Raw genomic sequence first — 72,089 nt, forward strand, 5'->3', positions numbered from 1 at the left:
ACCCTGCATGGTGATGCAAATAAAAAGGACTAAATATCCCATGTATTTCATTTCTAGATAGTTCTTTAGAGGTCCAGCTAAGGTGGCCAAGAGTCAAAGATTGTGGAAACTGTCATTCTGGAGGGTAACAGGTTCCCTATTCCTGGTCTAGCCAGTATAGTGTGGAAGAGTCTAATGTTCTGTTTATACTCATGTATTATATATATCTAATCTATATCTAAAATTCTGAAATAAAGGAATGGAAGAATGGAACAACCCAAATTTAATAGAGGCAATGTTCAATTTTTATTTTTTGTAATTTTAACTCCCATGAATGTCTACTAGCATTGGCAAAAAATATAGGATTTGTACTATAAAACATCTGAAATGGATCAATTTGCACCCCTGCCATAAACAATTTGGGGGGAAATGCATGTGAGTTTAATTTGAAAACAGAGCTCTCTGATATGTCACTAAAACAGCTTCTACCTCTTCTCCCTTTTCTTCAAGATTTATTTTTCTTTTCCATATATTTGTCATTCCATGCTTTATAGCCTCCTTCCAACACATTGCCTGCTGTCACCAACTCTTACAGAACTTGGTCTGTTCCCATTGGATACTTTTATTGACTTTTGCTCTCTGATCTTTTGTTGTGGTTTGCTCTGTCTCTCACTAACCCTTCCCTGTGAGTCTTGCTATCCTTTTACCACCCAATACCCATGCTTTTATTCTCTCTTCTCTAACCCCCCCCCCAGCTTCTCACTAATCTATGTTTCTCCCATTTCTTTTTAGCTATCCTATTGTTATGAATATTAATGACCTCCTGTAAGGGCTATTATTTATGGCAGAAAAGGCTGTCCTTTGATCTGTGCCTTTTTCTCCAGTAGGTTAGTATGTCTGCAACTACAGCTGGAGTTCCTTTTATCTTTGTGTAAGTCTCCTTCTCTTCTCTCATTTCCATCTTTTCTTTTTATGCTGTAGGTTTCATACACACACACACACACACAGAGGAGAGAGAGAGAGAGAGAGAGAGATTCTTTATCAGACAATCTTCCTAAGCATGACACACATATGGTGATTTCTATCCTTCAGACTGTTTCTGTAGAATCCCTAAAGGCACAAAACTATTCAGGTAGTGATGGTGGTGTGTAATTTGTTTTGTACTCAAGAATTCCTGCCATGCCTATATGTATTTAGACCACAGGCAAACCAAGTTGTCATAGAAACAAAGCATTTCATGAATAAATCAATCCATAACAAACTTGTAAACTTGAGAGGGACCAGTGCATTTTAGCACAGTATCTCTTACATACACAAACTAATAATATTTTATAGTGGTATTACACTCCTGTTTTTATTTTGTCTCATTCTTTACTATTCTTTGGCCCTGTTCTAACTTTTTTTTTTTTTGGTAGGCAGGAGATGAATGTGTCAAGTGAAAGAATAAAATCAAAACTGTTCTAATCATGCAGGGCAAGATTTTCCCCACCTTTCTTTCTTTGTGACATTTTCTGGGAAGGGTGACTTGATCTGATGTTGAAATGAGGAAAAAAAATTGAGCAGGATGGCTTTATTTTATTGTGTTGAACTTGGTCAAGTGTCTGGAAAATTTGTAAAGATGACAGAAACCAGATAGGAGCACTGGCATATTTATCAAACAAACAAATATGGAAAGTTTACAAAAAAGATTTCATTACTGGACAGAATTTAGGGGCAGGTAAATTAATTGCTCAAATTCTACTTTTCCTCCTTTCTTTATTTTTGTAAATGGCCAAAGAACCATAGGTTTTCCTCCTTTTACTTGTTTCTCTTGAGGTGCAGCCATCTGAAGTACAGGCAGTCCTCGAGTTACATCCTTCGTTCAGCAACCATTCAGTTACAAAAAAGTCCACTGAAAAAACTGACTTACGACTGGTCCTTGAAGTTCCAGCCATTGCAGTACCCACACAGTCCCAGCCATTGCAGTACCCACACAGTCCCGTGATAAAAATTTCCCCCCCGTGCATTTACAACCACACCCCGCTGCTGCCCCCCCACTGCCCCCCAGCTGACTTCATCATCTTCTTCACCTGGGAAGAAGTGGGAGTCCCAGGCAAGCAGGCTGGTGGGTAAGAGCTACAGATGGGGAGGCGGGTGCTGCGGGTGGGCACTAAGGAGCATGGGGCTTGAGGCAACGTGGGGCTTGGTGTGGCATGGGGCTTACTGCAGCACTGGGGCTTGCAGCTGGCCAGTGCTACTGAGGCTTGAGGCTGGCGCTGGGGCTTGAGGCCAGCCTGTGTGGGGCTTGCCATGGGGTGGTGCTTGAGGCAGCACTTCAGCTGGCACTGGGCCTGAGGTAGAGACTCAGGGGTAGCGGCGGTGGGCTGAGATTGCTGAAGGCCATCACTGCTGAGGAATGCTGCCTCAAGCCCCATGTTTCAGCAAGTCCCCTGCTCCATAGCACCCACCCACAGCACCCACCCCCTGGCCCATAGCTCTTACCCGCTGGCTTCCTTGCCTGGGACTCCTTCCTCTTCCAATGTTGTGGTCACATGAGGCCCTCACTTAATGACCCGCGTGGTCCTGGGGTTACGATGGCAACTGGGACTGCTGGGATTTCAGTCGTTAAGCGATGTGGTCACATGATGTCATGCTTTATGATTGCATCACTTAGAGACAGAAATCCTGGTCCCAATTGCCATCCTAACTTGAGGTATACCTGAATAAGGAATGCCATTTTAAGGGGTAAAACATGAATAGAAAGCAAATTTCAGAGGACATTTGGCTCTTCCCTGATCATAAATGCTACTACATAGTGGTAGATGCTACTAAGTAAAATTTCCAACTTGTTGGTAACTGTGGTACATAGCTGAACATGTTTCTTTTTTCTTTTAAGGCAGGGGTCTCCAAACTCTTCAGCTCATCAATGTTGTCATGAACTTTCAGATTATTCATCGACCCCCAAACATTTATTATGTGAAAATAATTTAATAACTACCATTTTAATTAATAGTACTATGAACAATAACAATAATAATAGACCCCTTGGATAGTCCCATCAACTCTTGGGGTGAATATTGACCACGCTGAGGAACCTTGTTTTAAGGGAACACAGTTGCAAACTGTGAACAAGTAAATGCTTTAGAACTGTAGTGAAATTCTCATGGGGAGCATGTGGTTCTTATCTCAGTTACAAGTCGGCTAAGGGGCCTATGGGGGTAACTTCCCTTTTATTATACAATCATCTGCCCAGTAGTCCCTATCCTCTTGGCTTCCCATACGTCAATTAAATTCCAAGGGAAAACATATGAAGGAACTTCCTCCATGAAGATTTTTCATGTAGGAAGCATGGTCAGCCAGGAGAAAAGTGAAATCATTTTGTCCCCCCTCCTCCCCAAGGAAGAAATGGAAATTAGTCATGACTGATCACAGCTACATTTCAGTTGATTTTCCAAAAAAGCTTGGGGTAGCATACTTGGAAGTTAACCCCATGTTGACTGGCCAGTGGTTGGCTTGGTGTTTGTCCCAAGCCTTGTTGCTGGAGTATAAAAATTGCAAATTCCAGGAGACTTCATTGACTGCATCTCAGTGCTTGGTACTTGCTTGCAAGCTAGAGCTCCATACTTTGTCTGCATAGGTAGATGTGATGGGTAAATTAGTACTTTTTAAGAAACAGAAGCCCCTACCAAAGATATCTCAAATACCATATAATTAGACAAGGGGTGGAGAAGCTCTTGTATTTGCTTTCACAAATGCAGGAACATTATTTTTAAAATAGCAGTCAAGGAATTTTTTTCTCTGTCTTTCAGAATAAATCAATTTTAGTGATTGGAAAATAAATTAAATAAAATATCTTTCATCAACTAATATTCCATGCTAAATATTATTCATTTTTCTAAACAGCCTTCCCTAAATGGTAATGTGTTGGGAGTGCACTCCCAGAATGGATAGGCACCATGCTGGCTGGGGAGTTGTAGGAGTTGCTGTCTCAAGTGACCTGGAAAACACTAGGATCTGGAAGGCTGAACTAAAGCTATTCTAAGAAACAAAGAACTAAATTTAGGTAAGACTATATCTCTGTCTCATCCAAACTTTTTTTCTGCCTTTCCAGTCTCATGGCTTCCTCCCCCTTTAAGAATGTGCTTTCCAAACTAGCACAGGATTGCCCATCCATTTCCTGAAATCCCCCAGTTAGCATTGCTGAATAAAGTCAATGAGGATCTGGAGTGCTGTATCTTTTAAAAAAAAATCCCCTACAAAGTCACCATTCTGAAATCATGTTCATCCCTGCCTGCCATCAGACTGATCTTTAGATCTAGGACATAAATTATATGAGTTGCAAGGAAGGCTGAGGATGGGCTAGAATGCAATAATTGATGCCACTAGGCTCTTGCCTATGTCAAGCCTTAAGTCCAAGGAATGACTTAATTAGTTTCACTTGTGGCAAAAACCAAAATCATCTTCCACATGCGCTGGTTAAGGTTGTTCTGAAACAATTCCTTCTTTTGGCTTCTTCCTTTTTTTCCCTATGCTGCTTGTCAGATTACATTAAAACCAACATGTGTTCCTGGGAACATACATATTTTCCACTAGTAGCATTTTGTTCTCCTGCATAATTAACAGTGGCTGCTGACTAACCTCCCCACAGCAAAATGTGCACCTCATCCAAGAGGGAGAACATTCCCCTTGGGAACGCCAAATGCAAAGTGTAACAGAAGCATTAATGATTTACACACAGCATTTCTTCTATATGCCATGATTTGGTGAATGTTTCCTTCCCCTGCCCCTTTATTTATTTTTTTTTTCACAAAGCACCTTCAGGAGGTGTAGTCTTGAATGGAGGTTTGTTGGGAAGGAGAAGAATGCCCTTTCTTTCTAGCCTAGGAGGTGCATAATCTACAGCTTCAGAAAAGCATGGGGTCTTCCATGGTTTTTTTGTTTCACCACCTGAAGAACTCCTGTTTTTCAGTAAATAACTGAAAAAACAAATTTATTAAATAAAGTGAGCAGGGACAGTTGGTGACAATCAGCTCTTGAATAAAAATGTATGGTATTTTTTAAAAAAATGTTTGTGTGTGTGTTTGGCTCTGGAGAAACCCAGTACCTGCTTTTTTTATTATGCCAAATCACTTTTCCCTTGCACCCCTCTGATACATCTCACTGTGATTATAGCATTAGCTGTAAATATTATGTGTGTGTACACACACACATACCTACATTCCCTCTACCTACCTTGTGCCATATATCTGTGTAGGGCTGGACATGTGTGAAGGATATCCATACAAAGTAGGTTTTAAGGCAGAAGTATGTTCTGGAAGATTTCAGCTTATACAGCCATGTGGGAAACCATCAGAATGAAGCTTTCTAAGGGGCATAACAAAAGGTGGTTCTCAGAGCAAGAGATGGTCCCCATGTGAACTTAATGAGATGGCAGCACCCAAGTAGAAAAATAGCAGGAGGCATGAGAAGAGGATCTTACCAAAAAATGCTGATGTACCCATGCAACAGCCATCTTTCTGCTCATAATCACACCCACACTCACCTACTGGGGAAAAAAAAGAATATCAAACTCTCACTGCATGGGGGGGTGGGGAAGGAGCAGCTTGAGGGGAAAAAAGGAATACTGGGGGGGGGGAAGGCAAAAAACAAAAAAAATGAGCAAGTCTTCTCCCCTTTTAGATTTTAGCTCAGGGTTTCAGCTTCCCAATGATGGTTTTTTTTAAAGAAAAAGTCAGGAAAAAGATACAGTACATGGAAGCGTATTGTGTTTGCATTCAAGTCTGACATTAAGGGATGAAAGGTGGAATTACAGTAAATACAAAAATGTTCAAACTTTAAATGGAATAGGCCAGACTCGAAGCAGCTGCTCAAAGTGCTAACATTTTTTGGCCATTAATTATTAACAGGAGCTAGCAGCTCATTTTAAAGTTTTCCTCTAATGACAAGAGTCCTTACAAGATAAATATCATCCTTGGGCTGGTGCCTCAGAAAGGCACCCTCTGTATTTTCTAAGGCCCAAATGGCAAACTCCTAAAATAAAACAAACTTGAAGGGAACTGAGTACAATTAAAGTTATTTACAAAAATCCAGCCGAATGATCACTTGCAAGCAACCTGACAACAAGCATGAGAAACCTTTAAGGATGATGATCACCATCCATACATATCATAATTTTCCTGTTGTTACAAAAATGTTGGGCCCTGTTTCCTTTGGTTTGTTGTGTTTTATCCTACCAAGCAGATTCAGTTCTGGGAGTTGATCCTGGAAATAAAACCTTGTTGAAATCTGTGCAGCATTGGCTCAATCAAACCATATGCCTATTATTTGGACAGGAGCATATATGGAAACTCCCTGGTTCTTTGCTTCTGTTTTGTTTTGTTTTGTTATGCCCTGAAGAGCTGGGGGAAAAAAAACATAGGAGTGATCAAGCATTTGGCAGATCTCAGACAAGGCAATGTTCAGCTTTGTGGGTCACTAGATGGCCATCTAATGCAGCACTTCCACCTTCTTCAACTTTGTGTCCTCCAGATGTGTTCAGACAGTAACTCCCCAGACACAATATATCTGGACAGCACCAGACTTGGGAAGAATATCCTTGCAATATGCTGAGAACCTTGCATGTGCTGAGTTGGATCACTGCAAAGGAAGACATACTCTTTCAAGGATCCATATATATTGTGCTCAAATGATTTCACTAGGCCACACTAAAGTCAACTATAAAACTGAATATCCCACTCTAGCTTAGTCAAAATCTAGGCTTACTAATCTTTTAGTGGAGCAGTGGGATAGAATCCATTGACACCCTCCTCCTCCCACCTTCATGTACTCAACTAGAAGAATGCACTACTATCTCCACATTAATTTTGTTAAATTGCTCAAAAATTGTCTTTGTGGCAAACTTCCAGGGTCACAGGAGCACAATTGTGCATGCGTAGACTATTCAGCCTTCCCAAACATATGCTCTTCTATATGATTTTTTTTAGCTGAGAAGGACAAGGCAATAGCAGCCTCCATAATGTGGAGCATCCATACTGTGACAGCATCTGTGGTAGATCACACCTTTTTGTTCTAAAATATATCTTTGGAATTCCTGTTCTCCCTCTGTTCATCCAATACTTGAAGTGTAGAAGGTTTCAGATTCATTCCATTAAATTATGGCCAGACTTATCTCAGTGATTTTTTCCTCAAATCAAAGTCCTCCAGACAGTGAATCTTGTTTCTCAACTGTCTATGTTTAAGCCTGAGATCTCTAAGGAAGTCTGAACTGTGGAGTTGTTGGTGCTCTCTGAGCTTGGTTGTTTGCGTGCAGACAATTCATTACTCAACAAGGTAAAATCATGATGATGTTACCTAGTTGGGTAATGAATTGTCTGCAAGCAAACAACCAAGCTCAGAGAGCACCAACAACTCCACAGTTCAACCCTGAGCTACAGATATTCTCTTCTACAGGAAGACTGAAATATTTCCACACTGCTCAAAAGCATTGTCCTTTCCAGGCCTGAAACGTTAAGCAGATATGTTCTTTCATATCTATTTTGTACATTATACTTATCCACAAGTTCAAGAAGTCATAGAAGCTTAACTCTACAGACAAGGCACATCCTTCTCTCTCTCTCTTCATTGTTCTAGCTGTGTGGCTGGCTTCTTGTACCAAAGAGAGACAATTTGTATGCAGAAGAGCTTCTTTCCTCAGCAGGGAGGTTCCTTCTCTCACGAGAGCTCATAACTAGAATGCATCTGGATTCATTAGCCTTGTATAGTAAGGGGCAAGATATTTTTGTTCCATACTTAAAATTAGAGAAGGCTGAGATGTTTTCTTGGGGAACTGTTTCCAAGGGATTGCCATCAGGATAGGAAGCTCAATAAAGTGTCAAGTCCACTGCTGTGACTGAGCAGTTTTTTAAGTGAAATGCTACCCCTCAGTGTTTCTGCTTTCAGGGAATATATAGACAACATACTAATGCAAATATTATATTAAAACAGTAAGAAACAGCAGTTTTAGGCACACACACACACATTTCAAGTGGTACCTTAAAAGCCTAGACAAAAATATGTGGCATAGTGGCTAGAGGGATCAACCCAAGTCTGGAATCACATCTAATGAGTCATGAAGCTCATTAGATAATCTTAAGAGAATCTCCCTCTTTAAAGCTAAACTACTTAATGTTGGTTAGCTTTAGTATTCTGTGTGTATGTGCGAGCATTCCTGCAAGTGGGACATGAGCAATGATTAGTGAAGCAGGTTTTGTAACGGTAAGAGAAAAGAGATGTATTTACAGGAAATACATTACAGAGATTGGCAAAGCCTAGGACTTAGTTAACTGCTTCCTAGCAGGAGAAAAGTGCTCCATGCGTGTTGCTGGAGAAGAAGGGCAGAAGAAGCGACCTTGGATTAGCTATCTCCTAGAGAAGGACAGAGCGATTGAGAAAAGAGGGGACACAGAGTGAATCCTTAACTATACCGTTTTACTTCCCCTTGTGATAAGTAGGTCATGAGGTGCTGAAGAGGGACTGCCATTAGATTTGGAATTCTGATACTTAAAAGAATTGGTAAGAAAATGCAAGTAGAGGAGAGATGGGGTCATTATCTTGAAGTATTTGGAGGAAAGTCTCAGTATGAATTAAATAATTAAAGTCCTTGCTGCTATTGCTACTGCTGCTGCAGGGCTATTTGAAAAAAAACACACACACCTGGAAAACCTCCTTGGAAAGAGCATTTCAGAATCAGGATGCTGTAGGAAGGATCGAGACAAACTGGAATAGGTTCAGAGAAGAGCAGTGATTATGATCAGAGACAGGAAACAAAGTCCTGTGGAGAGTTATTGAGGGAACTGGGTATCTCCAGCTTTCAGAACAGAAAAATGAGAGAGCATATGACAGCATTCTTCAAACCCAGGACCTATTCTATATTATCCTAGAAGTAAGAAATGGATAATGGATTTAAGTTACAGGAAGGCAGATTTCAATGAGGGATCTCCATGGGGAAGGGGATGTCAAAAAGTCAAGATGGTGGTACTGTTCAACTGTGGAATCAATTACCCAGAGAGAGTGAGCTTCCCTTCCTTGGATGTGTATAATTCTAACAGAGAAGGCCTTTAACTGGTTTTGACCCCAGAACACAGATGGGTGTTGGGTGGGAATTATCATTTTGAACACTGTGGGAAAAGCAGGCTAAAAATATCATGTAATAATAAAAGCAGCAGCATTATTATCATCTCCATTATTATCTTAGATTAATATTTTTATTATTCTTAAGGAATGCAATTTGTTTAATTTTATGGCTGGGACAACCAATTGTCCCCAACAAAGGGAGTAGATAAGGATGCTAGTAGCATTTTGTATTCACATGATGCTTTGAAGAGTTACTCCAAGTTCAGCCCGGAATTCATTTATATCTTATTCTGGGGCTTATGCCACAATTTCTACGAGCTCCTTGCTTCAAAATAATGGGAAACTCAGCTGCCAGTTTTCAGTAGTAATGAACAGAATCTCAAAAATCACAGGAAAAAAAATGTGGTTTGGGGACTGCATGCCATTCCTACATACTGTATGGCCAATAAGAAAAGTATCTGGAGACTCAGCCAATTGTGGAGGCATCTTATCAGCTTTCTCCAACCTCCTAGCCTATGGATATGTTGGATTATAGCTCCCAGAATTCTAGTCAATTCTGCCAATCAATAATTAACCAGTTTCATTTTTTTAGTTGGACACATTCTGACTTTCCTATATTACTACTGATAATTGGCCCCAGGATGAAGGAGAGAATATATTGATAAAATACATGGTGATTCGCACTTGGAGATCCTCAATTGCTTCTAGGGGTGGCTGTTGCCATTCTTAGGGATGGCTTCTTAATTTAAAATAAATCCTCTATTTTTTTTTATCACTACTTGAAATTTACATATTCCCTATCAGCAAACATGGAGACATCCATTAGACAGGAAGCCTCAGCCAATCATGGTTGAATGCCAAGAAGACTTCCATGATTTAAATCTTTATGTGACATTCATATGTTACATTTTGAGGAATGCTCTTAAAACCTCTTAGGTATTTAGCTTTAAAAATATAATGTGTGAAGCTGTTTTTGACTGAATTTGAAAGGGAAACACACCCCATAGTGTTTCCTTGTAGTTTAAGAACCAGAGGGGATGGTTTTCTGGTTTGTAGTTAACTTATTTTCAATAGTGAAAGTATTCCTTACAATACATCAGTATTTAAGTGGATGCTTTTATTCAACATTGTTTACTAAAAAAAGGAAGAGTGATTTGTCAAAGTAAGAATGACAGAATATTTGGTTTGCTACCTAAATGGTTGTTTTAGAGGTGCTAGTTATGTATTTTAGACAGACGAAAGATATTTACTGACCTTCAGGTCTGAATTTTGTCCTCGGCATCTTCAGAGTCATTTCAGATAATGGAATCACTTCAGTGTATTTACTGTGGCAGCCTATTCTATTGGAAGTGAAAGACCCCAAGTACAAAGTTTCACTTGCTGGCTTGCCTGACTAGCTGCCTGGAATACAGGCAAGATTTTGGGCAAATATACAGAACTGTCTACTAACTGGTAATTTACAGTGGTGACCTAAAAAAAAAATCACTTAATGGTAAGCCTATCATGTATATTTGCTCTGAAAAATGGCAAGCAATATCTTATCTCAGTGGCAGATTATCCAAAATCCAGAGTTATATTAAGAATGTTATATTAAGAAACTAGATTTCATCCAAAAAACACACATGATGGGCATTTTGAGTGTGTGCCCTCCCCTGCTTTTTGCCTTGGACTGACCCTGGGTAAAAGGTTTGGCTAAGAGCAATAGCCAGGGACAGACAGACAAATGTGAAGATAATTTCAAAAGATTTACATCATCATCCAGAAATCTTCTGAATTGATGTTTGTCCATAAAAGCAATTTTATCCAGATTCGATAATTCAAGTTATAAAGAAGGGGTTATATCCTAATTAAGGTTCATATTATTTATACATACATACATACATACGCATATATATGTGTGTGTGTGTGTGTGTATGAGTGTGTATGTATGTGTGTGTGTGTGTGTGTGTGTGTGTGTGTATGTATGTATATATATATATATATATATATATATATATATATATATATATTTTACAGGGTAGGAATAAAATTAGATGACTGTCTTATCATTGACTTACTATTTAATACTGGATTCTAAATCCTTCCTGATTCTGAGGACCTGCTTCTTCTCTTCATTGTGCCCCCATCCCATACTTTGGTACCATTGTTGTAGGGGCTATTTGTTTGGAGACAGCCTGAACAGTGCCGCTGCGTTAAAAGAAAGAAGAACAGATTGCCATCACAGAACCAAAGGAGAAGCAGAAAACAACTTTAACAAGATTAACATGGGCTTGTGCCCTAAACTGACCATTCTGAAGCTTCATGCAGTCATAGCCACTCTTTTACTGTGCTGCATAAGATGTGACAAATGGATTAGAAAGTATATCTGCACATAATAAAGACCATTTGAAAAAGCCAGCTCCCTTATCTCTCTGGCTGTACTGTGGTACGTCTGGATAAAAATTTAATAATCCAGAGGAGGCAAAGTAGTTCTGTAGATTAAGACAGCATAAATACCTGTAAAAATTTGACAAGCATTATATCTCAAAGCCTATTGGAACAGATGTCTGCAAAAGCTCAGAGTCAAAGAAGACATTCATAGCCTTATAAGCAAAAGGAGGCAAAGGGAGATTTAATGAGACTACTAGTGATCTGCCTAAATGAGATCCCAACCAGATCCCTTGATCATATGGCATTAAGGATGTTTGAGTTAAAGACAAAGTTCTGTTTTCCCTTGAGCTGGTAAAAATATTCTTCTCAACAGTAATGCAATACAGGAATTGTCTTATTGTTGTTATTGTGAATTTAATGTATTAAATATGTTTAGGGATGGCATCAAAGGTTAGTGTTACCACACTGGCCATTTGAACCTTCCTCATTCTAAAATTTGAGAAGTAGTATTTCTTCACTACCATCTCCTGCTTTCTTCACTACCATCTCTCCTGCTTATGTCTTTTGTAAACTGATGATTTGTTAATCATTTCTTGTAAGCACAAACTCTTATCAGATAGATTCTTACAATAGCTGATTTGTTTTTCTGATATGATAACAATCAGCCTGTTCAAGATACTCTCCTATATGTGAAGATAATATTCCAGTTTCTTCACTAAATGGCACTCAAATTAATTACATGTGAGCAGACTCAAAGGTTTTCTGTAAGCAATAGCTTTCTTTTTTACTTTTCTGATTGGTATGTAATCTAAATTTTCATGACACTGCATGTTACATTTGGAGCCTGGCCTACTACCTCAAAGAAATTTAGGGTTGTCTCATTTCATACTCAAAATACTGTTGTTTGATGGGTTAGACAAATCAATAAAAATGAGGACTGGATAATTCCATGATCATCATGACCTAGTAATATGTTCTATTCAGGAAACTCTCAGTCTCAGGACAATCCTAAAATTTCCTTACTCCTAGCTGGGCAAACTTAGAATCCTGAATACAATTTCATCAATATTATACCATCATCACCATCATCATCATCATCATCATCATCTTTATATCTATATCAATATGAACAGGTAATTGACTCAGTGGGACTACTGACTTGCTCTTTCCATTCAGTAAACAACAGCATGGTTTTTGCCACTATCCTACATTTTTACCCTGATGCAATAATCGTACCTACAGTATTACATGTGAGAAAGTTCTTCAGTAACTTCCATATGATTGGTGCACTTCGGTTTCATTTGTCCTTCAGGAGTTAAAGGAGGTTTAACAGTTGGAGGGAGAGCTGGCTTCAGATTTCGGAGAGGCCTTGGGTCCCCATTGGACAGGGTTTACCTCTTCCACATTTCTAAATCTGTGACAATTTACTGGGCTTCTACTTCAGGGTCCAACTGTTAGAGAGAAAGGATTTGGCCCTGAAGAAAAGTGCTCTATGTACCTCTTAGCGTGCTTAGAGAGACAGCGGGAGCTGGCTATGAAAGCAAAGAGAATGAGCTAGTGCAAGTTATGACAATGCAAGTTATCAACAAATAGGCCTTTTCCTGGTGGGTGGATCTTAGCAAGACCCAACAACTAGTGCTTGATTTTTGATTTGATTCCAGTGCTTGTTTTTCATATTTTTACAAAGAGCACCCAACATGTATGCATTTCCCTAGTACATTTATTTATCTAAACACTACAATTTTTGTATACTGCCAGATTCCAGAATTACTCCATCTGGTTCCCAATTTTTATCTGCAACACAACGCCCATAAAACCCCAAATAAAATCTTATAATAATGAGCTACATGAAAAAAATTAATACATGATTCCCTCATTTATTTATTTGTTTGTTTGTTTGTTTGTTTGTTTGTTGGATTTCTCCCCTGCCCATCTCCCTCACAATAGGGGACTCAGGGACTCATAAAAACATCTAATACCTTTCTCATATGGGTGACATATAAATGACACACTTCACACAGTTTAGAGACCTAGAGACCTGTTTCTTGACAATGATACCACATTTTGAAGAAACTAGTCTTTTTGCTTCAAAAGGTTTGATTGATACTTGCTGTATTGATAATGTCATCTACTCCAAGGAACTATGGAATAGGATATATTCTTTTGCCCTCTTAAAAAAGAAGTAGCACAGGTCCTCCTTCCTAGAACTATTTGCTGGAGTTTGGAATTTGATCAATTCCTTAATTACTTGAATACTAGAGGCCAGCATGTTCAGTGCATAAGGTTTTCTGAATTGGAAAAGGGGGTCTGAGTTATTTCTGTTGAAAATTCACAGTCAAGACTGTTGTGATTTTGAATGTGAGAACAGCTGAACATATTGTCCCTGGCTGCTTGTGTATATTCCGTGTTTCTACTCCTTTATTATTATGCTAAATGATGGCTCACATTAACAATGACACTAAGTAGAAAGGATTTCTTTCAAATCACTAATATTAAAAATTTTCATGAAAGGTTCTATGAAATTATTTCAAGTTGCTCCTTTTTAAATCATCATTGGCATCTTTATTACATTTTCTGCCAGGAGCTCAAAATATGGGTTTTCCCCTCCCCTTTTTATTTTCACATAAATTTATGAGGTTGATTAAGTTGAGAGATGGCAACACAGTTACCTAGCAAAATTCTTGCCTGAGTGTAGAATTGAGCCTACTTTCCCCATCCTAGTATAACCACCCTGGATGGTTCAGTTCCATCTGACTTTCTTTGTTTAGGTCAGTAAGGAAACAATGAAAGTGCAAGCAACCTTTAATCAAGGAATTGCTTCCATGTGTTATGTCAACCCATGTGATGAACCAGTTTCCTGTGGCTCTTTCCTCACATTGTTGTTCAGTTTGGGACTGCCACAGCTCTTCTCACATTAGGGAGGTAATCGGAGACCAGGGTAGGGTGAAAGAAGCTCTTACAGAGATGGATCTCCATACATTGCTCAAGCAGCATGGGGGAAAATATAAGACCTAAAGAAATCGGTATCGGCCCACCAGTTTTCGGATATGCTCCCCCCCCCCCAACTTCCCCCTCCAAAGGGTTTTATTTTTCTATTTTATCCTCAGGGTGCTTGAAATTTTCTTTTGGATTTTTCTTGTTGATGTTCCTGAGCTTACTTTATTTACATGCATTGAATATAATGTATATGTTGTACTTTTAGGTTTATAATTAGGGGTAGAAGATACTTACAGTATGTACTGATGAGAACAGGTGTCCAATCAGTTGGGGGTTCTAAATTAAATGTTGTGTTTAAATCTGCCTCAAAGTTCCTCTAAAATGTTCTTCCCCCAGAAAATGAGGGTTCTATTTTTCTGCCTTATTTTTAAGAGTGCTGGAGAATTTGTTCTCTTAATGGTATCGTTGGACTTTCGTTGTTGGAGATGGTGATGGGTGCTAGCTTTATTATTGTTCCATATTATACATTTTCTCATTCTAAGGGCTCACTCCCTGACAGTCTACAGTCACCAATCTGAAAAAGGCTCATGGGAAGAGTTTCTTATTTGCAGATTCCATCCATCAGAATTTCTCTTCTTCTTTGAAAGGAATTGCAAAGGAGCAATTCTCTTTCATCAGGCGGAAAGAGAACTGACAGACAAAAATGTAGGGGCATTTATTGATTTTTTAAAGAAATGTGCAAGCCTTATTCAGAACAAGGTGAACCTGGTTGTGTATCCAGTAATCTGTTTCTCTGAAAAATCTACATGACTGGGTTTCACTGAATGGTACACTACCTTGGATATTGGAGGACCTGCAAAGTTAATGTGGCATTTCAATTACTAATATACTGATTTCTCAGATACTTGATGTTGTGTAAATGCTTGGTTAAATTTTGCTCAGTGCTTAACAGTATATTAAAGGTGCCTTGCTTATTTACCCAGTGTTTGCATATTCAGCATGCTAAGAAATCACCGGGTGAAGCTCAATTCTTATCGGCCAAGGTGTCTTCTTATTCCAAGAGTGGGAGCTTAGCACCATCATGTTTTAGCATTCATAAAGACTTTAGAGTGTTCAAAACATGTCATGTATATTGATATTAATATTGACACAGAGATACAGATAAAGACACAGCTCAGAAGAGAGCTAACTGGTGCCACTTAAGAAACTTGGGGAGGGGGAGTTTGATTATTTTGTAAACAAATAATTGACGTGATGCAGAAATTTTTTGCTGTCACAAAATAAAATGGGGCAAGTTTACAATGCTATCTACATATATATTGAATTAAGTCCTAATGAATTCAATGGTTACTAAGTATGGATTTGCACTAAGATAACAATCAGATAAAATCTGCAGATCTGTGTAAAGAAAGGTATCAGAGTAGGTTCAAAGCTTAAGGAAATTACAAGGTATTTGTTTGAGCCTGGCATGACAGAGAGTTAGCAACTCTTGGGGGAAGCACTTGAAAGCTAGGGTGCAGAAATAAATGTTCTTTTTATTTTATTGAATTGTTTAATCTGTTTTTAGTTTAATTTAATGGTTAACTGCTGTATCTTAGAAAGACCAACCAGACTGATCTGATGCTGATCTCTACATATGGAGAAAGAGATATTTCAGGTATTTCAGCTCCAAGAGATAAACTGAAGTGGCTTCATATACTTTGCCTTTGACTAAGGCAAGACAGGAAGGAAGGGGCTTCCCAAAGTAACAAGAGTAAGAAAAAGAAGTGGGGAGTGACAGTACAAAAATTAATTGATATATTTTATATTTAAATGAAATTAAAGAGAGTTAATAGGCTTTCTCTCCAACTCTTAGGTAACTCTCCCCTTCTCTCTTATTAACAATTAGCACTGGGTCTCAAGCATTTTACAGAAGCATTGGAGATCCTTGTCAGGCTTTCAGGAGCTGTTGGCCTCAGGTTATGTTCACCTGATGTATAAGGTAAATCAAATTATAAGAAAATATGACTCTTCTAGCACCATTGAATGGATGTACTGCTCTTTCTTTCTGTTCATGCTCAGAAAGCAGCCTGCACAGCGGATGGTCCAGCAACCAGCCCCAAAGAAAATATGGGTGAAGGAAATGGAAGAAGATCTGAGAAATGTAAGGCTCCATTTGAATGATGCAAAACAAGTAGCCCTCAGCTGGAAAGCATAGAAAAACATTTTATGAAATGTCAGTAGTTCAGCCGCACCGTCAGCAACATCCTAGCTCCAAGGTCAGTCCTACCCACATGCTCATTAAGGGAACAAAGCAGAAGAAGAAGGTCTTCAGATCTGTGAGGTCACCTGCACAAATCTGAAATCACTCCACAAATAATAGCAAAATAGGAGAGTATTTTTATTCTCCAATCCTCTTTCCTGATGAGCTGTTGGTTTTCCCCCACCCTTATTTGCAGTTTGTTTCCTGGATGCCCCTCTAAATACCTAGCTTCTTACTGAAAAGTTTAAGAACAAAAGCTGGCCCTAACTCTATCTGCAAAGCAACTTCTTGAGGCTGTGTGCAAACATCCTCCTGAGGGCTCTTTAAAACAGGTCCTGCAAATGCGATATTCCCTGTTTGGAGGGCAGGCCAGTATACCACTCAGTCCATCCAAATTTGAATGATAGAGATAAATTTCACATTGCTAACCTTTCCCACTGCTTTCCTAACCTTGCAGAGTGGTGAGGAATGTAAAAATATCTAGTCGCTGCGCATAACGAAAGGAAAAGCAAAGTCTTTCCCCTTGAAAGAGTAATAACACATCACTTTAGGGGCCAAAACAAAAGACAACAAAAAAAGGCAATCTGTGAAGTACTGTCCCACCTTGCAAACATCCACAATACCGAGTTGGTGCATGAGTTTTTTTCCTTTACTATAAGATTCAGTAAGATTCAATATGCGCAAGAACTCATGAATTCTTGAGGAATTGTTATTCTTAGCTGTTTTTCTTTCTCCTTCTCTTTCTCTCTCTCCCATCACACTCACACAGACTTTATATGTCTTGCCATTCTTGTGCTTCCTAAGTTTTTCCCACCATAAAACAATAAAGCCCAGTAGAGCTTTCCCAAGATTGCAACTATTCTGTAAAGCAGCCCTTACTGTCTGTATGGATGAAGAGATTAATCAATTCAGTTTGAATTGTTGATTTCATTAAAAAGTGTGAATGAATCTGTGCAATCTCATCAACCTAAATAGGGCTTATTTGATCGTCCTGCCCCAGGTGACTGCTGGACCCATGGGCTTCCAGAGGGACCTTGGAATTTTCCCTGAGGATCTGATCGGTGGTTTGGCTGAGGCCTTGGTTGATGCCTGAAATGGAAGTGCAGCTGGGGCCTCAGACAATATCACCCCTAGGTAGCCTCTCCAGTTCCCTGATCCCAGAGTCCACCTTGATTTACTGAGAAGCTCCGGGAAATTAAGTGCCAGAGGAGACCCCTGGACCAGCACTGGAGGAAGTTTTGGAGTGAGTCTGATCATACATGGGTAAGAGAGATTACCTTGTGGTGATAAAGGCAGCAAACATCAGTATTTCTCCTTCATTACTACATCTGCTGATAGCCATTCAGTGGCCCTATTTAGAGTGACCTGGCCCCTGCTAGGTAGGAAGGGCCACAGAATTATCTGCAGGGCTGCTGTGAGGAATATTCTGGCTATTTGGTGGATAAAGTTGCACAGTCTGGGCTGAGTTGGACCCCAAAAGGGCCTGAGGCCTGGTCCAGTTGTGTGATCTGGGATGAGTTTGACTTGGTGACTCTTGAAAAGTGGACAAGGTTCTCTGTGCTGTTAGTTCAGCCACCTACTTGTTGAACCCAGGCCCCTCCTGCATCATTAAAGCAGCCAGGAAGGTTACCTGTAGTTGGGCCCATTCTGTGGTATCAGCTTCTTTCAAGGAAGGGTTTGTGCCTTCAGCCTTGCAGGAAGCAATGGTGTGTCCCTCCTCAAAAGGCTGTCCCTGGACCCTACTATGTTAGACAACCAACCTTCCCTTTGGGGGAAACTTTGTTGTAAAGGTGGTTGGGCTGCAGTTGCACAGGACCCTGGAGGAAGTGGATTATCTAGATCCTTTCATTTGGGTTTCATGCCAGGATTCATCATAGAGACAGCCTTGGTCTTGCTTGTTGATAACTTGTGGTGGAGGCAAGATGGAGGTGGTGTATCCATCCTTGTGCTCCTTAACATTTCAGCAGCTTTTGATATAGATGACCACAGTATCCTTCTGGACCAGTTCCAAGGGTTGGGAATTTGAAGCACCATTATATAGTGATTTTCTTCCTTCCTTCAGGGCCAGTTCCAGTTAATGTTGGCAGGGGTGGGGAGAAGTTATACCCTAGTCCTCTCCTTTTTGGGGTAACACAGGATTTGATTCTCCCCTCTTGTTCAACATCTTCATGTAACCACTGGGTGAAATCCTCCATCAATGATGATGCCCAATTATATCTTTCAAACACAGGCCAGCCAAGTAAGGCTGTCAAAGTCTTGTCCTAGTGCCTGGAGGCTGTGTGGGCCTGGATGGGGAGAAACTGACTCCAATGCAATCCTACCAAGTCTGAATGCCTGTGGCTGTTGGGACCACCAAGATCCAGAGATCTTCCTCATTCAAGAATGGTGTGCAATCTGGGGGTCTTCTTGGCCTTACAGCTCCTGCTTCAAGGGCAGGGGGCAGCTGTGGCCAAGAAGGTCTTTGCACAGCTCCATCTTTGTACACCAATTGTGCTCCTTCCTGGAGGGGAGTGGGCACATTCCATTTGTTTGTTTGTTTTATTTTATTTATTTTACATTGTGAATCACCCAGAGTCAGTTTGGAGTTGGGCAACACAAAAATAAAATAAACAAACAGATAAATAAATAATTTGACAATACCTGATTTGATCTGACTCAGCAAATCAAACTTGAAGATTTGATTTGAGGAGACAATTTGATTATACTGCCTTCAAATGAAATCTTTGAATTGATTTGCAAAGCAGTAGAAAATAAAACTGCAAACCTAGAAAACAAAGGCAGCAACTTAAAAACACAGAGAGGTAGAAATGTTATTTTATAGTGACAGCTAGACTTCTTGTCACACCTTTCAGCCAGTCAACTCCTTGGAGCTGCAGTCCCAATTCAGAGCCAGAGTAGTATCAGGCTGGAGTAGACTATCCCACCAAAAATAAGAGCCCTTTAGCATGATGAAACAACCTGCAAGTTATATAGTGAGCAGTGCAATTCTAATCACAAAACACAGAAGCAGGAGCTGAAGAACTAAACACATTAGTGAATACTACGTCATGAAGAATCCAAGCGAGCTCATATTTTCTTTTTCTTGAAGTTAATCTCTTCATTTTTGATCCCAGTGCTAAACCTCATTCAGACTTAAATCTCTATTTCTGTCACTGTTCTTCCACATCTGCATCTCCATGCTGAATCCTAGGTCTCATCTAACACAGCCATGAATTTTGCTGTAGTGATTCCATCAGAATGGCTTCTCCATAGCAGTGGTTTATCTTTCACCATACCTTTATAGCTGGAAAATGCTTAATGTCCTGTACCTCTTCATGCCATCATTCCACAGTCATGGCTATTATGTAAAACTAGGCATCTGACCATCTGTGGAGAGACTACCCAACCCAATCCTCATCCCAGATCATCTCAGTGGATAATTCATCTAATTCATTTTTAGGTTTCACAGCAAAATGTGAAGAAATGGGGGATCCATTATTAGTGGGGGATTGTCCCTATAAAATTCTCCCCTCCCCCAAAATCAGACTGTTCCTTTTCTTATACACTTAATTTTAAAAAGTGACTAAGGCCCAGCCTTGTCACTTCTTTTGCCTCTCCCTCCCAGGGATAGGCAGGAATAGTAGGCAAGCCAACTATCCAAATGTTCTGCAGAGGGATTCTACATAGACATATTGAAGTTCAAGATTTTAAGGCAACTTCTAGCAATTGATCATGCAACGTCTGCTCTGTTTCTAGAGGTGGAACAGGCTGGTCATTTGCATAAGGAGAAAAGGGGTTGGGGGTGATATTATTTTCCCAGAGTCTCATCTTGACATTTTCCAAGCCACCCCTTCTGTTTACAGCAACACCCCATCTCCCAAGCCAAACTACAAACCTCAGTCTAAGTTTAACATCACCCTTTTTATATTGTATTAAAAAACATTTTTTAATCACTTCCTCAAACTATTTCTGTCTATTTCCATAGCTCACAGTTGCAAATGCAACTTGACTGCAACTCATCCCTGTGCTCCCCCATCTTTGACCTTTCCAGTCACCCCCTTATATTGCCCAACCAGTTCCTGAGATTGGGCATTTTGGGATTCACTGTGAAAGTCTCTGATTTTCTTGTCTAATGTCAAAGAGCATAGTTGTAAGTAATTCTTCTATAGGAATCTTACTGAAAGAGCTTTACAGTGGGGCTTCAAAATAATTAAGAATGACTGAAAAGTTCATTCCCAAATAAACCATAGAAAAGGATTTCAGTCTACAAAGTCTTAAGGTTGTAACTGCAGAATTCAAAGATCTTAATGTCAGGATTACATAAATACTCAGGAGAGCCAAAGATTCAGGGTGTAAGCCCAAATATTACATGTAGCTTGAAAAGTTCTGGATTACCAAATATTTGCTGACTTGTTAAGACACAGTTCATATTTTCAATAGAGTAGTAACAATAAAATTCTTAACAACTACTTTAAGGAAATATTCCTTCCTCCATTTCTACTTTTGCAGACTCAGATGGGAGACAGAAGCAGAAGGAATCATTCTTATTTCAACATCCTTTAAAAAGAAGTTTTCCTATTTTTATTTTCAAAACTTCTTACCAATCTGCACAGTATTTTACCCCGTATGGTGTCATCTGATTGTTTCACATGACATATGATCCATTCTACCAATGCTATTTCTGCCTCAATATTCTGGGTGCCTTTCCTTGCCTTGCCAGAATTGAATGATTAAATTTAAATTTAATTTTTATCTCTGATGGTTTCTATGTGGTACCATGATATGTGCGTTCCAATAATTTTACAGAACCTGTTTTGCAACATTCTCCACTCAGGCCACTGTACAGCTGTTAAAAACCATGTACATTGTATTTTTTAAACCTGCATACATGGTTAGAACTAGGGGCATGAAACCAATCAACTTTAAACCAAGAATGGGCCCAAATGTTGAGCAGTAAGAGTTCTATTTCCACTTTTTCCTTGATGGACATGGATGTTTCCTGAGATTCTTCTCATGTGGTACATTACTGATGTGCAAATGTGATCTTACATATGATTTTAGGGTGCTGCCTTTGTAGTTTGCATACACTTATACAGAATAGTTTTGTGAATGCACAGTGTGCTCTGTGTAGCATTCAGACAGAACAGTAGAATGATGGCCAATTCTTAATGCATTAGCTTCATTAATCCTGAATTCCAAAATTCAGGAGGAAAAATAAAAATTTAAGAAGCATTGATATACTGCATCCTTTCATTCTTTCTGTCTCTGGACCTTTCCATTTGGTTCCAGCATGTGAACTAAAACTAAGATCTTTACCCACCAGTTTAATTTTCTTCTGGAATCTCACAATTCCCAAAACAGAGAAATTTTGGAATTTCTTTTCAACCTTAATTAGGAAAAGGACCCACTTGTAAACTAAAGCATAGTTCTGTTGTTTTTGACTTAATAATCAGTCCTATGCTTGATTTGCTAATTCTTTCTGTGCAGTTGGGGCATGTTGACACATAATTCTTCCCTAGTATTAGAAAATGGGAAGTCTATCCCTTTAAAAACATATTTTAACCAACCATGTGCAATATAGATTTTTTACAAAATGTAACTTACTTTCTGTAATTTATGTCACAGATTACTACCTAACCTACTGCCTAATTAAAACTTGAAAACCTTCAAATACTTAAGCGCATTCATTTATGTTCTCTTCAAACGGAAAAATAAAAGTCAGATTCAAGTCCTTCTATTTACCAGATGAACAATAACACTGCTGTTTATGAAAATGAGGTAAAATTACTTATATATTTAAAAATAATGTCAAAAGTACAGATAGACCTCACTTAACAACTGCCCTATTTAGCAACCATTCGAAGTTATGACAGTGCTGAAAAAGTAACTTTAACAACCCATCCTCGCACTTATGACTGTCGCAACATCCCCGCAGTCATGTGATCAAGATTTGGGCACTTTGGAATTGACAGGCGTCGCAGCCTCCCACAGTCACATGATCACTATTTTCAAGCTTCACAGCCAACTTCTGACAAGCAGAATCAATGGAGAAGTGGGCAGTAAAATCGCAAGTTGTAGTTATGTGAAGTCTCACTTAACAACTGCGGCAGAAGTGAGGTCATAAGCCTGTCACAGTCACATGTCTTGCTTAATGCCTGCATCACTTAGCGACAGAGTTGCCAGTCCCAACTGTGATCATTAAGTGAGAACTACCTGTAGTTCTAATAACTTTTACTAAAATATGAACTCATCATTATATCCATTGTTTAGGAACTATTAGTAACTGTAGTTGAACTGTTCTTAAGTTAAGCAGTGACTTTCAATGCTAGCTTGCATGGTTGCCTAATTGTTAGGAGTCAGATAGAAACTAAATGTAAACAATGAAGTCTCTCTCCAGGCACATTCAATTCTTGGTAATTACAAGGACAGGTCCATCTGGCATAGCAGGTGGCTGTCTTAAAAAAAATTAAACTAGGTTAATTCTGGTTAGTACTTGGATAGAAGACAACCATGAAATCTAGGGCTTTTGCAGAAGTGTCCTCCTTAACTACAATGACACTAGAAGAATAAAAAGCACATTGCAATGTCGTAATATAAAATCTATCCCCTTGTACTTGAGTCCCAACATCACATTCATGTTTGCAACATCACAAGGCAGAGTTTTGCCACATGCCCTCCTTGTCCTTCCCCCCTCCTCCTGTGGATGCCTGTGGGCTGTTGACTAGATTGGGAAAATGATGAAGACCACTTCCTTGTTGTTCCCAAGAAAACAACATGGAAACAGAAAATCTCAAGCTCAGCTTCCACCTCTGATGCAAACCACAAGCCTCTTACTTGCCCCCCCCCGCCAGTAAAATGAAAATAATTGTAACCTTCCTGAATGAAGTGTTATATACACAAGCTACAATAAAGGCAGTGCTGAACTTTCTGTGATTGTCACAGAACGGGCTTGTTTGACAAAGTTCTTTACAAGCCACCGTGTAATCGTTTTGCCATGTGGAACAATTTAAAGCTGACTCCATTTGGCACTCATAATGTAAATGTATCTTGACATTTGGATAGTAATAGCTCTCCTATTTTTGGTTCAGCTTAGCTCTAAACTAGCTGCTTTTAGATGGTGCAGGTGTCTCTTTTCCTTGCAGGGGGCTTCACGTGGATCCAAGAACCTTTGAAATTTGGAAGGCAATTGCTTGGGCTCAGACTTCGCTGCCATCTGCAGCTGCACTTGGCAAGGTGTGCCCAACACCCATGGTGAGGTGTTGTTCTCCATATGGATTCCGGCTCTTCATGCTGTTTTTAGAATGAGTTTTTAAAGCTACTTATATAAGTCTGAAGTAGTAAAGGCAGCCTCTTAAGTGGCTGTGAAGTGATGCTATCAACACTACCGAGATGGTGTGGCCCAAAAGATGGAGACCATTGGCAAGAGACTGTTAATGACAGGGCGGCCTTTTCTGGAGCTGCCACTGGAAATGACCCACAGCTGCATAAGAAAGATATCCGCGGGCTGATCTAGCCTGAAGCATACAGTTAAAACACAGCACTCAGGTGTTTCTCTGGGGAGAAAGAGAGCGAATGTCAGCCCTGCGTGCTGTGATGTACAGCTCATGAGGGAAAATGCCTCTCCCCTCCTCATTCCCCCTCTCCTTTTAAAGTAATTATTTTACATACAGGGAAGGTGCTTTGTTTCCTCTTAGGAGGTAAGTGCTGTGATAATATGAAGGAAACCTCGCTGAGTAGTAAGAGAATGGCAATCAATCAGAACTGGTTACAAAGCTCCCCCACCCCCACCAAACAGGGCAAATTAGCAACCTTGCAGCCTTGGAACATCTGTAGAAAGATCACAAATGCCCTCTGATTTTTGTGTTAAATATACTGATCAAAACACAAGTCCTGCAATCGACTCATTGGCTCAATTAGAAGTCCCAGCAAGCAGTAAGGGTGGGGTGGGTGGGGTGCGTGTGTGTGGTAGGATGTTTAATTATAAAACTATGTAAGCAAATGACTAATAGGGTGATGACAACTCACAAAAAGTGTAACTCAGCCAATGTAGCATGTCCTTGCCTTCCACAAACAGATGCTTGCATGGGCCAATTTCATACATGTACTGTATCCAGAAATTATCATAAATCACTATGTCCATGATCCCAAAGCCTTAACACAAATAACTATTAAGCAAACTCCTCTACTCTCTTAGCCACACCAATGGAGAGATGCCAATGAAGAGATGATCTCCATACTTGGAGCTCTTGTGCATACATGAATCCTTCTACAGGATATGGTTCCAGATCACTTGAAAGCAATCTTGTGTAGAGTTGGGATCTCTGTTGAAGATAATCATGCTGTAAACACGAGCCACATCTTCAGCCATATCACAGATGTGACTAGCAGAAGGAATGGGCTGCTCACCACTCTTCCTTTGTTGGACTGACCATGGGAAGGTAATACCTGAACAGGGCTAACAAATGCACATATTCAGTACTCTTTTCAAATTAGCCGAATCATATCATGGTTCTGCATTTTTCTCCAACATCTAGATGATCTATGAAGAATCACATATGCCTCTCTTTCTTCATTTTCCCACTGCAAGATTTAGCTGCCCTTTTATTCACATGATTATCAGCCTCTCTTTTAATTCCACCTGTTACGTTTATGACCCTTCAAAGATGATTTTGAAGGGAAACCACTCTGTTGATATGGTGAGCACATTCTAGATGTACAATAAAATATATGTGGGCCTTTTTTTTTTTTTTTGCTTTATTTTGTTTCTCCACAGCCACTAAAGCTTTCTTATTCCATTGTTTAAAATATTTGGAGGATAAAATAAAAAAAAAGTATGATGCCATTATTATTACTATTATTACTACTACTACTACTACTACTACTATAATTTTCAGATGCTTGGAGGAAAGTAAGACTGCTAACTTCTTCAGAATAAAACTTTCCAAAGAAGTGGTATGATGAAATACATCAAAAAGTTTATAAACCATCAAGGTTCTAAATAGATAAATTAAAAAAAAAAAACTGACAGAGGGCTGCTCCCTTCAAAGTCACTGGGATATACTTTTTTTCATTGCTACCTAGGCAATTAAGCTGTCTTTTAATACATCTTTTCTGTTAAAGTCCTAAAAAATCCTTAAAATGTCTTTCTCCCATTGTCTCCTTTCAGTGGTTCATCTCCCTATATCTGGAGATGGAACATGTGAAGCTCCAGATAGGTTGGTCAAATTGTGCAGGGCTGAAAACAAGAGATATGCTCATCAGATTCTCATTCCCTACACTCTTAATGTAAAAGATACCTATCAATTTCTCTTTGGCAAATCATTGCAGAGAAAAGCTGATGAGCTCTCCTTGATCTCTTCCAAGAATCTGATAATCTGATGTCTCTTCAGGTAAAGCAGAGGGGGAAGAGTTTCAGGGGAAGAGTTTGACTTCACAAGGACTCAGAACTCAGCTGTGCATAACATCTGTCTGATGGTGATCCATGTTTATGGAATGGGGAAGCAAGGACATTTGGGGCATACTCCCAGGAATGTTAACACTCTGGTGTTTACATTACTTTCCATAATGTTGGTTGGAGTTGTGTATAGTAGAGTGTGTGTGTATATATATAATTGCCCTGGCAATTGTATTAATGCAATGACCTAACTGCAGGAAGGAGGGTAGGATTTTCAGCATCTGGAGAAAATATTCCTTTTTAATAGTAAAGGTTTAGAGTTTTAATGCACGTATTTCATTCTTTATTTCTTTTAAAATTCAGTAGCAAACTGCTGAATTACACAGCAATGCTTTCTTCTCAAAAGCATTGCTGTATAATTCAGCAGTTTGCTACTGGATTTTATTTTATTATTTTATTTTAAAGATTTATATGGCTGCCCATCTTAAAACACAACTCTGGGCAGCTCACAACAACAATAAAACCCAGAACTATAAAAACCATAAAGCTTAAATGTAGGCCACACAATAGTTCTCAGGGTGTGAGTGCCCACCCATGATTTAGAAGATGATAGTAATGTCTAACCATGCCCAGGAATACATTCATTTCTTGTCCCTAGTATTTTTCCCTATTGCTTGATTTTATTGCCAGATTTTACTCATTTTAGTATTTGAAATAGTTATACCTTGCCCATTCCTCAAAGGACTCCTCCTACACATTGATTCAGTTGCATGGCTTAGAAATAGAGATGGCCAATATGCCTTGCATGATTACAAGGTCTCTGATAGGACAAGAATATATTCTTTGCAATTGATCTTTGGGTTTAGGATAAACCAAGGTGTTATGTCAAGTAAGGTGCTTAACTTTGAGAGATGTAGATTCAAAGCCATCCTCATGGAAATCTGCTGGGTGAATTTGGGCTAGTCATTCTATCTCTGACCATCTTGCCTCACCAAGTTCTTGTTGGGGGAAAAAAATCTGCTTTGATCTCAGGATCTCCAGATTAAAAAAATAAGATAGCATGACTTTTGAAAGACTCCAGTTCAACGTGAGACCTTACTGAACTACATTCAGTCAAAGGAAACAATTATGGGCTTGGTTGTCAAGTGATCTGAGTATAAAAGGCAACCCTCAGTTCATGGTCAAAACTTCATATCAGAGAAAGCAAAGCGGTGTCCTCCAGATGTTTTGGACTCCATAAATCAAAGATAGTCAATGATCAGAGATTATGAAAGTTGTGGTCCAAACCAGGTGAAAGGCACCAGATTCTCTTCCCAGATCAACATTGTGCAGCCCCTCACTGCTGAGATATACCAATAAACATCTGGAAATGTTTTGGCAGACATATGAAACATTTCATTCTCCAGCAGTTGCTTACTGCAATTCCTTTCTGGGATCTAGTCAGACTTTTAGTTCCAAAACTTCTAGAAAGTCCCAATTTTCCTTCTTTGCACTATAGGAAATAGTGTGTGTGCATGGTGTGTTTGTGCATGTGCACCCATTTATACCAAGAACAACTACTTTTATCATAAACACTTATTTCAGAAGGAATTGCTTTGTCCTATGGAATTTTCCCCCAAAATGTGAACCTCTCTAAAGAATGGCTTTCATACTGGAAAACTAGCATTGTATAAAAATGTGGCATAGACTCTGTATAAAATAGATCTGTTCCCCCTGCAGTTTAAATGATTGCCTCTTCTTCCTAGAAATTAAATATTACTTGTACAAATAGTTAAAAAAAAACAATGTCTCTGTGATGTTCTATCCTTTTGACCTTGACGTCTAATAGTATTTTGTTTAATATTATTTTGGCAAAGCTACTGTTTTGGACTTTGATTGGAAGCTAAATGTCCCACGGAGATCTACAAAAATGCTGTGATCATTAATAGATACTTTTACCATCAACTGAACACTTGTTTTGCATTTTCAGGCATAATTTTCTCTCCCCACTCATGCTAGTGTATTAACCTTATTTTTATACGCCGCAGCATAATAATAATATCGTCATGCATGAAATCTACAGCACACTGTTAGGGCAGGAAACATCTGATCATTATGTCAGTCTTGGTCATTATTAATTGAATTATAGTTTCTCAGTACTTTATATTTCAATTTGCTTCTGTAAGCTGGCAGCATTTTCGGAAACAATCCAGAGAATAGTGCCAATGGTACCAAAAGTAAGCAGGAAACAGTCCAACAAATAAACATTTGATGGGAATATATTTTTCTGGATGTGTGGAAAGATGGGATAGAGGCATGGATGCCTTGTGACTCTGAGAAGCTCATGAGCCCATTTTGACCTCTTCTCGTTTTCTTCTTCATTGCTTCCTCTGTCAACGTTATTTCCCCATCCACCAAGGTAAACCCCCCAGTAAATGGAAACATATGGGAAAACTCAACATATTGAAATAATTCTCACTGATCTGAATAACAAGTACTGAAAGAAACCAACCATTTCAAATATTGAACTATGCTTGGATGTGACACCCCAGGCATAATCCCCACCCCACCCCGGGGCAAATTTTGGATAAACATTTATTTCCCATTCCAGCAAACAGGATGGATACTAAGTTCTTCATTTCCTTCCATTTAGCCATACATAAAAATCTACCCCCAAATTTATACACTTATTACATAGTCACACCAGCTATCTTATGTATACAACCATCACTCTTTTCCTTGTTTATACCAGAAACTATACTTTGTTCACATCATCCATATATACATTCTACACCATTTATTTTTAAATCAAAGACTCTTCATTTCATTCTTATGAACAATTGCACACACACACAGACACACACACCATACCTTGTTATCATAAGATACCTCAGCACTAACTGCTGAAGGAAGCTGGTTCACTGTTGTGGGAATCAGGATATCGGACTAGATATTCTCTCATCTCCTAATAAAACTGTTTTGTGAGGACTCAGTGCTGATTAGATGGCTTTTGATCAGATCCAACAAGGCTCTTTTTATATTATTATGTTTGAGATATAAAATCCACTATCCTAAATATCCTGAGCTGATGTACAGATCTACAGGTAAAGGGAATGATGACCCTGAAATTATAATTTCTAGCACTGTAGCTGACATTACGAGAGAGACCCCTTGCACATCAACTATATAGAAGCAAATGTAGAAATAATTATTATGAATTAATAGTAATGCAATTCATCTTACAATGACAGAGGAGACTGCCCAGGTCACCTATATGCCTGCTCAGTCTGATGTACAAGAAACTTCAAGGCTGTTCTTTTAGATGCTGAGAAAGCTTTTGACAATTTGAACTGGAGTTTTCTATTTCAGGTGTTGGAAAATATGGAATTTGGACAAAACTTCAAGACATGGATAAGATTGATATATACTTTACAACAAGCCAAGGTGGTTGTGAATGGGAAATGATCCAAACCATGTATGATTTAGAAAGGAACGAGGCAAGGTTGCCCAGTTTCACCACTCCTGTTCATAATAGCTTTAGAAGTCTTGGTAAAAGACATCAGACAGGACCAGGGAATACAGGGGGTGAAAATTATATAACAAAATGATAAATTAGGAGCTTGTGCTGATGATCTGGTTTTAACAATAGTGGATCCTAAAGAAAATGTTGGTGTTTTAATGGATAAGCTAATGGAATATAGCTATTGTATACCCTTGACCGAAGATTGGTACACTCCTTCTATCTGGGATGGTCATCCTCTTCCACTGAGCGCACAGCTTCGGGAGGGACGCACATGGAGCAGTGAGGGAGGAAGGGGATACCCGCCTAGCCAGCCAGATCAGCTGAATCAACCCTGGCGATCAATGGGGTGACAGATGTCGCAACCAGATCGCCCTCACATCCAAGCTAATGGAATATAGAAAATTATCTGGATTTAAGATAAATAAGGAAAAAAACAAACAAAAATATTAGCTAAAAATATGACAGATGAGGAACAAAAATGGTTAGCACATTTGAGCAGTTTCGTACTGGAACCTAAGATGGTTAAATATTTGAGAGTAAATGTATCCAAAACTGATGCCTGTTTGTTTAAAAATAATTATGAAAAGGTTTGGAGGGATGTAAAAAAAGATTTAAAGAGATGGGAAAAATTTAATCTTTCATTATTGGGGAGGATAGCAGCAATTAAAATGAATGTACTACCTAGAATGCTTTTCTTGTTCCAGACAATACCTTTACTGAAAAATGAGGTGCCCTTGGTTGGTACAATGCCAAAGAGATCTCAGTAAATTCATATGGCAATGCAAAAAACCACTAATTAAAATGAAAGAGTTACAAGATGGTAAAGAAAGAGGAGGTTTGGCAGTACCTAATTTGAAATTATATTTTGCGGCAAGCTGTCTAGTATGGTTAAAGAAGTGGATCTTGTTGATTGTTAAATTTGGTTGTGTACAACCTCAGATATGGTCTACATGGGTATCTCAAAGTAAATGTTGATTGTAAAAATCACTATGTCACAGATGCCCTATTAAAAACTTGGGATAAATATAAGAAGAGTTTGTCCCCAAAATTGTCATTATATACCTCAACTCAAGAAGCTTTTCACAGGAGAGAGACAGCAGGCCAAGAAAAATGGTTAAATTATGAGGATTTGCTGATGTTTATAGGTGGCAAACCTATACTTAAGACTATAGTGCAATTAAGTAGAGTAGGTATAAATTTGACTTGGTTTGCCTATGCACAGATAAAGACACAATTTGAAAATGATGTGAAACAAGGAGGTATAGGAGGGAGTAAGAATGAATTTGAAATAGAATTATGCAAAGATGACAAACATGTAATCGCAAGAATTTATAAACTGCTGTTAAAATATGATACATGTATATTGTATCATGTAATATTATATGGATGCTAAACTTTGGGACAGTATTGACATGGATATCTGGGGAAAATGTGGGCTAAAAATATTAAATTTACTCTATGCAACAATTTAAGAGGAAATTTTTAATGGAATGAAGTATAGATGGCATTTGACAACTGTGAAACTGTCAAAAATGTATAAGGATGTTTCAAATAAATGTTGGGAATGCGGAAAAGAGGATGGAACCTATTATCATATGTAATGGACTTACAAAGTGGCCAAAAAAGGTTGGTCAGTGATCCACAGGACATTGGTGAAAATAATGGGAATTACCTTTTCAGTTGAAACCAGAGCTATACCTATTAGGGCTTACGGGAGTAGAACTGAGTGAAAAGTGCGATGTCTTATTGTTGTATATGATCACTGTGACAAGATTATTATATCCACAGAAACGGAAAAACAAAGAAGCTCCAAGTATTGAAGATTGGATATTTAAGGTTATGAATTTGGCGGAGATGGCAAACCTGACATGTCTACTGAGAAAGAAATCTACAGAGGCTTTTATTAAAGACTGCAGTCCATTTATAGATTATATTATAAAAGTAGAGAAAAACAGCTTGATGATAAAGGGTTTTAAAGATTAAATATGGGGAGATAACGGAAAATTTAAGTAGTGACTACAACAGTATAAAAGAATAAGAAATTGTTAATGGATCCGTGAGGAAAGCAAAGGGTAGACGTGGATTATATGTTTTTGTTTGTTTTTAAGTTAGATGTTTAGTTTTGCATATGTAGGTTTATGCTTCTGTATATGTTTCTGTATTGTTTTTATGTCTATTTTTAAAATAGTTTTTATTAAAAGATTTTACATAGATAATAAGAAATACATTCAAAGAAAAAATATAGTAAATATGAAGAAGAAAAAAAGAAAAGAGACTAAAAAAAGAGACAAAAAAAAGGAGATAGGAAAAAGAAAAAGAAAACAAAAGAATAGAACAGAACAGAAAACACGAAAAGAAAAATAAAGAAATGGCTTCCGATCTTCCTCTCGGCAGTTATACATACAGTTCTAATCAAACCTCTCTCTCTAAGATTACATCATAATTCCATTCTTTCTGTAACCTATTCTTTCTAATCATCAAAACCATAAGGCACAAAATCATTTCCTTTTTTACACAGAAAGTCCATAAGGGGTTTCCTGTCATTGATGAATGTCAATAATGACCTTTCTCTAATCAAACAAGTCAGTTTGGCCGTCTCAGCAAGTTCTGTCAATTTTACCAACCATTCCCCCATGGTGTGTAATGCTGAATCTTTCCATCTTTGTGCATATAATAATCTTGCAGCAGTAATCATATATTGAAATAATCTTCCATGACTCTTTTCTAACTGTGTATCCATCAGTCCTAAAAGGGTAAGTTCTGGCTTGAATTGAATATTAATCTTGAAAATCCTCTGTATCAATGTGTGTATTTGAATCCAAATTTTTAAAGCTTTTTTACATGTCCATCAAGCATGATAGAATATCCCTTCATGTTGTTCACATTTCCAACATACATTTGGAATCCCTTTATATATTCTAGGTAATTTCTCTGGTATCATGTACCAATGACACATCATTTTATAAAAATTGTCTTTAAGATCATAACATAATGTAAATTTCAACCCTTTTGACCATATATTTCCCAATATTCCTTCTGTATATTATAACCAAAATTCTTAGCCCACTTTATCATACATTCTTTAACTGTTCTTCTTCCATTTCAAATTTCAATAAAAGTTTACACATTTAACAATTACGTTAATTATTGGTACACAATTGCACTTCAAATTCTGTCTTTGCTCCATACCATAAGTCTTTTTATTCATTTTAAATCTTTCTGATAACTAAATGGGAAAAACACTGACAACTATATCCTTCTGCCATTAGTTGCTCTCTCGATTTAATTTTATATTCCCCTTGGTGATTCACCAATAATTCCTGCTATGTTAAATATTTGTCTTTGCCTGTTGTTACTCTTCTGTAAAATGCTTCTTGTGCTGAGATCCATACAGGTGTTTTCAGACACAGCCTGAGTTTATATCTATTCCATATTCTCAATATGGCACGTTTAATAGCATGGTTTTTAAAATCCACATTAACTTTAACTTTATCGTACCATAAATATTCATGTCATCCAAACTTTAGATCATGCTCTTCTAACTCTAAAGTCTTTTGTTTCTCAGCAACACCCATTCTTTCATCCAACAAACAACAAGCTGCAAAATACCATTTTAAATCCAATAAATCCAATCCTCCTTTTTCCTTTGCATCTTATAACACTTTCTATTTAACATGTGTTTTTTTTCCTTTGCCATACAGATTTAGATATATCTTTTTGCCATTGCTTGAATGGTATATCAGTTGTCAAAACAGGTATTGTCTGAAACAAAAACAAAAGAAAAAAATCATTCTAGGCAAAGCATTAATTTTTAGCACAGAAATTCTCCCCAAGAGTGACAATTTCTCCCATCTTAACATGTCCTCCTTAATTTCATTCCATGTCTTAACATAATTATTTTGATATAACATAAAATTCATATTTGTCATAATGATACCCAAGTATTCTACTTTTTTTCAATCTTAAAACCAGTTTTCTCCATCTGTTCTATTTGGTCTTATATTTTCATATTTTTGTTAACATCTTCATCTTCTGATTATTAATCTTAAAACCTGCTAGGATACCAAAGCCCTTTAATTTTCCCATTAATGTTTCTATTCCCTCTAACAATTCTTCCAAAACTACCACTAAGTCATCAGCAAATGCCCTTAACTTATAAGTTTCTTCTTTAATCTTGACACCCACAACTCTGTCATCTTGTCTTATATCTCTATTCAATACCTCAAGAACCAAAATGAACAAGAGTGGAGACAGCAGGCATCCTTGTCTTGTCCCTTTTTGAATCTCACAAGGTTTTGTTAATTCTCCCTTAACAATTGTTTGTGCTTTCTGTGAGGTATAAATCAATCTTACCCATTTAATAAAATTATCTCCAAAGTTTGTATCTTCCAGAACTCTAAACAAGAAAATCCAGCTCAAATTATCAAAGGCATTCTCTGCATCTAAGAAGATTAATGCAGCTTGCTTTTCAGAATACTCCAGAATATTTAACACATTCCTAATATTATCTCATAATTGTCTTTTAGGTAACAACACACACTGATCTTCATGAATAAAGTCCTGTAAAATTATTTTCAACCTTTCAGCCAAAATCATTGTAAACAACTTATAGTTATTATTCAATAAAGACATCGGTCGATAATTTCTTGTTAAAAAGTCCTGGGCCTCTTTAGGTATTAATGCTATATTGGCCTCTTTCCGGCTCTCAAGAATCTTTCCATTCTGTGAAATAATATTGTTTGTTGTAAAGGTTGTAACAGTTCATCATCAAAACATTTATAATAAGAGGCCAGCAGGCCATCTGGGCCAGGTGCCTTTCCTGTTTTAGTCTTTTTAATAGCTTCACAAACTTCCCTTATCGTTATAGGTCCATTCAAAATTTGTCTCTGATTTTCTGTAATCTTTGATAAATTCTGTTTATCCACTTTTTCCAAGGAAATGTCTTGACCTTTATATAAAGTAGAATAATACTGGTGAAACATTTTTCACATATTTGCATTATTTGTTATTACAGTATTTCCTTCTTGTAACTTTAGTATCTCTTTTCTTTTTCTTTTTGCAACTTATATGCCAGTCATTTCCCCAGTTTATTTGCAAATTCAAAATTTCTTTGTTTTGCATAATTCATCTTTATTTCCATCTCTCTCACTGTTAACATAGATAATTGCCTCTGTAGAAGCTTAATTTGGTGGGTAATAGTTGTCTTCTCTGGGGACTTTTAAAATTCTTCTTCCTTTTTTTATCTCATCCAACATCACTTGTATTTTCTTGTGCCTTTTCTTTTTAAATTCACTATCACGTTCTATGAAATATCTTCTGAGAAAAGCTCTGCTTGCATCCCACCCATTTTTACTTCTGTGCCTTTATTAAGATTATTCTCAGAAAATCCTTTTAACTTCTTTTTGCAATCCTCCACTACCATTTCCTTTTGCAACCACATCTCATTCAATCTCTGTGTGAAAGAGACATTTTTTCCTTTTTAAAGTTGAAGTTGCTGGGTTGTGGTCTGAGAAATTCTTTGGTAATTTCTCCACTTTATGAACATTTGTAGCCAAAGTCTTAGAGATCCAAATCATATCTATTCTTGAAAAATATCTATGTTTTTCAGAAAAATAAGTATATTCTTTTGAGTCACCATTTTTCTATCTCCATGCATCAACAAGTTCCAAATTGTCCACTAAACCAAAGAAAACCTTTGGTAGTTTGCCTTGTGTACTTTTAATATATTTCTCAGAGGTTCTGTCTTTTTGTGGGGAAACCACTCCATTCCAATCACCCAGGAGACACCAATTTTCACACTGAAAGTCCAATCGTTTATCCATAAGTCCTTTATAAAATGTTGTTTTATCTTCATGTTTTTTTATGTTTAGAATTTTTATGTGTAGAATTTTAATACAGTTTATATAGAAACTTCAAGGCCACTTTTCTCCTTACTTTTTTATCTTTCATCTGGACCTAGAATGGACAGCTTTTCATAAGAGAATGGCTCTTTGAAAGCTCTTGAAATATCAAATTGTCCTTTAAGAAGCCATATTCGCAGCCACCCCTGTTATCACTTCTTGATGCTCACATCTAAGACTTGTCCGTGCCACAAAATTCAAACTGGATTTGGCTAACTTGGCTTCTCCTCAAGGAACACTGGAGACATTGTTATCTGAAAGGGTATTCTAACTGTGTCCAACAGAATATTTGCAGAAAAACTACAATGCCCAAATTTCCATGGAGAAAGCTATGGTAATTACATCTGCTTAAAGCCTGTTTAAGTTTGATTCTACATGCTCCCTTATTTAGTGCCAGAACTGTCTTGGCACTTTCCCACTGGCTTCATTGAGAGACAGATACTTGGCAACAAAATGGATATGAAAGAACCAAAAATACTAAATACACCTAATATTACCCTGCTTGAAAATTCCACATAATACGATTTTTCAAGTGCAGATATTTATATTGCAATTGTAATATCTCCATTATTCATTCATTCTTCTCACAGTCTCTGCCAAGCGTGTCGTAGGTGGTATAAATTGGCCACTGCATTACACTGCAAGGCATTCTGAGATTTCTAGTAAAACAAACAATCAATCAACAATATAGTGTTTTCAGAAGCCCCTGACTTTCCTGGTAATCCTTATGTCCAAAAAGAATATCTTCAATATATTTATTGCCAGGAACGTTCATAGCATTTATAATCCAAAAATTTCTCTCCTGTCCTTTTCATCAGAGGACTATCCTCAGCATAAGAGAATATGAATTAATGACCAAGCAACTCCTTTATTCTTAAAAGGTGTCTTCCTTCACTGTGAAGGTTGTTCTCCCTGACAGCTGGGAGCTATCATCCTGGGATGGATGAAATTGATGTATTAAGCCTCATAATTAAAGGGGAGAAACCTAGTACAATGGTAAACAGAGGGAACAAAACATATGTGAAGTGAACCTGGTTATTCAAAGAAAAATACAGCAGAAAGGCTCTAATGCACTAATGCTAAAGTATAAGTATCAACAAATCCCAAATTTTATCAGGCTAAGAGAAAAGAAGTCTATTTTTTACATTCCTCTAATAGAAAAGCAATCAAAGATACCTGGAAGATAGCAAAGAATAAGTGTAGCTATTACACTGAGTTAGTGCATTTAAATTGCAGATACCCCAAGTAACTGAAATGTTATGTTTCTCAAGAAACACTTAAGATAGTTTACATCATAACATAAAAGCCTAAGAGGAGCTCTTCTGGACCAGGCCAAGGTCCATCTTAGTCCACCATTTTGTTCCTCACAGTGGCTAGCCAAATACCTCCAGGGTACTTGCAAGCATAAGACATAAACATACTCCTCTTCCACCAATGTTACCCAGGAACTGGTATTTGAATATATATCCCTTATCCTTGAAATGATTATGTCTTCCTTCCCTAAGACCATCCTTCTCCTTGACAGCTGTCATCCTGGGAGCAGATAAAGCTATCATATCCCAGAAGGCTAGTCTACATACATAGCTCTCAAACTGTATAAACATCTCTAGTTCAGCAACCTTGGCTTCAAGGGAATGAATGGACTTACTTCCTGAGACCCAGAAGCAAATTACACTGAGCACAAACTCAGAGTTTGTACAGATAGTTTGTACATTTGATACACTGTGCAATAACCTGGAAAGCACTCCTTCTTTTTTGGTTTTCCACTTTCATACTGCTGATAGCTTTGTATTCCTATTCTTTATGGAACTGGTTGACCTAAAAGATAACTCCTATGTTATATTTTACAGAGCTTGCAGCCTGGCTCCCTCTGGAGATGGGTGATCAGTATGATCCTTCCCCTGCTCTCCTCCCCAGTTCAACTCCTTTGCAAAACTCCCCTAACGCAGTTTGCCCTCTTATTTGTTCACGCTGGTCATGAGTTCCCAACTGCTCCTCTTCTTTCCAGACTTTCTTCTTTCTGGTTTCTCCTCTTTCCATCCAACCACCAATACAGAGCATATATGAACAAATAAAAAATGTCACCTCTTTCATGCTCTCTCCTTTAGACCATGGCCTTAGACCATTCTTACAATCTTTCCAACTTCTAGCACACAAGTGATTCCTATGTAGAATCTTTCTCTTGTGCATCGTGGCTTTCAACAATCTGAAAACCAGTTCTCCTTCATATGGCTGATTAGTACAGAAAGAATAATATTTGGAGAGAGAAACTGGATTGAATTAATGTAATTCGACTTTGCTTCATTGCGAAGTATCATGTAATTCTACTTTCAAGGTATTGAAAACGAAGCCTTCCCTTCCCTTCCCTTCCCTTCCCTTCCCTTCCCTTCCCTTCCCTTCCCTTCCCTTGAATAATATAACTATGTGTACAGATACAAGTTGCAATAACTTCACAGTTTAGCCAGATAGCCACATAGACAGATAAATAGATACTCTACTGTAAAAGGGGAACACTTAGAACTTTATGATTTGATTTTGCAGAGGTAGATTCACTTTCCAAACAACTGTGATTTTGATTCATAGATCCTGGTGAAGTGCAGTAGCATACAGTATCTTACCTGCCTATCCAAGGAATTTTTGGATTTGAATATACAGTAGCTACACAGATATATGGAAGTTGCCATAGCATACCATCTAGCTTAGTATGCACTACAGTGATTGGCAGCAACTCTCCAAGATCACCACCAGGAGTCTTTCTCTGTCCTTTTGGGAGATGCTGGGAATTGAACTGGAGACCTTTCACTTATAAAGCATGTGTTCTATTACAGAGCTACAACCTTTCTCCGATTATGGTACATGATATTCCAGTTTGATGAAAACTGGATTGAAGAAAGAAAGAAAGAAAGAAAATTAGATCAGAATGCATTTGTGGATGATTGAACGGGGTGTCATTTTTCTGCCTGCCCATCCTCCAAGCAGCTGGGCACATGCTCCTCTCCCTGTGCACATTCCGCCTTAATACTATATTTGTCACACAGATCCTTCCTACTTGCCCATCTGGCATTTAGATACAGTTTCCAAATTTGTCGTCCTTTATGTTCCAAAAGCCTATTTGACTTGAGATGTTTCCATAAAGAGGCAGAAAATCCTGCCAGGGTTTGATATACAGAACCAACATCCCGTCTGTATCGCATGCTGTTTTCCAATCAGAAAAAGCAACACCAACCTGCCGTGACGGTTGTTCTGCTGTTCTGACTAGGTACACCCAGGTTACCTATCTGGGCACCTGTAACACAGCTGCACAGCCAGAGTGCAAAAGTTCCATTGTTAATTGCAGCTTCTGGAGAATGAAATCCATTCCACCAATTTCAAATGGAGAAGCAGGCCATTTCAAATGGCTGCCCCTGATGCTAGCAGAGCACGGGCTGTGACCTCCTGCACAAAACTGTCCATGATGGAACTTTGCCCATTGATAGCTCATCATCAAGAAGCAATTGACTAAGAGCATACCTTTTAGTGCAGCAGCCAACCTCCATCTGTTTCCTTTGTAATCTATATTTGGAGCATATTGTGTTTCGTGGCAGTGCAGTTAATGGGCTTAGTCATCTCCTGCAGAGTAACCTACACTAGGTGATAGACAGGTAGGGAAATTCCAGAAGACGGATTCAGTAAGTTTCCAACAAATACCAGCAAGATAACACAGGGTGTCTGTAATGGGGGCAGTAGGTGTCTTTCACACCAGGGAACCTACTCCAAAAAGTTGGTGGAGTCAGGAGAAAGAGGTGGTCAAAGACTGATGAATATGAAATGTGATTTAATTTAAAGTCACATGGGACTAATTTAGTATATTCTGGAAATGCCTAGACATCATTTTGCAAGGTGTGATGCAAGACAGAATGTAAGGTAGAGGTATGCTTTTCACTACAGTATAAACTGTGATTGAGAAAGCATCGGAGATGCTGCTGTGACACTGTAGGGAGATAAGAAATAGAAGGATTGAGTGAAACTGGGTGGGTGCTGAATGCCATTTAAGTATTTTTCCATCAGGTTAAAAGCTACATTAGCAAGTTTTGGAGGAATTCTGGTGGAGGGCATCTAGGTTTTTTGGGGAAAAATCAAGCTGTACAACCCTTTTTTATACTTCAGTCTTTCACAGAACCTGGAGTCCATGGCTTTAGTCGTTTTAAATGGTGGCCCTGTTTAATTCCCCAGAATCTTAACAGAATTTACCACAGTGTATCTAAGGACTCTGCAATTCCCAGTGCTGTGATTCAGTTCACTTGCTTAAGCCATGCCATTTACTTCCCCACATTTGCTAATGGCATTCAGCACCCACCCAGTTTCACTCAATCCTTCTAACTCTTGCTCAGAAGATTCCAAATTGTCAGGAGGCAGAAGGACAATCACCCCAATTTGTGACCCTTCCTAACCTGTCCCTTAAGATTGCAGAGCCATTTCATTTCACCTGATCAAATTGAATCCTGAAGGTATCAGGACAGACAAAAGGAAATATTTCTTTACCCAACACATAATTAAACTTTGGAATTTGCTACCACAAGATATGATGCTGGCTACCAGCTTGGCTGGCTTCAAAAAAAAGGTTGGACTAATTCATGGAAGTCATGGGGATCGATGGCTATTAGCCTTGATGGCAGGGACTACTTCTGAAGGCCATCTGCTGGGAGTCTAGTGGGCTTCCTTGTGCAGTTGATTGGCCACTGGGAGAACAGACCGTTGGACTAGATGGGTCGGGGGTCCGATCACAGGCACTGCTTATGTTCTGATGTTCTTGTGCTCACAGAACATACAGAAACCATACTAATAAGCAAATTTAGAAATAATTTTTCCTGGAAAATGCACTAGTTGGAAGATCTTGTGTTTACATGAAAAAAAGAGGCGAAAGAAGGTTTATGTGGGGCTTCCTGTGTGTTAAGAAAAGGCCTAGCATGTTCTGATCAAGCATATAGTTATAGCATAGATTGTATGCTGCTTGTGAGCCTGTTTTACTTCAGAACCAAATGAAGATTGCCAGTTTTTTAACTCACTAGATTTAATCTGCTTCTTCAGAGACGCTCTTCTTATGTAATCTTCTTTTGTGGGCTTAATTCCCTATCCCCATGTAATTTGACTTGACACTGTCAGCTCAATCATTGATAATAATTCTTCAGTGTCGGCAGCAATTCATTACCTGTGAAGGTGGCATCCTCAGGTGCTACACCAGTTCTCCTTCTTTATGTACCAGAGAGCTGCTAGGCCTCCTAGTAGTGCCTTTTCTGTGCCTGGGCCTCAGACTAGATGCCTCAAGACCTTCCCCCTTAAGGGGAGGGCTCTTTCTGTAGTGTAACAAATGCTATAATTGTTACTGACCAGCAGGAGGCACTATGCAACTGGTTTTGTCCTTGCTGGGACTCATCGATACCAGTAGTCTCCATATGCACAAATGCTTTGAGGTATCTTTCTCAGACAATAATACAAGCAACAAATAATACCGTCTTGGGATACATAATCAAATCAGAAGACAAGCAACAAGAAGACTAAACTTTGAGCCCTCTCTGCTGTTTCAGTAAGTGCAGGCTTTGTGTAGGGCTACCTGCTCTTGCACAAGAGAGCTAAACTAATGCTAACTGTGGATTTGGTAATTTAGGAAATAGTCTTGCGCTAGTCTTGCCTGCATAACTTGTGGCTGTTCTGCTGCCCCAATGTCAAATGCAGTCAGGGGCCTTTTGCTTTCTCTGCCTGTGAAATAACAGGGAGGTTGCAAAAGGCTGGAAAAGATGACAGCAGTTCTATTACTGATTGTAATAGCCTTCTATAGAACATGTACCTGAAAGTCACCCAGCCATCACTGCTCCCCCATTAACTTAGTCTCAGGCCATGCTCTTGGATTCAATTGGAAGCAGGGCAGTTTTTCGAGCACACGCCTAATTGCCAACAAAAGGAAGTCAGAGTGAAAGAAGTCACTTCTGCCAGCTGTAATATAGGGCATGCCTCAAAATGGGTAGGTAGCTGTTGAGCGCTTGCTGTCTTTTATCCCCTGAGTCCACCTTGTAATAGCGCCGGTATCCGTGTGCAACAGATATTGTTGTGCACTGAGCTGGAAGCTAATAAATAGGGTCTGAGATTATGATTTACAGAAGGGTGTTTGGAACTCCTTGAACCAGTAGGGAAAGAAAATGGTGCTGGTACAAGCTGTCAACCTCACAACTGTTTGCTTCCCACCTCTCTCTAGAGGGCAATTTCTCCCAAGATGTAGCTTGTTTCTTGTCTCATCATCTGGAAATACTCAAATCGGTGGAACTATGGTTAATTACCAAAATGGCTGATCCACACATTCAGCTGTCAGATTCCTCCCCCTGGCCTCCATACATTTTATTGTTGTTTTCCTCTGAAAGGATTTTTTCCTAAGCAATGAAATAACTCACATTAATGCAGACAGCAGACAGAATACTTTCATGATTATTTCCAGTTGTTTTAAAGGATGGCTTATTTAAAATGCATTACTTTCTGCGAGTGTGAATGTGTGCACTTTTGTGTTACGTGCATGCAAAAGGGAAAAGGGTGATATTTTTTCTGAAAAGTCTGAATGAATTCATATTAAGGGAGGGAGGGAGGGAGGGAGGGAGGGAGGGAAGGAAGGAAGGAAGGAAGGAAGGAAGGAAGGAAGGAAGGAAGGAAGGAAGGAAGGAAGGAAGGAAGGAAATGAGTAAGTTCAGAGGCAAGCCAGATAAAATATTCTGAAGTTAAGACTGTATTTTCTAGGAGCTATTATTTGGGATTTAGTTCCACTGAATTATGTGAGTTTACTTTTGAACAGATACAGTACGTATAGAAATGGACTGGGACACCTTCAGTTTCCAGAGGAGAAATAGGCTGTAACTGTAATAAGTGCCAATATTAGAATTCTGGGTAGATGAGTGAGCATCTTTATAGGTACCGTATTTCAGATTTATGTTGTTTGTTTGTTTTTAAAGTCCCTCAAAGGAGCTAAGATTTTAAGAACAATCTGAACATAGTTGTAAATCCTTATTTCTTCTGTTTCCAGAATTCAGATGTAAATGCAAAACCTTATGTGGCAAAATTAGCGCCATCCATTAGCACCCCAAATGTATCAGCTCAAGGATACTTCAGAGTTAGTGTTTAAGAAAAAGTCAAATAAGGAGAGATAACCCAAAACAGTCCAATGAAGATTATGTGTGTTTCCTCATTTGAACTTGACCATGACACAAACATGCCCTAATAACTTTTTTTTGGGGGGTGCTGTTTCTGCATAACGTTGCCTTTCTCTGGTTCCCAGCCCATCTCTGAAGCAGCCTTATCTGTTTCAGTGTTACAGCAATGTTTCCCCCTTTATTCTACATTTTCTTCTGTGGGTGCAATATCCGATATGCTTCACCGACCTACGTCTCAGGGATGTAGTCAGACGCCCCTTAGAGGAGGGATCAACCTGTCCTCTATTGGCTGCTTTGGGCTGGGATAGCCACGCCCTCTCTCCTTCAGTCCCTAGGCACTGTCCTCCAGGAGCTTTCTGCTTTACGCAGGGGGAGAGGCCATCTCTTTCAAGCTGTAGTCTCCCCATTGCTGCTAGGACTCCCAGCTGATTCCCAGCATCCTGAGGGCACTGGGGGATGCTGTGCTGAAAGAGCACTCAACCTATCTTCAGAAGAAGTCTGACTATCAGCTGGCAGGCACTGAGGGGGGTGCAGTGAAGCAGGAGACACAGCTACAGACCCGCCAGGGCCTGGCAATTGTTCATCAGACTTTGTAACAGAAGCTTCCCCAGAATTCCCAAGCTAGTATGACTTGCTGAGAGTTCTGGGAATTTAAGTCCAGACATCTGGAAGCTACAACACGCTGCCACACGCTACAGCAAGTTCTCTATGATATACTGTGCCTGATATACTTTAAGAAGCAAGTTCAGTTGTGGCCATCTCTCTCTTTCTCTCTAATTGGTGTGCGGGGTTTTGTCTTGGGGTTTTAAACCTTGCTAAAGTAGGTGAATCTTGGAGGTTCTGGTAATCCAGGACAGTGGTATTTGTAAGTGATTTAGACTGTGGACTTAATGATCTTATGAATGAAATCTCCTTAGACATTGAATGTATTTCTAGGTTTTCCTGCCAAATTTCAGGAGTGGGATCTAGGGACCACAAAATTGGGACTGGAAGCCACAAGCAGGTTGCCCATGGTTACGGTAACCATTTGCCATTTGGTCATTCAACCAGAGGCTTCTAAAAAAGACTGCCGAGATTTCTTCTATCATCCTATAGACAAAAGCAGCTGAGCATCTCCTGAACATTGGACATGTAGCCCTTTTCCCCTTGTTTTTCATACTTAAATAAAACATTTCATTTCTTTATTTTTACATTTTAAGAAATTAAAAAGGACAATTCCTTCAGATTGAAATAATTGCTCATTTTGCTGGTTCATTCTAACCCATCTTCCGGTCTCTTCCCCACCCTCCCTTCTCATATTGTGTTGATGCTTACACTGAAAATCCTCAGGCAGGGACACGCCTCTCCCCCCACCTCGCCCCAGGCTTGATGCCGCACTGAGTTTATTTTGAGCACCATAGAAATAAATAATAACAGCATTCATCATCATCATCTCTAGGTCAAGAAACAGATCAGCCCCCAAACAAAGATAATATTGTGGCCAATCCCATATTATTTCTGATTAACCATCTGAATCCTGAGATCTGCTGGAAGGAAGGAAGGAAGGAAGGAAGGAAGGAAGGAAGGAAGGAAGGAAGGAAGGAAGGAAGGAAGGAAGGAAGGAAGGAAGGAAGGAAGGAAGGAAGGAAGGCAGGCAGGCAGGCAGGCAGGCAGGCAGGCAGACTTTTACTTTTAGCTTTGGAACTGAAGTTGTATGCTTTGAAAAGCATGGGCTGACATCGGTACTGAAAGTAGAATTTCTAATGGAAAGAAAACCAAGAAAACCAGCCAAGAAAACCTTTGACAGTTCTAATACGAATCCCAAAAGTTAGGACAGACTGATGTTTCTAGTAACTTTACTAACCATGTGTACATACTGGTAGCATTTTCATAGGGGATGCTGGACATTTTCCTTGAATATAATGTAGTAGGCGGGTCCTGCTTTGGAAATGTTTTGTTGCCAACGCAGTGCTGCCATCCCAGTCACTTTCAAAATCTACATGAAATGCAACAGATAAAATTACCAATAGAAGCAAATATGTGTAGCTCAGGGTTGAACTGTGGAGTCCTTGGGGGTCTCTGAGCTTGTTTGTTTTCTTGCAAACGTTTCGTTACCCAGCTAGGTAACATCTTCAGTACTAGAGTGGAATGGGGTTTGCTCTCTGTTTATATACAGTGGCCTGCCCTGCCGGTGTTGGTGGGGGTTTTGCTTTGTTTTATTTTTTTCCCCCTCTGGTAGTTCCTTGATTAGGGTATTGTTTACTGCTTGATTGTATGTGCGGTGATAATTTTGGTGTTAATTAATACCAAGGAACTACCAAGGGGGAAAAAAATAAAACAAAACAACCCATCCCCCCACCAACACTGGCAGAGCAGGCCACTATATATAAACAGAGAGCAAACCCCATTCCATTCTAGCACTGAAGATATTACCTAGCCGGGTAACGAAACATTTGCAAGAAAACAACCAAGCTCAGAGAACCCCAAGGACTCCATAAATAAAATGGTAAGAACTTAGCTTCTCCTTGCCCAGTTATTTTTCATATCCACGTTCACAGAAGAACTTTAGAACTTGGTAGTAACCACCAATTCTCATCTGAATGATCACTGCTTGGCACAAAGCACTGTACCTTATGGTCCATATCCATGTATCAAGACATCTATTCTTTCTTCTGAGATTTAATTTCTAGAGACTTGATGAGGGAAATACCTAGCAGTTGAAATCTGAGGGGTAGCACATCTTGGCTTCCAGCATTAACCAGGAGACCAACACAGTGCATTTTTAATTTTGCTTCCTCCCTACTCCCACAAGATTGGAATCAAGTGGGGAGGTCCAATGTAAGACCTCTCCTATCTTAACCCCAGCCTTTCATGTTGGCTTTTTTGAGATCAGGAAATCTTGGAAAGCCTCCAAAAGATCTAAAGTATTCTAAACTCTCCCACTTCTGTTTTGGCTTTATCAAAAAGCTAGGAGAAGACCTAGATGAGTAACATGAAGGCTTCTTGATCTTAAAGTGAGAGGAAAGGTAGCAGTCTTTTTTTTTTTTCCTTCTCTCTGCCTGTCAGCAGTAAGCCTTGTGAATCATCAAAAGGTCAGAGTAGAGCCTTGGATGTCCAGCCTATCTTGCAAAGTTGTCTCTCTCTGTTCTCTTTCTTTGAACCTACTGCATTATATTTTCATAATCATGATTGTGTTCTTGTTTTCTATCTTGGAAACTAATCAAATAATTCTGTTATTGGCCTACAAATATTACATATCAATAAAATAATACAAGTAAATAAAAATAATAGGAAAAAACAGGATAGTTTTGCAAGAGAGAATTACCAGAAATGAGGGGTTGTCCTTGGAGTATATACCCTTCATTTGTTTGTATATTTTTGCTGTCAAACACTTGGTTTTATTGCATAAAAATAATAATAGATTCTTACATTTTACAAAAGAGAAAAGTCAAACCATCTTATGTACTCATCGTATGTACAACCTATAGTAATAGTTTTTTAAAGAATTTTGCTACAATCCTTTTTGGCAGCAATAACAAATAAAGGTACTTGATTAGTTACATAAGGATTTGTATCCACAAATAAATTACATATTTGTTCAAGCACAGTTTTATCAGCCATTCCTTTCATCAATGACACAGGAGCTCAAGTTTCTCTCTGTGTGTGTCTCATATTCTCTGTGTGGGAAGTCCCATGCAAACATCTTAAAAAATTGAAAAGTTTATGTATCTTCCATCCATCCAGATAAGAAGGCACAGTTAGGAGAATTTACATCCTGTATATGTTATATCAACTCAAAATATGTCAAGGAATTAAAGTCATGAAAGAGAGAACTCACACTTAAAAGAAATGACACTACCTACTAAATTCTGTTTGTTGAATACCTTTAGTATCCCTGATTTTTATTTTTGATTCACTTAAAGAAAATCATCCAGTGAAAGAAAAAATTGAGGGGAGCTCCCAAAATACAGGTAGACTCAACTGTCCTTCGTTTTCTGCTAACAATAATAAAGTTCAGCCAAATAATGGTCAGATCTATCAGTGCTCTTTTCAAATAAAAGAAGCTTGCCTTGTTCATTCAAGTAGAAACTGATACACAGCCTGAAAACATATAATGAGAAAAAACTGAAATAATTTTTTTTAAAATTGTCCTGGATAAGCTTCACAACTATAGGTGTACTCTCTGTTGTATTCTCTGGTAGACCTGTGATAATGTCCCACTGCAAGTTTGAGGGGTACAGTCCTCTGGTCATAAATTATACCCCTTTAGTTATTCATTCATTTGTTCAGATATTTTAAAGCATGAAACTTACAGACCAACATTAAATTAAAACGTAATTTGTTAGAGATGCAGTTGTTGCTATGATAAAATTTAATGATAAAGACAAAAAAAAAAAACACCCTGCAGTTAAAGAAAAAGAAGAATTTAAAAGAGTTATTAAGGATGCTGGTCCAAAGGGCTGTTAAGTTTATGCCCTGCAAGAGCAGACTTCATAGCTGGTGCTTTCCAAATCTGGAAATCTGGATTTTGGAAGCACCAAAAGTGGGGGGTACCCTGGGCCTCCAAGATAAGAAAGGCAGAATATACAAGGAAACTGAAGTCCTTTGTCCCTATTACCTCCTACTAGACATGAGATCCATGGAGAAATTTTTCTTTCAATGCTTACAGTGGGGGAGAAATATTTAAAAGAAAAAAAAGTTCTCCAACCTCCTTCTATTTCACTGGGCTGAAATCAAAGGGCAATAAAAATGGTGGGGCACTTCAGAATGAGAACACTCTTCATAAATAATAGCATTAATCTAAACCAGCCATTTTACAAATACTTCTGATTTTATACTGACATTTTGCAAATAACAATTAAAATAGAGGTTGCATCTAAGAGGGGTTCTGAATGAATTAAAAGTTCCAGATTGATTTCTATTAAATTTATTCATAATTACAGGTTTTAAGATATTTAAACACATACTTGTACAAGCTTAAAACCAACTGGTTGATCATTGCCACAACAAAATCAAGCCAAACTACAGTGATATTAAATTTGTAACCTATGTATATCATTTTAAATATTCTAACCCAGTGCTTCCCAAACTGTGGTCACTGTCAGCCCTTCAAGGTAGGCCAGGTCAGAAAATAGATAGAGCAAGGATTTCAAGAATGCTACTTTACTGTTATAGATATCAGTTCCACTAGATAGCCCAAACCAGGAAATCAACTCCACAGGAAGACTAGAACTAAGATTGAGACTGGCTATAATAACAGAATCTTGAAAGCTTACCTCTGTACCTTCTTATGCCAAACAGAATCAAAGCAGGGTTATGTTGAGTTTCTTTGTCATGCCTCTCCTTCCCGAGGACTGAGTTGTGATTTACTTTCTTTTAACTGGTCTTTCATTCCTTCATCAACAATATCTCCATACTCCTCTACACTCAGTTACAGTCCTTGTAAAATATATGCCAGTTAAGAGAAGGTGTGAGAGCCAGTTTGGTGTACTGGTGAAGGCACCAGACCAGAAAGCAGGAGTCCGTGAGTTCTAGTCCCACCTTAGGCACAAAGCCAGCTGGGTGATCTTGGGCCAGTCATTCTTTCGCATCCCTAGGAAGGAGGCAATGGCAAACCACTTCCAAAAAACCTTGCCAAAAAAACTGCAGGGATTTCTCCAAGCAGTTGCCAGGAGTCAAGATTGACTCGAAGGCACCAAAAAGCGAGTGAGCGAGAGACAGTAGACTGATCCTTAGAAAATGTACAAACACTACTTTCCCTTTTTCTCTGATCTGATGAGCTGCAACCACAGAGCCACCATGGCTTTGCTTGGAGGGGAAAGAGGAAAAAGGAGAACCTTCCTCTGAAACCTCCAGCTAGAGCATTGGCAATCAGGTGATTTAAGCCTTTAAAAAAAACAACCACCAAAAACTTATTTTACCAGGTCACCATTTTGCACCTGTGTAAAAATAAGAAAAAAAAATTGTCAAATGTGCAGATACATGAAACTGAAGAGTAAACTGTGGATGGATAATGTATTATTGTTGTTGTTGTTTATTTGCGGCTGCAAAAAGGGGGGGAAAACAAAAAACCCTGAAAAAAACTAGCCCCCAGCTTTATAAAGTTTGAGAAAACTTGTCCTAAACTGCAGCTGTGGGGGAGCTTTTAATATTTTACTCCCTGTTTTTCTTTTCTTCCCTCTTATTCTTAAGCCCTCCTTAAAATTTCTGGAGAACTTGAGAGAGATGTTTTTGGACATGGAAAGTTGAAATGAGGCTCTGGGATTTGAAGCTATGAGATCCATATGGCTCCCCAAACCAAGCAAAATTTCATTTAGAATTTTAGGTTACCTTACACATTTATCAGTCATGAGGTTAGTTTCGTGATAGGTATTCCATCTTGATTTTGTGTCCTGGTCTGGATTCAAGATCTATACGTAGACAACAGAATATCTGTTTCATAATTACATTTTAAACCACCGAGCAGGTTTAGATGAGATGAAACTTAGAGTCCCTGTTTCTTTCAAGTGGGAATCATGCTGATAGTCACAGTGACTTATACTTGCATTTCTATACTGTCTCATCAACCAATTGTTTAAAGTAGTAGAGCTCATCAAACCAGCTCTACTACTTTAAACAATAGGTAGTCTAAATAAATGTACCCTCAACATCTTCCAGAAGCTATAGTTCCAGGAGCTGCCTTGTTGTTATTGATGGCCCCTGTGTTTATGTTGGTCTGGAACTGGAATGGTAAAAAGTAGATTTAGCCAAATACAATCACATCTGAGCCTTAATAGAAAAAGAAGGAAAGTTTAATTAATGGCATATTGTGCAAAAGCAGTGTTTCCTTACTGTTTCCTGGGAAGACAGAGGCATGCTCTGGAAACCCTCATTCTAATTAATCCTGCAAGTAGGAGCATTTGGTGCAAGGTCAGAGAATAATAGGCAAATGTGTGAATCAGCAGGATACAGCAGTAGTGAGAACGATCATTTGAATAAAAGCAGTTGTGTTATTCCCACCCCCCTCCCCCTTTCCTTTGGTCTGTGGGCTGTTCAATGTTCTGGATGAATATAACACAATCAGTCTGCTCTCTGGTGTATATCCACTTCCTGCTGACTAAGGGCAATCTGCATCTTCTGCCATTTATTAAAATGAAACATTCGTATTAAAAAATGCTAGGGTAGTTTTTGTTGTTGTTGTTGCTGTTTCCCAAAGATGACCAGCCCAACAGAAGTAAACGACATGATTAAAATCACTTTTTGTTTAAAATCAACTGGCAGATCCTCTGCATGTGTCTGTGTGTTGCATAGCAAGCCTGGTTAAATCTGATTTCCAAAGGGGGGATTTTGAAGATTGGGAGATCACCATCATCTTCTAGAAAAGATTGATCCATTTTATACTCGTAAAATGAAGACCGAGGCTGTGTTGCTGATTTCTGTGAGATATTGGACTCCCTAGGGCAAATAGGTCCTTCCCTTTCGACTACCTTTAGTCATACGCCTTCTTCCTATAATCCAACCTTTTTTTCTACATTTTATGATGTCCTCTTACCCTGTCTATGGTCCCCTTTAAAATACGATGATGTGCAGCAACTTGAGCTCCCTGTTCGCATCTGACATGAGACAGCAACTTGCAGATCATTTTGTCTTAAATGTTCTTCTGTAGCAAATAACATTTCCCCCCTGAGATTTACGTATGTCAGTGGTTGATGGGTTGGAGGCCACCTATCCAGACCTGGTAGTGGTCAGTGGCTGGGCCTGCTCTGCTCCCTAATAAACTGAACCTGACTCACATTGACACATGTCAACAAGCAGACTCATGAAAATGCACACTTTGTCTCTCTCTGTCACACACACACACACACACACATTTATATGAAGGACTGATGGTTTCCATACCAATTGATTTCCTTCAGTTTTCATAGGGTCCTATCTTTGTGCCAGAGAAATAATATTTCCTTAGACTCCTGAATGGCTGAGAGACCATACTTCGTCCAAGACTTTGGTGAAGAAAACAGGGAAAATGCACAGCAACTTCATCACCTTTTCAGTTCTCAAGGAAGGCCTCGGTAAGCAATAGCTGGCCTATGAGCTGTGAACAGAGGTATCTGCAGGGTCAGAGACTTTCATCAAAATGAGAAAAGCAGTGTCTCTTTTGTTTGTGCACATGCGCAATTCACAACGTGTGTACAAAAGGGCTGGAGCTTGCGTTCAACAGCTCCCCACCCTTAGTTCTCACTGGATGTCTCTGGCTAAGCAACAAATGCAAAAGAACAGAAGTCCATGATACTAACATTGCACTTCCGTGGTTCACCAGGACATTCTCATATACCTTGGCTCTAACATTTTGTAGTCAAACACGTGCTACCTCTGACTGTGCCAATTCTCATCTACGCTATGCGTTGCAGTCTTTGAAATTAGGCCAAGCCCGTATGGCATTTCCAGGTCTGTCGTGTGAACACCCGTAGTTATTTCAGGAAGTGCTAGAGAAAGGGAGAAGCTTTTTGTGAGGGCTTGAACTAACAAGGGGAAAAGCAGAGAATCTGGGGCCGGACAGACCTCTTACAGTAACGATACTGTACACAGTTATCAATTGTTGCTCCCACAGAGAAATGATGAGGTCCCAGTCTGTTAGGACACCGCTTAGAAGGAGGATATGGAAGACTTCTCTCTTTCTCTCTCCATTTTATGTGACACACATTTTTAAAAAACGGAGCTTTGATTACACTGCTGTGGCTACCATCTTGACTTTCTGGACTATATCCTGCAGACACCTCTAGCCCTGGATCTCATAGCTTGCAGTCACTGCTGGTTTTCTGCTCTAATTATTGTTTTTCTAGTACCTGCAATGAAACTAGCTGATCGAGAGCTGTGTCCTTGAATCTCCGCTTGCAGGATTTCTGATTTGAATATCCATCTGGGTGAAGCCTGACAGCTCTCTGCAAAGAGCTTGGCGCTGTTTTAAGCGTGTCAGGATTTTTTAAGTAAAAAAAAAAAAAAGCTGAAAACAACTTGGCCATCTCGCACACTTAATAGAAGTAAGTGCACTTTCCTAACCCTCTGGGGGTAGTGCGGGGGGGCATTAAGGGAAGGGGTGGTTGGACTTACTTCATGGCTGTCATTTTTCCCAGCGCGGATTTCTCTGAAGGCCAGCGAGAGAGAGAGAGAGAGAGAGATCCATATCTTCAATATGTAAGAAAAATTGAGGACCTGGATTTACGTGAGAATTCTTTGCAGGGCAGTGGGTCAGAAACTACTGCTGGTTTGCTGCACGTTCAGTGCCTTGGCCTAGGCAATTATTGTCCCACAAGAACAAAAGTGATTCGTCTTCCTGAGGAAAAAGGGGCGGCCCTTCTTTTGCGACGGGATGTATTGCAGGGCCTCCGACACTTCAGCTTGTTCTGTGCGTCCTGCTGTTAACAGCTTCACAGTAGTCGCCTGATAGGCTTTCGACACCAGCTTTGTGGAAACGTGGCGCAGCTATCAAGCTGCCATTGTAGGGCTATTGAGAAATTAATGCAATGCCACCAAGCTGTGTAAAGCTACAGTCAATTGGAATGAAGCTTATAATTATTAAGGGAGCTTATTAAAATGTGCAGACTAAAAAGTACCCCCCAAGAGCTCATTATTGCATTATGGGCTCCCAGATTTATTCTGAAGTTTAGTGACTCTGAACTCCCCTCTCCTCTTTGATCACATATGAACTGAAGAATGGTGAATTCAATAATAATAATAATAACAACAGTTACATAGAAATACAATAATGGGTCATTACTGATTTTACAGCATCTGTGGATCCTATTTTCACCAGTGCTGCCTGATAAAGCTGAAAAACCAAGGAGAAAATACTATTTACTTTTTCTTATTAGGATATATTTATACTGCTTTTAAATACCCATACGCTGCTTTTTGCTTCATTTATACAGCTCCTTTTAGATTTGGCTCTTTTTACTTTATATACTGTATATGGTTCTTCAATATAACTTTTAACCTCTTATATTGAATATTTCTTCCTAATGATTGTATCACAGACCCTTATGCTGGTCTATGACAGTAATAAAGATTGATTTTATTTGATTTGATTTGACATATCCTACTCAAGGCATTTTAGAAAATAAATTTAAATGCACCCCCTCTCCAAAAAACTGCATTATAATACTATTCAAACTCAACAATAAACCTACCAGCCAATGTTAAAACCATACAAATAAAGCAGAGCATTAAATCAGCATCAATTAAACAGAGTAGAAATATCTAGGTCTGAAAGGCCTATCCTTCCCGGAGAAGTATATGAAGCCACCACAGAAAAGGCCCTGTCTCTTGCGCTTGACAACCAGCCTTGTACATTTTATCATCAGGTATACAAACCTGACTTCTATGGAAAGTCTTAAAACTTGGGCAGATTAACACATATACAAGTAGTATTCAGATAATCTGGTCCTCCTAAGTCATTTTGAACTTTCAGGGTAGTTTAAATTGGGCTTAGAGATGGAGCATCAACCTATGTGGTTGGTGCATCATTGGTGTTATTTGCTTTGATTGCCTAGCTCCCAAGAATAGCTGGAAGCTGTATTTTGCACTGTCTATAGCTTCCAAACTTTCTTTAACTGCATACCCAAGTAATCAGGCATAAAAGTGTTTGAGACCTAAAAACAATAATTAACAGCATATTAATTATATAAAAGAGATTATCGATGCATTTCAGATAAAATCTATGACTCTACAAAGCCATGTCAGGCAGAAAGCACCATAAAAATGTTGGATAAAAAGATACCATCTTGTGGGAATGGAATATGTTTGCCCATTCCTCTACCCCATCAAGGACAATCTGAAGGATTCTTGTTGCTCTAGAATCAGATTTCATATCCATGGGGGCTGCAGAAAGCACCCCATCCATTTCTACAGAACTGAGCTATCGCCCGTGACCTGTTAGAATCTGTAATGGTGTGTGGGAATGACCTTGGGAGACAGGAGAAAGACCCGCAGACTAAACAACAGTCAGATAAGAGTCAGCTGAGTCCATAGAAGGAATATGGATGTGGTAAGCATCTCAGAAGGGACCCTCCCTAGTTTCTTGGATTGTAAAGGCAAGAGTGGAGAGATTTACTTTCAGGCTTGCAAGATTCTGTTAAGGTAACCTAACAATAAAGTTAGAGCTAGTACTTCTGGGTGTGCTTCTTGCCTAGACTACCTCACAAGGCTGACAGGATCTGAGCCACAGTCTCCCCTTGCTCTCAAAATGTTTCATGCAGATATACTGACATCTTGAAGATAAAATGGTAAAAACTGGAAATGAAAATAATACTGGGAATCTTGTTGCAATGCAGTAGGAGTGGAAGTAACTTGTATAATGTACCAATTCTAGACAACTCTTCCTGCCAATGTCATTGGTAATCTTAGCTGTGTATATCCTGTCCTCGAAGCCATTACAAGTCTGCCAATCAGGTGATCAGTTTCGTGTCAATCATCCTGCCTACTGTTGGTTCCCAGATGGAAAGAGCCCTTCTGTCTGCAAGAGGCAAGTGCGGATCTAACTCCTATATGCATCACTCCTAAAAAAAGTTCTTCAATGTTTGAAGGTAACTTATGGTCTTTTGACTTTTGAGGATGGCTCATTTTTATTATTCTGTCTATGAGAAACTCTATGATTCTAATGTTCCTATTATTTCAGAAACTTCAGAAAATAATACAGAAACTAGATACTGCAGATTTTTCAACTTGACCTTTGGAAGAGAGTCATCATTGTCTCCAAGGGAGCAGAAGAACTGTGTGTCTTTGAGACTTTCTTTTATCATAATATCATTTAAAAAAAAAACTAGAATAAAATTGAATTTAAGCAGATCCCTGTGAATTTTTAGAGGGCATGTTTGTTTAGAAATTATCACTATAAATAAAAGCAGAGAACAAAATGAAAGAATCAGTGACCAAGAAATGTCCGTATTGTCCATATTCCATAGTATTTCAACCATCTCCATTATATCTCTATTTTTAAAAAATTACACAAATACAGAGAAAAGAATAACCAAGGGTTACAGAGCACCATGTGTGAAGGATAAAAGGAAACAATATATTTAAATATAAGAGCTTTCTCTTCAAAAGCCCTTCTACATGTGGGTACTCGGATGCCATCGATGTAGGAAGAGAAAGGAATCTTGTGAGTGGAATGTTTGAGGCAAGATGAGAATATGTGAATACAAAGCCTGTCTATATCTCCATCATATGAGGAAGTTCATGAACTCAAAATAAAAGGTTTTGCAATTTCTTTTTCGGTTGTACTGTAAGTCTCATTATTAAGAATTACATCAAGCTATGGTATGTTATCTCTGGCCCGCTTTTGCTTTGCTACTGTGGGTGGGAGAAATGCCACTGGGAAACTGAAAAGGCTGGAATGTATTCAGTAGTGCTTGGTAAGCATGTCCTCTTTCATAGATTCAACAAGCCCACACAACTCACTTTTTACCTAGTACTGGGGAGAGAAGATTACTACCTTCCTGTGGAAGAGTGATTAGAGCAGTGTTTCTCAGCCTTGGCAACTTTAAGATGTGTGGACTTCAACTCCCAGAATTCCCCAGCCAGCTGGCTGGGGAATTCTGGGAGTTGAAGTCCACACATCTTAAAGTTGCCAAGGCTGAGAAACACTGGATTAGAGAGTCAGACTTGGGCTGGAGTAGCCAAGGTTCCAATCCCCACTCAGCCATGAAGCTGATTAAGGACCTGGACATGACCTTCAGTCTAACTTACCTGATAGGGTTTTAATGGAGTGGGGAAGAGAAGAGAAAATCATGAATACCACCTGGAGCTCTTAGAGATAAGGCAGGCAGCAACATCCATCATGGAGTGCCAAAATAGGCAAGATGGTGGATTTCACATTGGGATCCAAGCCCTGTTCCTTTTGTATTTGTGTGTGACATCAACACACGCACACAAAAGGGGCAGGGCCTGCATTGCAACACCGCTTTCAGCTTCTTGCTGTTTTTGACCCTTCCCCTAACATGGAGACCACAGAGGGCAGGATATAAATGTGATCAAGAAGAGGTCTTCTAAAACTGTAAAACTGACCAGTGTAAAAGAAAAAAAAGAAAGAAATACAACACAATCATCCACAGGTGATTATAACAGCCAAACTATAGCCTTATCAAGGCTGTTTTAACACCCAAGGCTTCTGATGCAGGTATGTAGAACTCCTCTCCCAATTTTATCATTCTGTTGGGCCACCCTATGCTTCTCTTGAGAAGAGTTTTCAAGGTGGAAAAGTGTTCAAGCTAACCTGACATGTGAAAAATAAAATCTGCAGTCCTCCCCCAGGGAAAAATCAACAGATGTACTTCTTCCACATTGTCTCCCTGTTTTGGGGTTTGGAGTTTTTCTTTTTTTCTTTTTCTTTCTTCAAAATTAAAGCACAATCCTATTATTCCAGGAACATGTCTAAAGAATTTTGCTGCCTTTCTTGATTTGGAAATTCTTTATATATATCTGATGTATCATGACAAGTGGAATTTGGGGAAACTAGAACAGCACAATCACTTAGTTGACATTTGAACAAGAAATCAAATTAAATTTTATTAAATAACTTAAATGGGTTGTAAAAAGGTTCCCTTAATGTTAACGGTGTATCTATAATTGTCAGTCCTTGCCTTCCCCAGCAGTAAACATACAACCACAGTCACCGATAAATGGAGCTTTTTGCTAGGTCTAGGGCTTTGAGCTTCCTTCAGACCCATTCTTCTACCCACTCCTTCTAAATCCCTCTCTTCTCATCCCCCCCTCCCCAGATTATAATCTGGGGGAAAATGTCCTGAATTACAATGTTTTGATTGACAGCTCTCATACTCAATCATTACAACTTGCACACCAACCTTGCAGTGGGAGCCAGCTAACTTTCAGACATACTATGACCAAGACCAAGCTCAGAAGATAATGCATTGCCAGAGGACCCTAATCTGGAGAAGATGGCTTTGCTAACTTCAAGGTATGACTCTTTTTTCCTTTTCTACGTGTATTCTTTTCTCAGTCATACATGTTGATACTTCACAAACCTGTGTGAGGACTTTCTCCCTTAAGCACGTCCCATTAGATATCCAGTGCTGTGATCAGCAGCTGTTGATTAAAGGCTCTTGCCACAACATCCCAGCCCGAGTGTATGCCTTGCAGCCTCAATCTTTCTTCAAACAGCCCACCTGCAGCCACAGCTTATCATTCTCCCCTTACTAGTCATCAAACAGGGCCTCATATGTTTTCACAGCTTTTGTCTGCAAAGCCACTCAGGAAGGCCTTTCGATCTTTCTCCATCTCAGTGAAAAGTCACCAGTAACCTCTCCTGGTCTCATCAGGCTATGCAAGGAGTCAAGGCCATTTGGGTAGATTGGCTTTAAAGGCTGGAGGAAATGGCTCAGATCAAGACAAATATATACATACCAGGGATTGGCAAACAGTGTTCAAAAGTCTGTAATTTTTAGCCCATTCCAGATAAGGATGGAGCAAGCAAAATTTGAAACAGGGTTATTTATGTTGCTCATTACATGATTTCTTGAGATATAACATACAGCTACATGTGAAGAGTGTGCAAGTTGCGTGGGGTCAATTCTGACAGGAAATGCAGTGCATGGCAAGGCATGGTTCATCTTCTCAAGTGTGACCCAAGACAATTTGGTCCTCACATTCACTATTACTAGATTGTTTAGGAAGAAAAGTTTCCATTGATGGAGCCGATCACAGATATATTATTGGACCAGAACAAAAAGTATTCAAAATATTGAAGAGTTAGTCCAGACTCTTCTCTAACTCTTCTCTAAGAGTTAGTCCAAACACTTAATCAATGTGTTAATTAAGATAAAGGATGGGAAAAGCTGGTTAACATCATCTCAGCTATGAAAACTGAAAGTGGCCAGTTACTCAGGTCAGACTATATGACTAGATTATTGTAGCAAAGAAAAATTGGAGGAGGTAATGCTATTTATGTTACCTTGAGTTATGTATTTTTTACTTCCTTGGTAGGCATCCTTTTATAGAGTTGACAAATTCCAGAAGTTTTTGAGTACAAAAACAAAAGAATTACAGTGGTAAAGACAAAATAATCTCATAATTAGATATATTGATCCCAGGGTCACCTAGCAAGTTGCTAATACCCTTGGCTAACTGAGTAGAGTTGGACTTGGTTACCACCAGAGAGGGAGACTGTTCTGTCACATCCGTCTTACCTTCCAATTTCCAGAAAATTTTACTCTGTAAAAGAGATTCCTGTTTTTCTGTCTCATTTCTAAGACAAGAACTTGAAAACTTCTTTTGAATTACATTTGTGTTTTTTGAACTTATGAAATGGTGAAAGTCCTGTTGTTTTCATTTACACATATCTCCATCATTCTGGCTGCAGCCTCCCTGGTGGGGCTGTGGAAAGCTTTAAAGGGTTGGTTCAGTTTGAAGGAGATTTCATTGAATCTCCCTTTGAAATCAAATCTTCAAATTTAATCTTAGATTTGATTCAAGGTATTGGATTCAAATCAGTTGCTTTCAATTCATGGGGGAAGGGGGGATTTGAAGATAATTTGATGGACTTTCTGGTGCTTTTTGGCCTTGTAGAATTTGAAGCATTGTTACAACTTTCTAATCTATATGAACAAAACTGAAGGAGGTCGAGCTGTGTGATTGATTCTGGTATTGACATGAGTAGCCAGCTAATGAATCATGCCAGTAAATCTGCCAATCCAGAAAAACAAATAATCAGAGGGTGCTGAATCCTTCAAACTTTAATAAGAGTTTACTCTTTAAATAGTTTTTCAAATTTTTTATTTTCAAGCTAGAGTAAGTCACTTTCTGCATTAATGCAACAGAATTAATCTAATTAACCTGCAAATGCTTTCCTGAGCAGTTTGGAGGCTGCAGTGCTTTCTTTTTTGTCATCCCTGCTATAACTGCTTTAAAAGAGGTACAAGGGGTATGTATTTATGTATGTATGTATTACAGTGAAGCCCTTGAGGCCATCTGTCTGAAGCTTTGCAGGGCTAAGGGTCTGTAACGGGCATTGTATATCTCCTACTTTAATCCTATGAACCTATGATTGATTCTTTTTTCAGGTTGAACCTTGAATATTGTTGCCTTCAAATCTCATATTCTAACATTTGAATAGAATCTTATATCTTCTATATTAAATCTAAATATTTTATAATTTCAAAATCCCCAAACTTCTTAAATTTCTATATCATAACAGCTTACTGGTTCATCTCAGAGCTTAAATATGTCCCAGCAAATGAATAATTTGTATGCATTCTGAAATCACTTTTGAGGGATATCTTTTTGTCATGTCACATGTGATATATTTTTTGTGATCCTACGACACACTCTTGCTCATAAGTGCATGTTAGAGACACTTACCAAATGCATTCCTTGGTAAGTCAAAATTGTAGAAGAAGAGTCAGCAGTGTAAGAACAATTCCAAATGAATTAACAGCAAGAGTTTGAATTCTTATTGTTGGAAGCTTAGGCCCTCCATTGTGGAACAGCTATCACCTACATCTTTTGATAGATAATTTTTGCCAATTGTTCTCCATAACTGGCTATGGGAATCTCACCCCCCACCTACTCACCCACCCCCAGAAGTAAAGGGGACAAATTTCAGATCTAGAATGCAAAACATAAAGAAAAGGGAGAGAACTACATTTGGGGTCTGTGCTGGAGATGGAGATTTGATGTGGGGTAATAGATTGGCTGCTAGAAAGTTCAGCTATTCACTTCTTCTATGCTCAGTCTGTATCTTTGTAAATAAATTCAAATATTAAGAACATGCTGTACAACCTGCAGTGACCTATTCTGCACACAGAAGCAAACTTGAGTAACTACCCAAGTTAAGTTCTAGAACTGGGAGAAGTATAATTCAGGCATTTCTCTCATTACGTGGCTACTACCCCCTCTCTAGAGCATACCAGTACAGGTTTCTATTAATTTCTTGTACATAAATAAGCTTTAAATCAATAGGATAATGCAAACAAAGGAGAGGAAATCATAGAAACAATAACAGAGGGAACATTCTGATTAGATTTAACAGTCAAGAAGTTGAGTTACTAACAGTAATCAAGGACAGTGCTAGGCACAATGATTCACATCCTTATTGAGATCCAGGCATTTAGCAAAAGTCTTGAGTGTAAACAGGAGGAATTTTAAGCAATGTTTTCTTGTGATCAGGTAAAGGTTAATCTTAACTGAGTGCCTTCTGAGACATTTAGTCTCTACCATGGTGAGGAAAAGATCCACTAATGCTGAGGATGCATTGGAATAACAATGGAAAAATGGAAAGGGAAATTCAAGGGTAGAGGAAAAGAAGAAAGAGAATATGGAGGTCAAATAGTCCACTTCTAAAACCCAAGATGGCCATGAGTAAAACAAGGGAAAACAAGAGACTTTCCTTCTCAAAATGTAGCAAAATTTAACAGTGATAAGATATAAGAATATAACATTTTCATAACATCAAACAGAAACCCAAACACTTGTGCTAGCTAGCTAATAAGAAAACCTGAGACTAAGGACTATTTAGTTTAGAAATATTTTCCTAAAGGAGGCAGAAAGTTTGTTGGAGTGGCATCAGAGGTTGAACATTACAGAAGAACTGGCAGAGAACTGGAATAGAGGTAATGTCTGGCAACTAAGATGGACCTAGACAGCATTGATTGATGAAGATTAATAAAGAACAATGTGGACTGGTAAACTTGAGTTGGATTAAGCAGTGTTTACACTGCTAAAGACTTCTTAGTTGAAGAATGGCCTGAAGATCTTGAACTAGTAGACAGCATGACTGAGGAAGATTGCTGAAGACAAAAAGAAGGATGCATCATAGGACCTGCCTACCCAACACAGTTGGGCTTGGTGAAAGTCAAAGATGACAGAAGATCAAAGGTTTTACCAATCAGAGAAAAGCCACTTGGCAGTCATATAGTCTGAACAGAGGGAAAGTTGCTACCTGTATCTGTAAGCCCTTTCTTTACTCTAAATTAGAAAGTAGGTAAGGTATAGAAATAGAGCAAAGCATGTATATATTAAGCCAACCTTATAGAATCCATATATGTCCAACTAGAGAACATGAATGCTATATAACATTAAATATAAAGAAAAAGATACAGTTACTCTGCAGTTTAGAATCTCACATGTTTACACTTCTCTCTAGAAATTGGGGGGGGGAGGGCTGGAGACCCCAAGCTTGACATCTCTACCATAAATAACCTTGGGAAATACTGAACAAGGGCCTGCTTGTTTTTGTCCTTGTAAGAATAAAAGGAGAAAAAAATCTGACTACTTCCAGACTACTTGTGTTTATCAAATCCTGAGAACCCACAGAAAATTCTGCTCACACATCCTCTTCTCTCTTGCCCATATCAGCAGGCACTTGCACAAGACATTTGAAAATAGTTCACAGCCACTCGGGGCCCAAAAGCCGTAGACTGCCTAAACCTGATGTCAGGATCACGGAAGAGTATGATGCACAAATTGTCATTAAGATGTGAACCAAATAGCTTTCTTTCTCACTCTCAGCAGCTCTGCAATGCTGAAATGGTCAGAAGCAAAAGGATCCCTGAGTAAAAACTGAGTAAAAAATTATTTTCACCAGGCAGATCTTGTATGGCAACCCTCTTGTATATAACTGTTGAAGATACAAGTGTGTTCTCCTGGCCATCCTAATTAGTGAGGGCAACATGCAATTATCTATATTTCTATTTGGTTTTTATGGGGCGGGGATAGAACAGAAATAAAGGTTGATCATGTATTGTATTCAAACGCTAAGAACCATCTGAACACTTCAATTGGGTTGTGCTATTTGATTGCCCGTGCTCTACTTCTCTTAATAATCTTATTCTATACTTGGTCCATTTTCAAGACACTAATGCAAAATAGAAGAATTTTGATTCTGCATTTATTATTTACTGTCTCTATGTATCTGTATCTAACTCTGCTTCTCTCATTATATCTCACTTGCTCATGAGTATTTGCTAAGCTATAACGTTTAATGGTTTTGCATACATTCTACACATTTAAAGAGCTTGAAACTATAGCAGTATTATTAGGAATAGTTTAAATATTGAACTTTAAGCAAGTTCTTCTTGGCTTTAACCCTTTTCTCAAGATACCCAGTTTACTGCAAACATCTTTTTTATTCCCAGGTCAGCCAGAACTGTGAGCTGGAATAGCAATCCAGGTGGGACAATGGTGGGCAAAAGGTGGGGTTGCCACATTGAATAGTCCCTTAGCAGACACCCAGAGGAGCAAGGATTGCTCCCTGATTAATTACTTGTACTTGGAGTAGAACTAGCTTTGCATTGATTAAGGATTACTTGTTAAACAGTAGGAGAAGGCCAAAATTATAAGCAAAACAAATGCTCTGATTGAAATGTGTGTGATGGTTTTCACTGAACTTGTCTTTGGGCAAAAATATATGCTTTTGCTTGCTGCAGATTTCTTTAATTAGACCAGTAACAAGGTGATTAGACTTTATAGGGTTTTGGAAAGGAAAAAAAAAAGAAATCCTCTCTTTGACGGAAAAGAGAGACTTCAGAATTTACATTATTCACAGTTGATTAGACTAAGAAAAGCATTTCTCAGACATTTCTCAGTGCGACATATTGTGAACTCTATTTTACTGCCAGACTCCAAATGGCAATTAACAGTCTTAAGCTGCATATAAAACCCAATATGAACCACATTTACAAGAGCATTGTGTGTGAATCAAATTATGCCATCTTGAGTTTGAAGAACTTAGAAATAATTGCCAATAAGTATTCATGTATAGGACCAATTTTTGAAACAAGTTCTTGTAATTACTACCAGTGTCAGGAGTACGTGTGGCTGATTTTATGAGATCTGATGCATTTAGAGAAGCTGCCTGAATAGTTGCTGGTTTACTTTGGCAGGAGAACATTCTTAATGTCATAGCTTTGTATTCCACTCTTTGCATGTAAGACCCCAGTGCAAATGTACAATATTTCAGCACCATAAATGGTGTATGAAATGAGAAAAAGGAAAAGGAAAAGAAAATGGCTGCAATCCAATGAAATATTAAGCCAATGAATGCACTTGAACAGGTTTTCGAGACTGCATTTCTATTCTGTTTCCATTGTATATTTAAAGCAATTGCTGGGACTCTGGTTGTTAAATCTTGCTTTCTGTGGTATTAAACAGTACAGGCATTTTAATGTACATGCTTGTCTTAAAGGGTATGAGCTATATCTTTTTTCCTGCTAAGCAGAACCCAGTAAGAATTGACATATTCAGATACTTTCCCCCCCACAAATATTGACTTCAACCTTTTTCTTTTCTTTTACACATTCTCCTTTTCTTTCTTCCTATATTTTTTTCCCCTCCCCATCACACTAGAGCCCTCTAGAGACAAACTTTTGAAAACAAACCAGGAAGGGATTAAAATTACAAGGATGGAATATGGAAGAGGCTTGTGTTATCTTAAAATTGAATACATTTATTAGGGCATTAGCCTCTATCTATCTATCTATCTATCTATCTATCTATCTATCTATCTATCTGTCTGTCTGTCTGTCTGTCTGTCTGTCTGTCTGTCTGTCTGTCTATCTATCTGCATATTCAATAGAACATAAAATAATATTCTATAGAAGATGTAAAAGTGTTCTATAAAATATTATATTTAAAGTTTTTACTGCAAATGGCTAGTATGGATACCTTTCTTGAAACTATAATGAGGACAGAACAACGAACTTTGGGCTTCTATTTCTTAAACCTAAAGTCACACAAAAATCTAATTTAGAGGGGTTTTCAAATGTGGATTGTGATATGTCAGGCAAAAAGGTTGGAGGTTTGTGACCTAAAAAAAAAAAAGTCAGTCCCATAGAGGAAAATTTTCCTGCATTTTTTCTACTAGCTCTCTTCCAAACTGGTGAAGGAGAATTTGGTTTTGAATTTCACATCAATGGGGAGAGAATGTTGGTGAAACTATTATGGCTGGCCTTGTGTGGTTACATTGATTTACAGTAAGTATGAGATTCAAAGGGCCTGTTTTTCATTGTAAAATTACCTGTCCTGTGGTCTGAAACCTCCCTGCCTTCCATATTTCCACTGAATCCCAAGGAATATCTTGAGAGAATTTCCTCAGTTTTTCATATTAGGAAATCTGGGCAGCCAGAGAGATTGGAAAACAATAATACCAACAGTAGGACCCTCCCCGCCCCTCCAACAATAAAATAAACCCAATTAAAACCACCAAGGTAAATTTGAAAGAAATTCTCAAGCACCTGAGCTTATGATAGAAAAAACAGAAGAGCCTTTGGCAGAGGGAAGAATACTTTGGAGAGATTTCCAGGCCAAAGTTGAGACTGTGATTTAAACTTCTTAAAAACCTCATTGAACACCTTAGCACCATGGGTTTCTACCTCGCTCCCATATTTTAGAAATATTAAAAATGTACATGCTATTCAGTGCGCAAATATATGGATGTCTGCAGGGAAGTCAAGAAAGTCAAGATGGGGGCCACAACCATGGGATTAAAGCCCTGCTCTATGTGTGCTGTAATTCACCACCACCCCACAGACACCTCAGTGTAAGAGAAAGAGGAGGGCAGTTGTTTTCCCTTGTTTTTTGAATAAACACAGGATTATTCCTCTAGAATGCCTATGTTTTGCTCTACAATCACAGGAGCCATTGTTCGCCAGTGCAACGGTTCAATGGAAAGAGGAAAATAGAGTTAGAGACTTTTTGGTTTGACAGTTTATGTTGTACATGGAGAAATAAAGGTGCACTATGTGGGCAAAAGAGCTTAGTCAAGTGAAATATGGCTATCTGAACTGGCCACTGTCAAACCTGATCTATGAACAGAATTTTCATATCTGTAAAAAATATTTACACTATAATTCTATACCCATTTCCTTGGGGATAAACCCCACTGTGTTCAGTCTGCTTTTGAATTTGTGTTTTAGCATTGCAGCCAGAGCCTCTTTTATAACAATTGCCATTCTGCCACAATAAAGCTTTAATTCTGCAATTACATTAATGGGGGTAAAAGAGCAGAGATTAAAGGCATAATTTCACCTCTATTAAATAAGGAGGGTAGAAAATATTCCATTTTGCTTATACAGTCTTTCTGGTCCTTTCCTTCCTCTTCTAAACCCAAATGTTGCTTTTCTGTTAAGAAGGTGCTATCTCACTCTCTTTTAGTAATTGTTAATGTTGTATCTTGCAGATACATTCCCTGCAGTAGCATTTATTATTTTTTTTATTGTACTTTGAAAATGTCAGTCTCTATGATCATATTACAAAATGTCTGCAAACATTTGTATTTCTAGGGAAGCAGCTAAACAAAGACTAAGCTGGAGTGTGTGTGTTTATGTGTGCCCGCGTGCACCCAAATATATGTGTGTGTGTGTTTTATTTCCTTGATGTAATATAAATTAAGAGTTTGCTTGTTTCCATTTTACAGTGAAAGACCCCTCGGTATACAAAACAACATTAAAGATGCCTGAAATAAAAGAATGGAATTATAGTTACAAAAATAAATCTCTGAAGAACAAAAAGCAAGGCAAAAAAGACAAATGTTCCAATCTTACCTTCATCATAATCTTATTAGCATTTCTCAGGGAGAGAAGTTCAAGTATCCGTCTATACTCGTATGAATCTGTCTCATAAATATGTCAAGCGCAAAGTATAGTTATTTTAATAATCTGTGTTGGTGGGCCATCGTGGATTTAATTAAGAGACAGCTAGTGTATGAAATATGGCATGGAAGCACCCAACTAAATGGAGAAATGGTTTACTGCAGTGCCAAATTGGGGGGCACAGACTTAATGATGATCTGGTCTCAGAAAATCCTACTTAAACTTAATTAATACTGACTGCAGCAGACTTGCTCGGAGAGAAGCAAAACATAGAGGCGCACAGAAAAATTAATGATTTAAGCTAGAGCGTGATTTTTATAAAAATACCTGCATTAGTTCAAACCACACAGTGTTATTTACCAAGAAGGATCTTACTATAGTCCCTGCCCTATTTCCATCCTTGAATTAAAATTCATTATGCGCTATTTACAATACTGACTTCCAATTTTTGTTTTGTGTTCTGTTTGTTTCGGTGCTTTTTATACTGCACCCCACATTCATTTTAGGATCATGATCACAGAATCCTCTTCTTTTCGGGTTACCCCTCAAAATGAATGCAAATATTATTCCTTAACATGAATCTAAAAGAGTAGCAATGGTGATAAATCAGAAAACATATACCAAAAGATGGGCCTGGGAGAGATGCCAAAAATAAAAATCAATATTTTACATTGAAGCAACCCAAAATACCACACTCCCCCTGCAACGTCAGTCTATAGATTCAAATTCCATTTTAATATGTATTGTTCTTAAAATGCACTCTGCGACAAGCAAAGGATCAGATACAGAAGGTTATTGAGATATAGTGTCTGAAACAGCATAAAAAATCTAGTCATGGGGTTGTAGCCAAAAGTAACTATCCATCTACAGAATAACGTTCAACAGCAAAATGGGTTTTCCTTTTCCTCAGAGGCCCTTGTTCTCCTCCATCTGCACAAAATCTGCTCCAGATAGCTGGCTGCTTCTCTAATTTCAGAAGGCTGTAAACATGAGCACTACTGGCACCAGCATCCAGCCCTCTCAGTGGATACAAATTCTGGGTTGCTCTTTTTTTCCAGTTTATTCCAATACCTTAAACAGGCAGAAGCATGAATGTTCCACAAAGATTAATGCTCCCCCTAATCCTGAGTTGTGCAGAAGTCAGGCACTCAAATAGTGCTTCTCCATTTTGCTACCTGATCTTTTAACTGGAATTGCCAAGGACCAAGGATGGAATGTGCTAGATGCATAACTTGTTCTCAACGCCAAGCTATAATCTCTCCCACTTTTTGTTTTTTCTCTTCTTGCCCCACATGTGAGAAAGGCGCAAGCTGGTATTTGATAAGAAAATATAGGTTTATAGCCAATAATTTCTTTGTCTTATAAGAGAACACTTCCAACTGTTAGAGTCAAAGAACCTAATTTTGCTAAACCTTTCAATTTGGTTAAGTCTTTGTTCCATCCCTTCCCAAATACTACACTTAAGAGTTATGGATTCCAGAAGCAGAATGGAATGTCATATGGAGGTGATGGGATGTAGGGAACAATGCCGGCTCGAAAGTATATGGCACTCCTAGGACGCAATGATTGATGGCATCATCTCCCACCAATGCAAAGATATGCATTTTTGAATGATTGGGAAGGAGGAACAGCATTGGGTCCCCTAAGCTTTGGTGCCCTAGGCCATTGCCTACTCAGGCTTAGCCTAAAGGTAGCCCTGGTAGGGAAGATGTGAAATTTGTACACAAATGGAAACATTCTCTGAAACCAGAAATGGACCACAGGATTCCCCAGAATTGCATGATCCCCTGCAAATGTTGCCACTAAATTGTAATTTTTCATGCAAAAAAAAAAGCATGTGGTTAGAAATGTCTAATTGTGGTAATTATATATATATAATATATATATAGTGTGTGTATGTGTGTGTGTATACATACATACACACACACATACACACATACATACACATATACACACACACACATACATACATTTTTCAGCAACTGAAAAAAAAAAACCCCTCTCGGCCCTATGGGTGGTATGCGTCTTCCCCAATCTTGGGTTCTCTACCAGAGGCCTGGGAGTCTGAGGGTTCTGCGCAGTATCTTCCTAGCACTGCAGTCTTCTGTACTCTCTGATGTTGTTCCTGGGATCTGTTGGAGCCACTCTTCCAGCTTAGGAGTCATAGCCCTGAGTCTTCCTACCAACACTGGGACCACTTTGACTTTACTTTCCACATCCTCTCTAGTGCCTCCTTCAGGCCCTGGTACTTCTCCAGCTTCATACTCCTTTTTCCTGATGTTGCTGTCACTTGTCATTACATCTGTCACCACCACTGTCTTCTGGTCCTTGTCTACTACCATGATGTCTGGTTGATTGGTCTGCCTATTGATCTGGATCTGGAACTCCCACAGGATCTTAGCCCTGTTATTCTCCACGACCTTCTGTGGAATCTCCCATCTAGACTTGAGAGGATCTAGCCCATACATTGTGCAGATGTTCCTATAAACAATGCCAGCTACTTGGTTGTGCTGTTCAGTATATGCTGTTCCTGCCTGCATCTTACACCCTGCCCCTATGTGTTGGACTGTCTCTGAGGTCTCTCTGCACAATCTGCACCTTGGGGCCTGTCTAGTGTAGTAGACCCCTGCTTCTATGGATCTGGTGCCTGTTCTTGTGCTGCTATGATCAGTGCCTCAGTCCTGTCTTTTAGTCCATCCTTTCCAGCCACTGGTAGGATTTCCCAATGTCAGCCACCTCAGCTAACTGTTGATGGTAGATCCCATGTAGGGGCTTCTCCTGCCATGGCACTTCCTCTGCTTGAACTTCCTCCCATGTCTGCTGCTGCCTCAGGCATTCTCTTAGTAGCTCATCTTTGGGTGCTGTCTTACTGATGTACTGCTGGATGCTCTGGGTTTCATCCAGGACACTGGGTTCAACACTCACCAGACCCTGCCCACCCTCTTTCTGGCTGGTATACAGTCTCTGGATGTTGGACTTGGGGTGGAAACCTCCATGCATTGTGAGGAGCTTCCGGATCTTCACATCAGCAGCCTCCATGTCATTCTTTGGCCAGCTCACTATACCGGCAGGGTATCTAATGACTGGCAGGGTGTATGTGTTGCTGGAGTGAATCTTGTTCTTCCCAATGAGATTCCACAGAAGGTCATGGAGAATAACAGGGCTAAGATCCTGTGGGACTTCCAGATCCAGATCAATAGGCAGGCCAATCAACCAGACATCATGATAGTAGACAAGGACCAGAAGACAGTGGTGGTGATAGATGTAGCGACAAGTGACAGCAACATCAGGAAAAAGGTATATGAAGCTGTAGAAGTACCAGGGCCTGAAGGCGGCACAAGAGAGGATATGGAAAGTAAACTCCTCACAATCTGCAGAGGTTTCCACCCCAAGTCCAACACCCAGAGACTGTACACCAGCTGGAAAGGGGCAGGCGGGGTCTGGTGAGTGTCAAAGCCACTGTCCTGGATGAAACCCAGCACATCCAGGAGTACATCAGTAAGACAGCACCCAAAGATGAACTACTAAGAGAATGCCTGAGGCAGCAGCAGACGTGGGAGGAAGTTCAAGCAGAGGAAGTACCATGGCAAGAGAAGCCCCTGCAGGGGATGTACTATCAACAGATAGCTGAGGTGGTTGACATTGGGAAATCTTACCAGTGGCTAGAAAGGGCTGGACTAAAAGACAGCACTGAGGCACTGAACATAGCAGCACAAGAACAGGCACTAAGCACCAGATCCATAGAAGCAGGGGTCTACCACACTAGACAGGACCCAAGGTGCAGATTGTGCAGAGAGGCCTCAGAGACAGTCCAACACATAATGGCAGGGTATGAAATTTATTTGTTTGTTTGTTTATTAATTAAATTTCTCCCCTCCCATCTCCCCCCAATGGGCAGGCAGGAACAGCATACACTGAACGGCACAACCAAGTAGCTGGCATTGTGTATAGGAACATCTGCACAATGTATGGGCTAGACCCTCCTAAGTCCAGATGGGAGATTCCACAGAAGGTCATGGAGAATAACAGGGCTAAAATCTTGTGGGACTTCCAGATCCAGACAGACAGACAGGTACTGGCCAATCAACCAGACATCATGGTAGTAGACAAGAACTAGAAGACAGCGGTGATAGACGTAGTGGTGCCAAGTGACAGCAAAATCAGGAAGAAGAAGTATGAGAAGTTGAAGAAGTACCAGGGCCTGAATGAGGAACTGAGAGGATGTGAAAAGTAAAGGCCAAAGTGGTCCCAGCAGTAATAAGAGCACTTGGGGCTGTGACTCCTAAGCTGGGAGAGTGGCTCCAACAGATCCCAGGAACATCAGTGCTCTTTGTCCAAAAGAGTGCAGTGCTAGGAACAGCTAAGATACTACGCAGAAGCCTCAAACTCCCAGGCCATTGGTAGAGGACCTGAGATTGAGGAAGAAACATACCACCCATAGGGGTGAGAAGGGAATTTATACACACACACACACACACACACACACACACTCTATGTATATATAAATATAAATAATGTATATGTATATATGTAGGTGAATATGTACACACATACATACATATCAGCAACTGTATATATCACATATCAGCAACTGTGTATTTATTCTCTTTCTCTGGGTGTAAAGATAGGTGGTGATATTTTAATAATTTGCTAAGTTATATAGATGGTAGAGAATTTGTGAATGTATCTGATACTGCAATGGGCCAAACCTCTAGTGACCCACACATTCCTAGTTTGAAATAAATGTGCAAATTGCATCCAGACATCTCAGAATTAGAGAGTTATTATTTAGGTAATACAGTATAGAACAAGCAAGATGAACCAATGCTTCATTTAGCTTTATAATAACATCCACACAACCTTTTCAAATGTTGAAATTGAGACACACAGAGTGCAGGAAAATGAGGATAGAAAGCTTCATGTTTGTTCATTTATTTAGGTATTCTGCCTCTAGTTTCAGGATGACAAGAGAACAAACAATGGTTAGAAATCTCCATATTGCTTTCAGATATGCCAAAGCTTCTTGGTCCTTGTTTGGACTTCCATGGGAGTTCTTCTAAGCACAGACTTCAGACAGCAAAACTCTTTTGAGACTATCATACCTCAGAAGCAACTGAAACACAGAAACCTTTGGATACTGTTGCAGCTCATATATATTTCAAACCCAGCTAAAAATAAAAGAAACTGACATTGCAGCAGCCCTGATCCATTGCCATTAAATTAAATGGAAAGAGCATCACTCATCTGGACAGGGCCAGCACTATCTCTAGGTAGAGTAAGACAAGGCAGGTGCAGGGTGGGGGGTGATGTTCTGAGCAGCAGTAGTAACTGTCTGCTGGTTCTTCCTGAATAGCCTGTTTAACAAAAGCTTTGAAGGCCACACAATGTCCTTGGTCCCCTATTCTAGCCTACATCCTCTAGTGCAGTGTTGTCCAAACTTGGCCACTTTAAGATAAGTGGACTTCAACTCCCAGAATTCTGGCTGGCTGGGGAATTCTGGGAGTTGAAGTCCACTCATCTTAAAGTGGCCAAGTTTGGACAACACTGCTCTAGTGTAAAGGAACCTATCCCATTCCCAATGTTTAAGTATCTGGGCAGGTAGATTGGTCCTTTGTCTTAGGCGGGAAAGTGTCTTGTAATTCCTTTTCATGAGGAACTGAGCATCCTGTTGGATTTAGCCGTCACTTAGAGTAGAAAAAATAAGGAAAAAAATGAGCATTGTATAGCTAATAGACTTCTGGAAAATATTAGAAGGAAGAAGATGATTCAAGCCTAAATTGCATGTTTCTGATGTATGTGTGATGTTCTCCCATTTTGATCTTTGGTGTTATAATTACAGGTATTGAAAAATCATACATCTTCAGTACTTTTAGTAAGTAACACTAATTTAGGGCTGAACAAAAATACTTCTTTCTAATAACAACTGTCATTTTTCCCCAAAGGCACCATGTAATAATGCTACATTCTAGAAAATTTCTTATTTTTTCTCCTGGCAGTCTGGATGATGATTTGAAAGATCTTTGAGATATGTTGCTCAACATCTTGAAATACTTTTTACTTTTAGAACACTTTTAGTTCAACTTGCAGAATTTTGGTTCTGGAAAATTCAGTGCTAGCTTTCAAACAGTGGCAGAAATGTTATCTCTGGGTGGGGAAGCTTCTGAATAAAGATTCCTTACAAATCACAGAATCATAAAGTTGGAATGGGCAAATTAGGCCAACCCTCTATACCCCAGACAGATGATTGTTCAGCTTTAGCTTAAACACAAGAAGCTCTGGGTTATCAATTCCACTGCTGAACCACTCTTACTATTATGAAGTTTCTTTTTGTCCTTTAACTTAAATCCATTTTGAGTATCCAGCACTCTGGGCTGATAAGGAACAGGTCTTGACCTGCTTCTATCTGACATACTTTATGTCTATCTCAAATACTTTAAGGTATTTGAAATGTGCTATCATATCATTCCTTTTATTCTCAAAGCTAAACTTTCCCATACTTCTTAAGATTTTCTATCCTTCTGGTTTTCCTCATTGCCTTTTTCTGAATCAGAACCAGGTTTTTGTCAAAACCTTCTTACTGAACATAATATTCAACTTCTGGTCTAATCAACATAGAAATTGATTGATTGATTGATTGATTGATTGATTGATATGGGTACTCTTCTCACACAGGTGACTCTGGGTTGCATACAAGGATTAAGAGCCTGAAAATCACAACATACAGCCCCCCTGTGCCTAAAGGTAAAACAATGACCCCATTCACAAAATACCGCCACATCAACAGCAGCAGAATAAAGTTAAAATATTGCTTCCACTGATCTAGCCTAAAATCTCACTACTTTTCAGCAGCCATGTCACATTGTTGACTCATACTGTGAATATGAGTCAAGATTCTTTTCATATGTACTATTAGTAGACCAGATATCTCCCAGAGCATACTTCTACCTTTGCTTTTCATCTCCTTAAGAGAAGAA

The 72,089-nt window shown here is 38.9% G+C and overlaps 1 long non-coding RNA gene across 3 annotated transcripts; it reads right to left on the reverse strand.

Annotated features, from left to right (window-relative positions):
* Positions 1-27,917: 27,917 nt before the first annotated feature.
* Positions 27,918-51,870, reverse strand: LOC112540919 (uncharacterized). Of its 3 annotated transcripts, XR_015798423.1 has the most exons (5): positions 51,629-51,870; positions 50,420-50,612; positions 48,872-48,951; positions 44,406-44,537; positions 27,918-33,255 (listed from the first exon to the last, which is right to left on the reverse strand). It is a non-coding gene; the product is annotated as an uncharacterized LOC112540919 (long non-coding RNA). The 3 variants fall into 3 exon arrangements; XR_003084953.2 differs by lacking the exon at positions 50,420-50,612 and having other exon boundaries at positions 27,919-33,255; XR_015798422.1 differs by lacking the exons at positions 48,872-48,951; positions 50,420-50,612 and having other exon boundaries at positions 27,921-33,255.
* Between the last annotated feature and the right edge of the window lie 20,219 nt (positions 51,871-72,089).

Source organism: Python bivittatus, unplaced genomic scaffold (assembly GCF_059951505.1).
Source record: "Python bivittatus isolate LINGU-HERP-01145 unplaced genomic scaffold, Pbiv_v1 ctg000700_np1212, whole genome shotgun sequence".
NCBI classification, from domain to species: domain Eukaryota; kingdom Metazoa; phylum Chordata; class Lepidosauria; order Squamata; family Pythonidae; genus Python; species Python bivittatus.